The 71,377-nt window shown below is 47.3% G+C and overlaps 1 protein-coding gene across 4 annotated transcripts; it reads right to left on the bottom strand.

The window, feature by feature from the left end:
- Positions 1-10,847: 10,847 nt before the first annotated feature.
- FRMD1 (FERM domain containing 1) lies at positions 10,848-55,591 on the bottom strand. Of its 4 annotated transcripts, XR_005933829.1 has the most exons (15): positions 51,377-51,476; positions 44,672-44,836; positions 38,901-38,991; positions 28,603-28,682; positions 26,436-26,512; positions 24,617-24,803; positions 21,916-22,071; positions 19,544-19,609; positions 19,263-19,331; positions 18,901-19,075; positions 16,794-17,129; positions 16,525-16,653; positions 15,732-15,811; positions 13,234-13,648; positions 10,848-10,902 (listed from the first exon to the last, which is right to left on the bottom strand). XR_005933829.1 is itself a non-coding variant. In XM_030034907.1 (14 exons), exons 2-14 carry the CDS (start codon positions 44,765-44,767, stop codon positions 13,361-13,363), a joined length of 1,830 nt encoding a protein of 609 aa, XP_029890767.1. In that variant the 5' UTR covers positions 44,768-44,836; positions 55,466-55,591; the 3' UTR covers positions 10,848-13,360. The 4 variants fall into 4 exon arrangements, 3 of the variants coding, with proteins under 3 accessions (XP_029890767.1, XP_040984329.1, XP_040984330.1); XM_030034907.1 differs by lacking the exon at positions 51,377-51,476 and adding an exon at positions 55,466-55,591 and having other exon boundaries at positions 10,848-13,648; XM_041128395.1 differs by having other exon boundaries at positions 10,848-13,648.
- Positions 55,592-71,377: the final 15,786 nt, after the last annotated feature.

Raw genomic sequence — 71,377 nt, 5'->3', positions numbered from 1 at the left:
GGGGAGGCCGGGGGAGCAGACAGCTGCATTCGGTTTCGTTGATTTGAATTCATCTTTAATAAGTGGCAAGATGCCCATGGTCTCGCATAAGGTTGGCAACGCGTCTGAACAATAACCGTCCCAAAGCCGCATCGAAATACTCTTTGGTGACATTTAGAAGCGAGCGTGTCCCAGCGTGCCCCCGGGGGCAGGGAGAACGAACGTGGCTGAGAGATGGGGCACTGCAGCGTTCGAATAGACCGGTACTCGGGACCAAGGCCCGTGGCTGCGAAGGCACGGAGGGCCGTTCGTTTCGGGTGTAACCTGCGGCCTCCCCACGGTGCTGGCAGGCAGCAGGAACACCATGGGGCTGCACAGAAAGTGCTGGAGCCACCAGTAAAATGCATCCGCGTGCTCCACCACGCATCCCTTGCTGAACCCTTGGGCTGCGAGAGCATCTTCAAGAGATGATTTAGTCTGCCCCCTTACTTCATGACAACACTCCCCTCCACCAGTGTTTTTACCCAAGATCTCAGATTAAAAAAAAAAAAAAAAAAAAAAAAAGGAGAGAGAGATGATCCCTCTTCCCCATAGCCAAGAGTTCAAGATTGCTCAGACAAAGCATTTGGAGGAGGAGTCCCAAACTCAATACTTGAATAACATGCCATGCTCCAAATTCACCTCGTTTGCTCAGTACATGACATGTCTCTAATGACTTGGAGATCAGCCTCAGAAATCCTGCTGAAATGCTTAAATGGTCCAGTGACCAGGCATTCAGATGTCACTACTAACAGTTCAAACACCAGGGCCCAAATTCAACAACAAAAGAAGAGAATTGCAGTGCTCCAGCTATCAGGAACAAGTCTTTAGCATCAGCTTTGAGAGAAACAATGGGGGAAAATATCCCTAGATATCAAACTCCAGCAGCCTGAGATTTGCACATCTTATCTGCAGACTTGCAGGCTTGAAGTTGTACCTCTGCTCATTACCCTCGGGAACCACAGTTAAGCTGAGTTATCACCCCCATGTTCCTCCAGCACCTCCAGCTTCATGCTTGCAAGTATCTCCTCCAACACGTGTCCCCTCTTGCCCTCTTTCTGCTACATGAAATTACTGTCCTGGCTGGGATGAGTCACTGCCCAGCAGCTCACTTAAAGGCAAGCAGCAGGAGTGGTTTTCCCCTCTCATTTTCCTCTGGACTTTACTAATCAGTTCCTTCCCTCTTCTAAACAAAAATAAAAACAAAACAACAACAACAAAGCCAACCCACTACTATAAAAAGCTTTGGAAGCCACACCAGAAGCTTTGAAGATCCAAGAGACAGAAGATGATACATCCTCCCTCGCTTCAGATGTTTGGGTTACAGCAGCATGAGCCTCCTCCACCTCTTTCTGAGCACGAACACATACAGACTCTGCCCACTACATGCTCTGAGCTGGCATTTTGAGTAACACAAGCTCCAGGTTAAACGCAAAAGCAGATTCAGAAACACGAGCGTTTTGCAGGACAGCCACTTTAGCCACAGGCCTCCAATACCTCCAGCCCTACGTGCTTCGGCCAGGCAGCGCTGATGTTCCCAACACAGCGCAAATTACACGTGCTGTGATGAGTTCCATCTGCATTTGAGATCCAGGTGTCCGTGCTCCTTTTCTCTTGACCCACCTCCCAAGCCCTCCGCAGGGTAGGTGGCTCGGTGTGGGTGGATGCACGCACTCATCCATGCGGTACTTAGAAAGGAGCTGGAGGAGGAGCCCATGCTGCTCCCGCCGGCTCTGCAGGCAAAGCTGAATCTGCGAAGAACGGCTTGCCAGTGCCTAACATGCCAATGCTCGGTGCATTGTAACACAACCAAGCTTAGGCAGCCAGATCTGACAAGTTATTTTGCGGTGTCCAACTTGTGGGAAGCACTTCCCAACAGAGACAGGACAAAGTTCACAAGAGGCAGTTCAATACTGCAGTACCTAAATGGGGATGCCTCACAGAGATGGCACAGGACTCAACCCAGGGAGACTACAAACTGGGTGTTGGGAAGGTACCAGGCAGCCCGAGAGCTGCTGCCCAGCCTACCTCCAGTGAATGCAAGGGACCATAAAGGACATTGTACCTCTGGACAGCCCCCACTGATGCTGTCTTACGGAAAGACACGTGCCCCATCTGCTGCCTTCCCAGTCCACATCCAGAAGAAAGGTTTTACAACGCCTCTTTGAATGCCTCTTTGTGGAAAGCTGTTGTAGGTTCACCACGGACACGGACCAGCTGGAATTTACAGCAGTATCTTTTGCTGCTGCTGGCTACCTAATGCCGTGAGAGCAGAGAAACCCCTCTTGGTAGCAAGCCCCTTACATCAGTCAAGACACTACAGTGATGTACCCTCTGCACTCTTTACCTCTCCTCTTACCTTGGTTCATGAAGACTCTGAAACTGCCCGTACCAGCAACCAGACCAGCAGCTGTGATGCGGGGAATGGGCAATTTGAAGGGAGGTAAAAGCCATCCATAGTCAGACTTCTAGACTTCTTCATAGCCTGACTTCTGTTTCCTTACCAGAATCTGGTTTACCTGCTAAATTTGGTGCAGCACTTGCAACAGCAAGGGGCAGGATGAGACTGCGATGCCTGAACACAAGCAGCTATACCTGTACATTCATCAGCATCAGCTCTTTTGTTTGCCCATGTGAACAAGAGAGGACTTATGATGGACACACTGATGTGGACACTGCGCAACTGCAAGCAACTCACAACAGCCACTTTAGGAACATGGAACGCAAGCAATAGGCCTACAGTTTTCCAGCACAAGCAGGTTTGTGTTAAATCCTTCTACCTCAGTCCCATAAATTTGGGCACATCAAAACATCACAACCTTTGCAATCCCAGCTGCAAGTCGTGAGCTCAGCTCCCGTGGCGTACAGACAACAGGCAGAAGAATTGATGAATAACAAAAACGTAAAAATGCGCAGTTGCATGGGGACACGGGGCAGAGGAAGAGAAGTAAGCTACCTGCACAGTCACTGTGGCGGTCCTGGGAGAGCTTCTGCTGGTGAGGATACAGCAGCTCCTGAAATCCTGGTAGAAAGCCTTCCCTGGTCAAGTTACATAGCAGGGAAACGCAATGCCTGGGGAAGCTGGGCACACAGGTCCTGCCTCTCGCATCACCAAAACTGCATCCAGTCCAGTTGTGGAGCTTGCGTGAACTTAGAAGTAGCTGCAGGTGTTACCTCTGGCCAAATTCAGGCCAACAGAGCAGCTGCCTTCTCCACCCACCTCCTCTTGTTGGAGGTGAGTGCCCACGCTCGCTCGCAGGTTTGCTCCTGCTGTGTCTCTCCTGAAGTGAGCCACGCGCCGCCACAGGACGGCGAGGTGGTCCCTCCACCGAGAAGACCGAGCCAAGCCCAAGGAAGGAGAGCTGCCACTGGGGACACCTCTACCAGTTTGCAGGCAAGCCCGGCGCTGCACAAGGCAGCACCAAACTGCTTTCAGCCAGGACACCTTTTTGGAGAGCCCAGCCAAGCACTCAGGATACCAACGCAGTATATGGTGACCCCCAAATGCTCCATGAGAGCCAGAGAGGGCCCCACACCACCGGTCAGGTCCTGCCAGGGCTGCTGTGGCCACGGCACATGCAAGATGCCCGCAGCCGGCTGTGCTCTGGGTCACGCACGGTGCTGCTGTCACGGGGTGGGGAGGCGACGGGAAGCCTGAAGGCAAGGAGACACCTCACTACAGGCGCAAGAAAGCAAAAGTATCCGGCCTCCAAGCAGGCCAGTGACCTTTGAACAACACCTACCTCCCATAAAGAGTGGAAAGGGAAGAAGAGAAAAGCATAGAGTCCTGAGGGAGAGCCGATAAAGTTCTGGCAGGTGCGAGATACTGGAGGCACAGCGACACTGACTCATACAACGTTAACTCACTGAAGTCCCGAAAACAACCCTGGGAGTTCAGATCTCGTTAGCGCTTTGCACCAGGCAGCTGAGGTCCCATCCTCAGGGCTGAGGTTTTGCCAGACCCTGGCCACAGTCTCAGTTTGGGTACCTGCTCTGAATGGAACGGGTCCGAGAGTCCCCTGGAGAAGTCCCCCAGTGTCTCCCACCCACTCGCACCAAGCGGCACTGCCACCAGGTCGGTCCCCGCAGGAGTCCCACCGCCACGGCCCCAGCTGCCACCCTCACCCGGCTGCTCACGCTGACAGGGCTGCTGCAGGGAGGTTGGACTCAGCAGCCACAGCACACGTGCCCTGGGAGAGGACACTCTTTTGGACAGTTAAAACGTGTGAGGCCAAGGTCCTCTGCAGCCCGAGAGACTAGGACTGCAGAGCCGTCCTCCCAGGAGAGCCCCAAGCTCCAGGCAAGAGGAGAGCCACAGACAAGAGATAAAATAAGGACAGTCAGAGGTAAAACAAGCCCTAGCCTAATGATGTAGTGATCACAGGAGACTCTTATCAAGGTCCTGCTGAGTTGCTGCTGCCCTCACCCATACCATTGCTGCCTGCAGTCCTTCCAAGTTATTCCTTACACCAGCACGTCCCAGGGAAGAGTCAGCAGCTTCACCACTAGGACACACCAGGCAAGGGGGAAGGAAGAAGCAGTTTCCAGACCCCATCCCAACAACTGCTTATGACTCCTACAGCGAACAACATGTGAGCGAGACTGAGAGGCAAGCAAGTCCTACCCCACCACCCCAGCAGGGCTCTCCTTACTTCTCTCCTGCGCAGCTCATCCACAGCACCACAACACTGGAACCTGCTGGTAAACTTCTCCCAGAGGGTCTGCAGAGACCTTCTTTCCCTGGCTCTTCACCTTAGAGGAGAGCTAATTTCCTGTGCCTTGATTGCTCTCCTTTGTAGCACCCTCCACCTGGACCTGCTACCAGCTGCAGCCAGGTAAACACCTGAGCCACCAGGAACCCTTTCTGGCCCCTGCTCTTGGGCAGAGGAGAGCGGCTTAGGGACACCAGAAACCACCTCACACTCCTCCACACCTGGGATGTCGCCGCTGAAGCAGCTGTCTCTGCTGTCATCGTGCCTCACGGGGCTCTGCGTTTTATCCATGCATCCTCTACATGGGAAGAAATTGTATGTGGAGCCTTGTGGGCACCTCCCTGGAGCTAGAGAGGCAGCTCTGAGCCTGCAGGATGGCATCGACGAGGCAGGGTCAGAGTTGGTGGTAGCAGCAGTCTGGGGTAGCAGCTTTGGGGAGTCTTTAAAGCTTGTTAACCTTAAAGGTACTGGGTTGTCTGAAAGCTCAGCCGATGCTCTGGCAATGTCCTTGGGAAAGGCAGCCTTCAAAAGCTTCTACCCTCCCCTGTTTATTCTGAAAACAGGATAAAATAAGCATCAAGTAGAGCTTTCCCTTAGCATGCTAGCCCTATATTTTTCAGCAGTAATTCTGCTTTGGATCTCAAAGCGGTTTGTGTTGAAGCAGATTGGAAAGCAATGGTTTGTACCCTCTCTATTATTTGCAGTGCACATGTTAAGCAAAATCATACGCAACTGCTCCCACAGCAAACCCTGCCGCTCATCCCCTGCTGCAGGACGTGGCTAGCTGAATGCCAGCGCTGGCAGCCAGGCTGGGCTGGGACTGGCCAGGGGCACGTCCACTCCAGAGGAAGGCCCTGTGTCCGCACCCCCAGCCTCAAGGCATTTCCTAAGCGTGAGTTTGGATTTAGATGTTCAAAACCACACCCGTACTTGGGGCTCTCTTTATTGCCCTTCTGGCACAGGCCCTTTGAGCAGTCCTATTGCCAAATTTTCCCTTCAGCCAGGTAGGCTGGGAAGGTTTCCTTGTTTTTCTTATTACAAGCTGTGAGCCTTATGCAAAAGCATGACTCGGAGCTGGGGCTTTAAAAAGAAAACATAACGTACTGCAACACCTGCAAGAAATGCGATCAAAGCTGGCAATGCTAATATTGTCCAGCTAGCCCCAGGCACCTCACCTGCCTTAACGCAGCCCCTCCGGTGACTGCCATGTCCTTCTTGACCATCCCAAGAATGGAAGCTCCCCAAAGTACATCTTGTTAGCACTTTAACAGAGGGATTATAGGAGCCCTCTGTTCACATCTGACTAAAAAGACCATCAGCAGAAAGTCTGCATGATCCATAGAAAGACCATATAGGCAGAAAACCCTCCCTGACCCCAGCAGTAGCTACATGTGCCAGAGGAGAGGACAGGGGCATTGCCAGTGTCGCTGGTCCTGCAAATGCAGAGAGCTCAGGATCCACTTCAGCAGACGCTACAGACAAAAGCCAGGCCGGCTTCCCAGGCTTCGTCCACACACACAGCGAGCAATTTAACCCTAAATATAGGAGCGCAGCCCACAAGCCAGACAAGAAAGATTTCAATACCACCACCAGGAACAACAACAAACTGCACCACAGACCTTATTTCCAGCAGTGGGTAAGCGTGGATGCCTCAGAAGAGGGCAAAAAGCCTCCTCACTCTCACCCCCCAAAAGTTACGCATCAAGGAGAGAAAAGTACCTGGCTTCCTACAGCGCACGTTTTTGCTCAGGGATCTCCATCCCAATAGCCGGAGCTCTTTTGAACACACTTGGGTTTGAGAATGGTGCGGAAGGGAGGGTGACCCCAAAGCCTGCACCCAGCAGGGAGGGGCTGCCTCAGTGCAACCCTTCCAGCCTGAAACGCCTTGGCGAGAGAGCAAGCCACATTCAAAGCTTCATTTTCTACAAGGGTGGGGAACGTGGCTGTGGGAATCGGTCACTGTGGCCACGATCATCAGATAGCTCAGGCTATTTGTCAGCTGGTCGTAGCAAAGAGGTGGAGTACTTTCTGTGGCTAATGCAAACTAATTTTTCCTACACCGAATGCTCTGGTGCCGCTAAAGTATTCAGCGGTATTTTCCATGTGGTGGCTTGAGACTTAAGGCTTCTAGCACGTGCCATATCCAATTATCTCATTGCATACTGAGAACAGCAGTGATTGGAGAAAGAAAAATAAAGATTGGTATAAATGTATTTATGAGATTTAAAATAAAAATGTGAGGCTGATATTTCCAGGAATAAAAATAAAGCAGAATTTTAAAATACCACAGCTATGCTCTTCAATAGCCCATATTCAGCTGCCCCTGCAGTCTACCAGAAAGGATAAATACAATTTTTGCTCATTACGTCTCTGCGGTAGAACAACAGACTTCCAACATGAGGGTTGCTATCCGGATCTTACTCTAACAACTACAATCTCCTCCTTGCAGAGCCAAATTCAGTACCTGGTTGACTGGCAGCGTGAGAATGCAGTATGGCCACGGGCTGGAGTGTGCTCCCAAAAAATGAGCTGCAGGGACACAATACGTGCCAGCAAAGGAGGGGTGGGAACTACTCTGAGGTGGGTTTGCTTTATGAAATGTTGTTTGGGTGCGAGAAGTGCAATCATCCGTGGGGAAACAAAGTCCTTCCCATTCATTTCTCCATCATCCCATCGCCTCCTCCACCCCGTCCCTCCTGACCAACGGCACCTTGCCGGTACCAGATTCACCCTTTCCTCCGCTCCCCTCCATGACAAAGCCCAGCGCCGGCGCAGCGGTCGGGGCTGCCGCAGTGCGTGCCGTGCCGGGAAGGTGCCGTGCAAGAGGGCACCCTGTACCCCTGCGCTGTCTCACCAAGCCGTGGGCACAGCTGCTTTGCCAGCTGCAGCTGGGCTGAAGGTCCATGGCAAGGGCAAAAGGGCCCGACCGTGAGCAGGCGGCAGCCCACTGCTAATATTCAGCTACCCGAGGGGGTGTGGAGGTGGAGGTGGAGCTGGACAGCGGGCAAGTGATTGCAACAGCACGCAGATGTCATTAAAAATTCAGTACATTTGATTTCCCGGGAGCAGCATGGGGAAATACTCGGCGACGCTGCTCCGACACCTGCAGAGCTTCTGCAGGAAGGGTGCTCGCCCCGAGAGGAGGCAGCTCGGCGATGAAAGAAAAACTGCTTCACTGAGTGGTACCCAAGGCTCGTCCACCTCCAGCGGTGCCCCGTGCACGACGCTGAAGGAAACCACAGGCACAGAGCAGGCACAGCCGACGCTGCCTCAGCTACAGCCCCTCGGATTGCAACTCTCCGTGCCCCTGGGACGTCCCATCCCAGGGGTATATTGCATTGAACGGGGCTCGTCTTCCATTAACCGACTCGTTGGAGGGGTTTTTTTGAACCGATATCAACATTTCACACCCAGAGCATCCCGCGCCAAGGACTCCCAGAGGCTAAGGCGCAGCAGCTTTGTCCCCAGTGTAGGTCGGGCGTACCGCCTCCCGCGCAGCAACCAGCCGTGCTGCCCCCGGGACCCCGTCATACCCTTTTTGTATTTGTGTATTTACGGGATTCAGCCAGCCCCTGACGGCCGCAGCCGCCCTGGGGCTCCCCTGGCCCAACTACCGACCTCCCGGCGCTCCGGCCTGCGTGTGGGCTTTCCGGGCTCCTCCCGTTTCGCAGCCGGCCGTCGGTCCCTGCCCGGCGGGCAGCTCGGTCTCCGGCGGTATCTTGACAGGAGCCACCCTCCGCAGCTCTGCGTGAGGCCGCTCGGCCCAGCCGGCACCCCGACCCCGACCCCGGCCCCGGCCCCGGCGGCAGGAGCCCAGGCCTTGAGGCAACAGCGGCCGCCGCGTTCCTCGGGCGCCGCCCCGCGCCCCGGGCCCGGCACTGCCGCCCGACGGCCCGGGACAGGCCCCGGCCCCGGCCCCGGCCCCGGCCAGGGGCTCAGCGTCGCCCCGGGCCTTGTCTCCCGCCCCGCGTTGGGTCCCTCAGTGCCCCGCGGGAAAGGGCGCGCAGCCTCGGGGAGAGATGGCGGGCAAGGGGCCTGTCCGCCGGCACCAGCGGCCTGGGAGGACGCCCGGGGAAGGGTCAGGCTTCACAGCGGGGCGCCGAGGGTCGGGGCGGCTGTGGAGACGACGGGTAGGGATGAGGAAGGAGAGGTGCCGGGGGAGGGCTGCGCAAAGCGGCCGGGAGACGCCATTCGCAGGCGGGGGAAGCACCGTTGCTGGTGGGCAAGGGGCTACCGCAGGGACCTCGCTCGCCCGCCCGCCCGCCGCTGTGAGACGCCGGGACCCGTGCTTGCTGAGGAGCGTTCAGGCTCTTGAAACACCCCGTCAGCCTTCAGCGTCTCGGATCTGGCTGCCACGCACGACACGGAGGAGCTGCGCTCACTTCGCCCCAAATACCTGGGGCGTTCTCCCCGTCGGCTTTGGCACACACCGGCAGACCTTGCCTCCGCGCACAGCCCGTGCAGCAGCCGCATCTCCCCCACCCCACGCTGCGTCACCTCGCTGAACCCACGGAGGATGCGCTGGTCCCACGAGAAGTCCCATCTTCAGACAGACTCATCCTATATATTCTAGTCAGCAGCAGTCTGCCCTAGCAGGCGAGAAGGTGCGATTGCCAAGCAAAGAAAGAGAAGCAACAAAGCCCTTCGGAGATAGGTGACTTCATATTTACCTGTTGTTTAATTTTACCTCCGCAGGAAGCTCTGTGTGTAACCAAACCACCTCCTTCCAGCATCCCCAAACCAAAGCTGGATAAGTCTCTGCAGTCCTTGAAAATTTGTATCCTGGAAACACAGCAGGTACTGGACAGAAATATGAAGTGCAAGAGGGGAAGTCATAAGAATAGGGGCAACACTACAATATCAAAGGACATAAAAAAAAATCTTTTTTTTTTTTTTGAATGCTAGCTTTAGTGGTCCATAACATAGCTAGAGAAAAGGAAAAAAAAAAAAAAAAACATTTATGATGGAACCACAGTCAGCAAGCTTCTTCGAGAAGAGGTATGAATAGTTATACTACAGCACCCCTTCATACATCCATGTCCTAAGAAAAGCAAAACTTCCCTTTACCCATGCCAGACTCATGCCAGCAGGTTAGGTGACTTAGGGCAGAGCGCTCTTCAGCAGCACGCTGCATGCCCTGGGCTGGCGTGCCTGTCCTCGGATGCAGCCCCCGGGAGGATGCTGACGGGATCGCTCTACACCCTTGGGAGTTCGCACGCTCGGTTTGCTTGACTAACCACCGCGAGCAGCTTAGCTTGTCTCCTCAGTTAGATTCAGCTCCCATTAGGGTTCCTGCTGACTCCAGCCTGCTCGACTGGGTCCTCAATGCCTGACAGAGGCCCCTCTGGCATCCTGCTACTGAGAGTAGCAGGGAGGAAAAGGAACTGTCCCAGTGACTACAGTGCCTCTGGGTTTCCCATCACAAGCCAAGCTCATATGGATTACAGGCTGGCAGCAAATTCATTTCTACAACCTGCCTATCTCAAATGGAAGATGTCACTGACATGCACCTCTTGAAGGAAAAAAAAAAAAATAGAAAGATACACAATTACCTTTTTCTATCCATACTTTATTGCAGGTGTACATATAATTATTTATATTTTATTTTAAACAAGAAATTCCTTTCATGGAAAGGAGAAACTTTTACCATTAAAATAGAGTGATTATACCACGAGTATTTTACAAGTATGTACAAATATTGGCAGCTAGTTTCTAACATCAGCTGATAAATGCTTACACGTTACCCTCTACCTAACTAATCAAAAATAACAAGGGACCTTCTAAATCCAAAGACAAACAAAAAATAAGTCTATTACTAAGAGGAACAGTTTTTTCATATGAATACAAAAACTTGCATAATAGATATTCACAGTGCTTGTAAGATATTAATTCATTCTCAGGCTACACACAGAAGTATCCGGTCTCCCCTTCATATGCATATGTAACATAAGAGTACTGGAGGGAGCTGCGTAGGCCACTGAGGGAAGACTGTCAGACCTGGAGACTTCACCTTCCCCACCAGCCATGAATAAATACAAGAAAGCCCCATAGACAGACAAGGCAGTGGATGCTCACGCAAGAGACAATTACACTGTTTTCAGGCATTGGTGTATTTTGTAACCAGTGACAGCAGGATTCCAGCATTTCACCAAATCCATTGAATGCTTGGTAACTGCAAAAAAAAAAAAAAAATACCAAGCTGCTTGGTGGCAACAAACACTTCAGTAAGGTGGTTAGGCTGAAGCAGGTATGAATGTGATTGTCTTTGAGACAAGTGTGCACAGATGTGGGCATGTGGTGCACACGCGTGTTTTATGACACTTTTCCAAACAACTACACCCACTGAATTTTGAGCTTTTTCCTATTAACAACCACGGCCAGAACCACGAGTAACTACATCTGCACAGGTGGGAGAGCAACAGTTTAGCAGGGCTGTCGCTCCAGACGCCCCCACCTTTTCCACGGACAGACGGACATTGCTGCAGCAAGAGCCATCCCTCCAGCTCCGTTGCGGCTACAAGAACAAGGCTGCTCCCTGCAGCACGGCCACTGGCCTCCTGGATCCTGGCCATGCCCGTCTCCCACAGCTTATGGCCAAACAGGCCCCAGGTAATGGAGTGACCGACAGCAGGAGGCTTGACTGGACTGTTCATGAGCATTTAGACCCATTTAGGAGAGTTTATTTTGGATGCAGTAAACATAGCTCAAGTACTCTGTAAAGGCATTTTGGCTTTGCTTGGAAGAAAGGAAAAGAGGCTACGGTGAACACGCAGCTCCTAATTGTTCATTACAAAAAGAACGAACAGTGTCATCAAAGCGGGCACGGGTCGATTAAGTTGCAGCTACAGCGAGCTTGTGCCCATCATTCATTCCTCAAACACACAGCTAGGTTTTGGTGCTGGATTCATCTCGGGAGGATGTTCAGCCACTGATGCCACTTCAGTAAATGCAGATGCACCTGCATGCTCTGTCTCTACACCACGCTCACTTGCATAGAAATAGTGAGATGACAGACTTCACAGATTTGCTGTTTTAACAGCTTATGGGAACGCAATTTGCCAGACAAGTACTAAGCCTGCAAGCCCACTGTCAAAGCAGCAGCTCAAACCCTCCTCGTTGTGGTCTGGCTTCCTTCCTTTCCTGAATTCGACTATCTTCAGCTTTTGAATGATCAACACTGCACAACACACACTTCCTCAACAAGCAGAATAGCATCAATCTGCTTCTAGAGTTTGCCAAAAAATTATTAGTTTCCACCTGGCAAGGTTGTCAAAAGCTGGGCACAGGTTACACATGCCTGTAAGTACAAGCTTCCCAAATGCTGGGAATCGATGAGGGGAGGAGGTACTGGGGGAAGATAGGGAAGGAAATCAATCATACATTTATTTGGATGTAACAAGGTAGCAGGATGTTTTCCACACCAAATGCTTGAATCAAACCACATAATTATCATTATTTTCCTAGTGAGAGCCAGCACAGCCAGCTCCACCACTCAGAATCACCAAACAAGTACCCTTGGTTTGGCACACAAACACCCTATGCTTCCACCATCACCAGCCCTGCAGCACCACACACTCACATTTGCATGACCTATCCATGACTAAGTTGGACACAGTCACTCTGTCTGTCCTTCCAAAGCAACTTTCTCCAGTCCATACTTGCCTCCTAAGCAGAGGAAAAATTTCTAAGGAACAGATTTATTAAAAACAAAGAAAACAACAACATAAAAGTGTGATTCAAAGTAAGGGGTGATCATGCCTGGACAAATTCTCCAGTCACACTCCTGTCTTCAAGAGCCAGTCAATTAACACTTTTGTCTTCCACTTTTCTCTCAGAAGCAGCCAAGTCATTTTTTTTATCCCCTCCCCCATCTCCCCAAGGATATAAGCATTTATTTACCACTCTGCATCATGGCAGTAGTAGACAGCTGAGAGACAGTTCCATTTGTTGCATTAAAGATAAAAAAGAAGAGCACACGTTGTATTTGGCTGGATGCTTACAAGAAAACAAAACTACAACAACAACAACAAAAAAGAGAAATAAACTCCTGGCAGAGCAGGTCTTGCTCCCAGTAAAGCAAATAGGCAACTCGTGTTCATTACAACAGGGACAGGCTAGACACTTCCATACACAGCCCTCCAAATGCGTGCAGTGTATCCTGGCCTGACAGCTGTTGGCAGTGTTGCAGCAGCACAAATTCAAGACAACCAAACTATCTGTACACTAGCATTAACATAAATGGACCACAAGAGAAAGGCAGGAAGATAAACTGCCATAGACTTTAAACTTCTTTCTGATAAATCCATTTAGACACAGTGTGTGCTTTAGTAGCTCAGCGTCAGTTTTGGTCTGCTGTTTTTGGTTTTTAAGTTGGTTGTGTCACTGCTAATGGTGCAGGCCACTTCCATTTTCTGCTCACACAGACACTTCAAATGCCAAAATTAAGTGCTACACTCCAGTTGATTTGCCCTGTAGTCAGGTCTGCAGAAGTGATGCCACTTACTGATTATGGAGCTAAGTAACAAAGCTGCTCACAATTTCCTGCAAGAACCAGAGTGACATCACATGTGTTAATGAGGTATGTATTTCCATGATGAGCTGTTTCCTGGTATGGAAGAGCTCCAATCTCATTACACCACAAACTCCTCCGGGAGCCGGTCCTCTCCCAGAAGATCCAGGGAGAGGCAGTTCATGGATCGCTTCCCATAAAGGGCAGACTTGGTTTTGCAGTCCGCTGTGGAATAAACACAGCCATAGATAGACAGCTTATCCTCCAGGCTGCAGCCAAAGGTGTAGCTGTGGGATGTGTCTGAAGACAGTGTAGCACTTAGTGGCGGGTGCCGGTGCTTGTAAAGGCGGATGTCATCCAAACTCTGGCTGTGCTGGTCCGTGCAGCTCCTGCTTTTGGGCGATCTGACCTGCCAGTTCAGTAAGACACACAGGAATAAAAACGATGAGCTCAGACACAGCTTAAGGATGCTCGCTATGCATGCTACAAGTTTTCCAAAACTGTTCTTCCACTCCTTCCAAAACAGCCCCACCAGCCTTCTGAAGGACACTGGCTTAATGAAGAAGCTGTGAACCATTAAGAAATTACAAGTGCATTAAGCTGCCCTGCCATGTTGAGCCAGATCCTGATCTGTCTGCACTGTGTCCTCAGTGTCCAGCACAACTGACAAAACACTTGACAGGTATTGACACCTGAATGACCTGACGCTTCTTGGCAGATCCGTGCAGTCATCCTCAAATGGACAAAGCCCACGTAACAAAAAATTACCCCAACTGCTTGAACACACTGAGTTAGTGAAAGTTAGTGAAAGGAAGGTTCAGAAGGCAAGCATGCAAACTAATGGGTTACGGTGTCCAAAATTCACTAAGTGCAACATAGTTTCATCTACATAACATTGTTCGGCAATGAAGAAAATAGGAGAGACAAACCAGCAGTAATTCCCAGAGGCAGCATCTTGCTACACAAGCTGTAGCGACTCAACCTCTGTGGAGGAACTACTGACCACTCAAGACATTTCCAACTTCCCCACCTGTTTCTTCTTGCTCTGTCTCTTCACAATCAGCTTTTAAATGCTAATATTAAGGCTGATTTCAGGAATATCACTTTTAAACCAAGATACTTCTGTTGGCAACACAGAAAACTTCCTCCCGGTATCACTGCTCTCACCTCCATGGGATGGGAATTAAAAAACTATGCTGAGGAAACCCTGCGCTGGCTCAGCTGCACTCCCAGAAACAGGCACACGCTGTATGTTCCGGTCAATACTAAGAAAACCCAGTCCTGCAGTGTTTAGTTACATGGCCTTGTAAGGAAGGTAGTTTTTTTTAAAGATGCACCAAATATTTGACACAGAAGCGGCAGCCAGGTCTTTGCAATTGCTTAGACAGTCCTGTGTTGATCAGAAACATTCTTATAAAACAGATGCCTCCCGATCAATTAATTGCATAAGCATGTGTTGGTAAAAGCATTAACGTTAAAAACATTACTTTAAGCAAGATGCCCACTCCCTGCCTTGCACTCTTAAGTCATTTCACTCAAATAAGTTCATTATGATTTGTACTGCATGGTCTTTAGCTTTGGAAAAAATAACAAAGATTTTATTTAAATCTCCGATAGCACTTTACAGACTATTTTGCCAGTAAGTGAAAATTTATCACTTTTGACTGGGTCCAGGAAGAAGCATGAAAGGAGAAAAAAAAGTCCTAAAAAGTGACTGAAGTCCTTGTTCTGAAAAGTTCAGGGACTAAAGGGGAAAACAATGAACAGATTTTTAAAGTTCTTTTAGCAGATAAGGCTAATTTGGATTCAGAGAGACAAGAAATGGTGGAGCCTTGGTTGTTTTTTGTTTTTTTTTTAAAAACCAGCACAATATTTCTACCCCAGTGGCTACAGCTACTTTGAAAAGAAATATTTTTTGGCCTTAAAAAGACATTTTAATAAGCTTTTTCCAAGCACAACTTATCATATGACATTTTACCATATATAGTTGCCTTTTCTCAAGGGTTTGATGAAAAGAAAACATTGACAACAAAGACTTCAGCACACACATAGTATAATCACAGAAATGATAGTAATTAGATATTGAGCATCTGGTTTTGCTCTGATGTGAGCTTCTGGCTTCAGGAGCAGGAAGATGATCAAGTTTGCAATGCACATCCAAACTGCATGGATGGTCTTGGCTCTGTATTGCAATGAAAATTTGGAAGTGGTTTATTTTCCATTTCCTGTCTGGAAGCCTAAGACAGACGATAGCTGGTTTGCAAGATTTCCCCACTGATCACTCCAAACCTCTCTATAGTATTCTGGACCCAAACACTGCTTTCATCCTAGTCCTGATAGCAGTAGCTGGCCAACAGCTGTTTTGGGTTACACCATTTAAAATCAGTCAAATCCAGACCAATCAAGCTCACATGATTTACAGCTGTCTTCATTACACTAGACCTTGGTTCAATGCCCACACACAGACCCTCCTGCCCAGCGACCCCCCTTACCTGGTGAAGGGATTCCACACTTTGGCCTCTCATTTTTATCAGTGTGACTTGCACCACAGACAGTGAGTCCTGATTTATAGCTGCAAAGGAGAAGGAGGAAGTAAAAAGCATTGCAGGTTTAAGGTTTTGTGGGCTGCGGAAAAGAGAAGTTGTTCTCACAGGCCACATTCAAGCAGTGCTATCCTATAAATATAAATATACATCAGTGAGCACCCTAATGCTCTGGGAGTTTTGCTTACAAGTAGTCCTTTTTGCCCCTAAGCATCAATGTTTAAAAACTCTCAAGAAAACAGCTTCTCACCAACTTGTCCCATATTCACCCGTCTTGCTTTGCTATAAAGGCTGTATGTCTTAAGGCCAGACAGCTCCTGCGTGACCCCACTGTCTAGCATTCCCTGTATCACAAGCCACAAAACTCTACCTATTAATTCCTGTGACTAGCCCATTAATCTGTGGTTGAAACCCTTGGCTGTTTTGTGGTATACAAGATTTTAAAGCACATTCCTTCACTACAAACGGTTTACCCCAGTTACCTTTTTGTCATTAACTGAGTATAAACTTGGCAAATTTGGAGGAGGGAGACCTTGAGGAGCACAGAGGAGAGCAGCACTGTACCATAAAGGGTGCTGGCCTTTAACCTCTAGATGAGCTGACTTCAAATCCTGTTGCAGCAGGGCAATAAGTGGCACTGGCAGTTGTTTGGAAGAAGATACAGCTTTCTTAGATCTCTCAGATTATGCCTGTTGCTAGAGCCTAAAGAAAAGCACTGAGCAGTAGCAGAAAGCCATCTCACCTTGGCAGCTAGCAGCATCTAGAGGAAGAGATTCAACAGATTCTCCCACAGTGGCCTCCTCTAACTGGTCTCCCTCTAAAGGCTCATCTACAGGCACCTCCTCTGGCTCATCTACTGCCAGCTCAAGCTCTAGGAGGAAGAGAGCGGCAGGAGAAGGGTTAGCATTACACTTCTGCTCCAAGCTGCTTCACGTTCTCTGACTCCCCATTCTCCTGCAGGAGAAGGCAAGAGCGGGCTTAAAAGTTGCTGCGCATCTCTGAATTCTTTACCATCGTCCTGAGAGTCGTCTTCAGCCCGCCCTTTGCTGCCACTGTCAATGCCAGAGCTACCGTAGCTGATGGTTGAGCTGCAGGATTTCTCTTTCCTATGCACCCGGTCAATGCTGAAGGGCTCATCCACCGACATTTCCACTGACACCCGGTGCCTGGAGTCAGCCTCGATGCCTGATGTGTGCGAGCTGCCGTGACTCCCCGTGGACTGGCGCGAGAGACGGTTATCCCTCCGGCTGCCCCCACTGCTCCCGCTGCCGCGCGAGTTCTTATCACACGGGTCCAGGTCCATGTCTAGCGTGTCACTGATATAGGACTCCCGGTAGCGCTTCTTCTCTGAGGAAGAAAGATGAGAGAAACCAGTGGGAACTTTAAGCAAGACCAAAGGAAGGGTAGCAAAAATAATCAGTAAGTTCTGGGACTGGCACACCTGACAATTAAAAAACAACTGCTGCAGCTGCTGAACAAATGCAGGGACAGTTTTGTATTTTGTTTGCTCAACAGATACTGGGATGCCCAGCTGGCTGTAAAAGAATTAGTCCATCATACTCGCAGTAAACCCAGCATCTCCTGGCAGGCAGAGGCAGTTATGATACAGAAAAGAGGAGCTTCCAGAATGAAGGAAAGGTAAAAAAAAAAAAAAAAAAAAAAAAAAAAAAAAAAAAAAAGGGAATTACTTAGCTAACCTAAGTGCTCAGTCTTTAAAAACAGAGTGTGTTGATTGTGTCTTGAAACAGTCACCAACACATGGAGACAGCTAAGAACAGGATCCCTGTGGCTGGCCTTTATTAATGATTTATTAATTATTTCTCCCATGGCTTGTATCTGTTACCTAAAGAGAGGTGTGCTGAGGGTGGTCAAGAAATCCACGAGACACTAGTAGACACAAAACAACCCAGGGCCTTTTGCCCACACACACTTGATTAGTGAGCCTTTCTACAGGTGACTCGCACATGCCACTGGTTTGCACCTGCACAGCTCAAGGCCACTTCTATAACCCCACTGAAGGGAAAGACAGAAATAACCAAGCTAGATGAGACCAAGGGCTGCCTTGCCCTGTACACTGATTCCACACAACCAGCAATCGCCACTTCAGAGATGGATGCAAGCTCCTTAAGAGTTAGTTGAGATGGGCAATAACCAGAAACAAGTTTCTTCCTGACTTCTCCCTGGAAGGAGTCAGCCTATGTCCTCCAACAAGAGGACCAACTACTGCTGGCTGACTTCTAGTGACCTTGAAGGTAAGGATACAAGGCTTACAAACCCCAGAGAAGACAGAGAAAGTGTGAATGGAGAATGCAGGGAACAACAGTCAGGAAAGAAGTAGGGGAAAAAAGCATTCAGGAGAAGGCTAGAGGGAAGGGGACATAATCCTCTGAAAGAAGACCTATGCAATGCATTAAAAAAACCAGTCACTGGGGAGAGGTAGACTGAGAAGTTGTAGGAGACCCAGCTTGCAGAGCTGGAAAATGGAAGAGGGCAAGCTGAGAGGTGGTGATATGACTGAAGTTTGCCTGGAAGGACACCAGGGATTGTCAGAGTTCAAATCGCTGTTCCTGTGGAGAGGGGGCCACATCAGAAAAGACAAATTCTGGGAGTTCTGATCTTCTCTCAGGCTGTTTCTGGCACCTGCAACTCCTAGCTCTTAACTGTTGGACACTATAGACTAAATTTTGTGCAGGGTTTAGTAAAGGGCACTAAAAAAAAATCAAGACACAGGCTCACAACTTGTACTGCTGCTTGAACAGAAGATGACCTTATCCTAATGGAAAGCTTTTTATTAAAATTACTTCCACTCAGAAGCATGTGTCAAATGTGCACAAATTGGGAGCAGAGAGCGAGGATCTCCTCTTACTTAAAGGGAGACATTCCCCCTCTACTGCTCTCATACACACACTTTCTGATCACAGTCTAACAATGTGGGAGTCATAAACACTTCCCAGCAATGGTCTTGAAACATATCTAACACCTCTATTTCTCTCACTGGCTTCCTGATAAGGCAGAAACACCATTAATTAGATAGAGAGCAGCCACCATGAAGCAACAGCAGAGCCTAACATGCTGTACTATTCCTCTTACCAAAGTCACCTGCTCTTCCGTCACGTACCTTCAGCCTCCTCCAGTTTTCGGATTTGCTTCAACACCGGCTGGATATTCAGAAAGAGCCGGTGGCTGTTGCTGAGGAGCTGCAGCAAGTGCCGTGACCTGAAGGGGCAACCCGTGTAGTAAACCAGTTTCCGTGCAGAGGGCAAACCATCTGGCTGGATCTCAAATTTTTTCCCCTGCATAAAGAGGAGAGATGCCAGTGAAATGAGCAAGAGTACGTTTTCAGCCACACAGCTACCAGATAGCTGCGGTCTTGCACATACGAGTGACAGGACTTGACATGGCAGCGCGGCAGGCTGACGCCTTTGCCAGGTGCCAGGTTGACAGCCCGCTGCCAGATGGCCTCCGTTCCGTCATACTCACCAGAAACGCCAGCTTCCCGATGTGCGACCAGGGAAAGTCGTAGAGGAGCTGGCGAATGTGATTCACCTCCTGCAACACATCAAACTCGGAGTGACACAGGGACTGGCAGGTACAGGGTGGAGTCAGCGATGTGCAAAGAATTTGCAAACAACCAAGAATTTGAGATATGTGGAGCCTGGCGCTTGCTCGGAGGGGAGGCAGAGGGGCTGCGGTGGGGGGGAGGACAGGGGAGCTGGGCAGAGTTAATGCTACACCAGAAGGCTTTCACGGCAGTTTGTTACCTGATAGATGTGCATTCCTCTCAGGGTCAGGCCCAGGATAACTGTCGGGCGATCCTCCTTCTTATCCTAAAAGAACAGAAGAGCCTGGAGTCAAAGGTTAATCTACAAAGACCATGCTCTTGTTCTGGCACCTACTGCAGGAGAGGTAGCAGGACTGCTCATCAGGCAAATGCCATCAGCTCATTTAGTTTTTATTGTGTTTGTAAAGTGCACCTTGCCTTGCTGACCCCTGTAATATCTATACCTAAAATCCCCTCATGCTGGGCAACTCAAACATTTCACCAGCAAACGCCCTAGCTGCCCTGGACAGGGAATCCTGTAGCTTTAGTGATTTGAAGGCATGGACAATTCCTGCTCTCAGAGGTACCTTGTAACCTCTCGTACTGCCACATACTGTCCCTGCTGCCCTTGTGAACATACACCACTCTCGCTCTCCAGGTGACAGGGAGCCTAAAACAGAAGGGATGCCTGTCCCCTTCTCCTTGCTGCAGCACTGCTGTTCCCATCCAGGGACTTGCCGGACCTTAGGTGTCCTTTGGCTGGGAGGGAGCTAATCAATGCCCAGAGTCACAGGGAATTTCCTTCTAACCTTTTGATCTCAGTGTTGGGAGCAGGTGGTTTTAAATGTTTGCGGCTGGGATGGAATACTGCCTTGTTTTTCCTCATGCTGTACCTTGGTATGACATACTCAGTCTCTAATGAGATTCCTTTGCTTGAAGAGCAAAAAGTATCATAAACTAGTTCTTTCAGTCTCTCCTGGCATGGCAGAGTTAGGGAGGGGAACGCATACTTTTCCTGCTAGGAGCAGGAGGAAGAAAATTTTGGGGTAAAAATTTATGGGCTCACAGAGCTCAAACTTTACATCAAAACCTTCTCTCCCCATCTGGCTTGTGAAGATGCAAGCCTTATGCCATCACATTACCTCACCCTTTGCTCCTGGTAGCATCCATGTCTCCAGTTTAAAGTCACTAAGAAATGTTTTCTGCCTCCTAAGGGCAAAGAGCTTCCTAAATCAGTATCGGTCTCGAGGAGAGATACAGGTCTCAGTGCTGTGTTTTCTTTTGGAGTTCCCAACCTCAATAGCAGCCATGAGGACGGTGTAAGGCAAAAGTGGCTGCTTTTGAAATCTCAGGGCAGCCAGCACACTGACACCTTCATGTGGCACCCCTGTGTGCTCGATCGGGAGCTTTGTGACCCAGGTGTCACCTAGGAGGAGGATATCTCATCACAAGACGAGATAAGTGTGTCACACAGCAGGAAGAAGAGCACATTGTGGATCAAACAACACATGAAGGCATTAGCAATGCATAAAATATAAGTTCAAGCCAGACAGGAATTTGGATATTAAGAGCAACCAATTTCACAGCCCTGGTGCTTTCGGATATAAATTGTATCATGTCCTGCCAGCTGGATTTCTTATGGCATTGAAGTGTAACCAACCCTCTTATGATGGCATCATTAACAGCATTAGAATCAAAACAGAGGACAGAGAAGAAGTAGGGTGAGCATCTATGGTTTGCAAGGAACTGAAACTAAGCCTGGACTACAGACCAAACTCGAACTTATTTCCTCCAGAAAATGCATGTTTCTCTAGTAACTAGAGCTGCTAGATCTGGTTAAAGGACATGGATACCTCCCAGACATAATTCGCACTGAGTGCAAACAAACAAGAAGTTTAATTATGAGTCTGACAAAGTGGAGTATCTCCATTTGGAAAAAAAGGTCCAAGCCATTCCTAATTAGGTGAGTGAAACCTGCTCATGCAAGTGGAACAGAAAACTTCTCTTTAGTCCTATTTCTAGACCTAAACTCTCTTAGCATGTGAAAATGAAGCACATTCTGTTTAAGCAGGCTTGGGTCAGGAGTCTAAGACTTGGAGACAAGCAACAATCCAGGAATCCAAAAAATTGACATACAGCTGAAAAAACACCAACCACTCTGACAGGGTTGGAAGGGCAGGGGAGTAATAAGGTCAGGATGACTCAGTGTCACCTTCAGTTATTACATGGCATTTGTGTGAAAGCTGGCCAACCTCTTGTCGCCATTTCAATGGACCGCAACAAAAAAAAAAAAAAAAAGCCTTCTCAGTGATTTCCCTGGTGCGAGTCTACTGACAGGCAGGGACAAAAATTAAGTTTTGCCATTCCTGTGGCCAGTTTCTTGGCTGAGGAACAAAACTAGATTCCAGCTATACTGGTATATGGGCAACAGATTTGTTTGTGGGGACAAGCCTCATTGGCTGAACGTTTTAGACTTGTCTGGCCTCTCTGAATCAGGCAACCATCCCTCAAATAAACAGAAAGTGAAAAATGCAATGGTGCACCCAATTAATGATGGGAGAGGAGTTCAAATTAAGAAGCTCTTTGTTTAACCTTCTGCAGCCTGTAGAAGTGGACGGGCACATCTTCCAGCAGGCAGGACTCCTTAATGAACTTCAGCACCGCTTCCTTAGCACTCAGCCCTTGCTGTTCTCGGTGCATCTCTGGGGCATGTTTCAAGATGTAGTCGCTCCCCCTCTTCGCAATTATCTAAACCACAAGAAAAACAAACAGGTCAGCAACTCTTCAGCGATCCCCACGGGAGGCAGCTGTGATCAACAGCAAAGCAGAGACCAGAGGTGGAGGAGGTTCATATGGTCCCTCAAGATGTTAGTCCACATTCACCTCTACCTCCCTGGAGGATAAGCATTTAAAGCAGCCCAGATGATACCAATGTCTCCAAACAGATCCTAGATGGCAAAACCATAACAGACTAAGACTACAGAGGTCACGTCAACTCTTTTTTTCATTTTTAAGTACTGGAATTAGTTTTCCCAGCTCTTGGCATCTGTAAATGCTCTGCATGCCAACACAATCAATAGCAACATCTCCAAACACTGCAGAAATGCTAGGTGGTCCTTTTAAGACCAGAAACTACACATTAAGCTTATTTAGCATTTCCATCCTCAAAGGGGTGGATAAGACTATCTCAAGGTATTTTTTTTATCTGTCGGGAGTGGTTGGCAGGCATGTGGCTTTGCTAAGCAGTAGAAAAACCCACACTGGGCCTTCTGCTCTTGCCCTGTGAGTGGCGAGCTCCCATGCTTGCCCACGTGCCCTCTCCGTACAAGGCTACAGGGCAGCCTGGCCCCCTCCTGTGCCAGACTGACCCCTTGCAGGCTGCGAGCAGCAGTGACAGGTAAGAGGGGTGTTGGCTGAATTCACTTCACAAAATCCCACACCACCGGGGGCATTTAAAACTAGATCCCACCAGGTGCCCGAGAACATCCTGCCAAGAACAACCTGCCCTGTTCAAAACAACCGGACCCCATCACCACCCAGTTCCCAATTCCAGTTTATATTAAGCCCCTTGTTTACTCTGTTCGGTAACACCTCTGCCCTCCCCTGCATGCCTTGCCAGATTAGTTGCCCTCCCACGAGGGAGGCTGGGCTCAGTGGAGGACAACATCGATGCCATCAGCTGCGCAACGTCAGCAGAAAGAGACACGCCAGCTCCACAGTTCAAAGCCGGGTTGATCACCCCAGGGCAGCACTGCCTCTCCTCACTAGCACAAGGCTTGGGGCAGCCCTTGGCCAAATGATCTTAAGTACGTGTTGGAGGAAGAGATCGCGTTGGAGGAGGAGATCGCTCAGTATCTCCCCATGGGAGCCCAGGGGCAGGGAGAGAAGCGTCCCCATGCCTGCCAGATTTTGCTCTTTGTAATGATGTAATAAATCACCCACATACTTGCTTGGGGTTGTGGCTCAGCGTAGGTGAGCCAGGCTTTGCCTTGGCCTTTGCAATGTTTGCCAGATGAGCAATAGTCTGTGATAAGACTTTTAACTGCCCCAGAAACGGCACACGAGACCCACCTTTTCCAGCCCTTTGTTAGCTACCTCCTGCCAGGCGCCCCATAGCAAGGAACAACATGGGATGAAGGCCTGTTTTCTGGGAGAAAGACGCATTTCTGCACAGCAAGACAGGCAGGCTGGGACTTGTGCATGAAGGAGACTCTACCAGCCTTGCCTCCCCGATGCAGCCCCTGTCACTGCTCTGAACCTTCTCCCCAAAGCAGGGGAGAGTGCCACCTTTCAGGGGAGACACAACTCGCCTGGGGACAAGCAGCCAAACACCAGAGGCACCTGGGCTTTTCAACAGCTATCCCAAGGCACAAGCTGAGCTAAAATTCGCTGTCACAGCAGAGAAGGGGGCTCCAGAACTAAATCAGGTTGCAGAGGAAGGTCTGGCCAGGTCCTAGGGAACATCCTGCTCCAGCAGACGTCATCCGATGTTAAAGTGAAGTGTCTGCAGCAAAGCTGGCTTCCATTTCTATTTTTACAGACACTAAAGTGTTTTCTTACTTTCAACAGTTTTCTTGACATTTCACCACAAGAGGAGAACTCTCTGCAGGTAACCGGCTCTAACAGAGTCTTAGCTAGTTTGCCTTCATTTGACAACTAAACCAACCCTTGGCTTTCTAAGCTGTTCGCAAGTCTTGAAGGGCACAAGCCCACACGCACATGCTTATAAACAAACATGCAAACCCATTTCCAGGCCATTCTCTCTTCTCTTACTGCAGTTGAGCCAGAGATTAATGACAAACCAAGCACCAGAGGTACTGCACAGCAGTACTACCCCTTAGGGCTTGGGTCTATCCATCCCAGCGGTAAGCATTACAGAGACAGGAACAAAGGGCAATGGACTTGGCTTCACGGCCCTGAGGTTTTCTGTAGAGCTTAGGTTGTGCAGATCTTGCTGATGTACCACTGCAAGCACACAACCCTTTAAGCCATAGAAGAATTAAACAAAGACAGCTGCAGTGTCAGAGTTATTCACTTGATGCCAACACATTACCTCACCAAGGAAGGGTACACACCACCCACCTCACCAATGAGTGAGCCCAGGAGGAATGGGCACCTACATCCAGTGGAAAGAGAGGAGATATCATCTGAGAGAAATTCAGGGTGATGCTCTACCACTCTGCCTGATCTGCAGTGGCAGTTGGGGAAGTTGCGTGGCTGCAGTTAGGTACCACCTTGACATAGCTCCTGCTGCGCGCTCAGTCTGCTGACAGAAAGATCCCCCAAAACTTACCCATTGCGGGAAATAAGCCTGAGGTTCAAAATATTTGCCAGCATGGACCTTCTCCCTGAAGTTGCCCAAGTCTGCCTGTAAGCTGTAGGCAGCCAGCAAGAAGTAGATTTCTTCTTTGTGGTTGCACCGAGACATAAGTACTTGCTCTTTGAGATGGCAGTAGTAGAGCTGCCGTGCCACCTTATCGCTGCAAGACACAAAGGCAAATTTACTTGAAGAAGAAAAGAAAAGTCCAGGCACAGATAAGGCCCCTCAAACACATCTTCATTCTGAGAGGAGGGATTACACTTTGACATCCCTGATGCATGCCAGTGCCACCCTGATACAGTTATGTGTGTGTAGGGAGCACCAAGCCAAGATCAAGGTCTTCTCCCGCTAAGTGTTGTACAAACATGGGAGATGGTAGCTTCTATCTTGAGGAGCATGAGATCTAAGGAGTTTGGGCAGAAGGCAGATGAAAGAAAAATCATGTCACACCTGTTTTGGAGACTGACTACATCAAGCACTTCTGTTTCTCTCGAAAGGCTGTAGCAGTCAGGAGAGTCAACTCCCTTGAATCCCAGTCCTGTTTCTTGCACACCTGTCCTCCTTTCCCCTCTAAACCTGGCACTGCTTTTTCATTTCACCTTGCCTTAGGCTCAAGGTACTTTTCAACAGCTAATTCCCTGCAAGGTAGATCAAAAGACACAGGAGCCTTGGGCTTCTTTTTGTCTTCTTCCTCAAGCTGCTAAATAGGGATAGTCTGATAAGGCATAACTAGCATTGATAAGACACACACCCGCCATCGCCCGCTGTAAGAGCTCATGGGAAGCAGGCTGCTGACCTATACGTATAGATGAGGTGCTGGACACTACAGTCTGCTCGTAAAAGCATCTGTGTATAGTTTGAAGGGGCCTCTGCATGACTCCACAAACCTCTCCAATTAAATTACTAGTGCAAGAGAGAGTTCCTTGTGACACTAAAGGATATGTACGCTGGGGGTGGTAAAATGATATGCAATCTCCCTTTGTACCCAAAAGCAAAACTAAAACACTTAACAGCCAAACAGACTCCAGAAAAAAGACTCCCCTGTATCCAAAATGAAAGACTATGGAGAGAGAAAAACAAAAAACCACCAAGCTTTGTTTAAGATGAGAACAAATGCCAAAAATTTGGTAAAGATTTTAATCCACCCAAATGATCCCAGCTCTTGGCTTGCCCTGGGGTCACAGCCACGCCAGAAGTGCTGATGCAAATTAACTCTGTCAGTTGTTCATTTTTAACTACCTCATCCTTTGTTCTGTACCGTGGGTGAGGGTGGTGGTGTTTTGAGTGCAGCCCATATTCCATGTGAATGGACTACAAATGCAAAACTCTAACTTATGAAGTAATTTCTTTTGTCCATTTACAAAAGTCCGTTTCCAGAAGTAGACTGCACAGAGCACTGCTCAGATACAAAAACCAGATACAAAATTATTAGCACATGCTCTGGAGTATAAATAGCTATTTTGGGTATATTCATCTGATGCTTTTTCATACAACCAAAAGATGCAAGCAAAAGAGTGTTAATCCTATTTTGATACTGTCATCATTCAACCCGCTCTCTAAACACAGATGGAAAAGCGGTCACAATTTTCCTAGGGATAAGGATTATGATTCAGGGGGGAAAAATTCGTGGCTGGGTGAGGAAGTTTGTGAAGGTCTAAAAAAAAAATTCAAGCAGATTGTTTAAGCTGTGAGCTCACGGAGATGAGCTTAACAAAGAAACATTATTTTTCTTGCCTTTTAAGAACACAGTGAATAATTCAAAACACAGTAACTACCACAGAAGGGAACTTACCTTATTACTCTTCCATTTTCTACATAGTATTGTACTCTAAAGAACGCAACGAAAGGAGGGCTGAATTTCTCTGTTCCCTAGAGCAGAGACAGAAGACAAGTTAATGTTCAGCATCCAAAATTCCTGTTACCCCATCTGGTAACGTTCTCTACTCCCAAGCTGGCTCCCCATACTGCTTTTTGTTTTCTACTCTTAGCTCTTGGCAGGTTTTAGGGAGATCTCACTGTTTTGGAGGTTCACAACAATGAGGCATCATAAAACATTCAGACGGGCTGAATGTCAAAACATCCTAGGGAGGGCAGAAGATTTTGGATGGGGTGATGAGCAGGTATAAGAGAGTCCCAGCGTAGCCTGGGGATGCCCAGCCTGGCCCAGAGTTACCTAGCTCAGCACCTGGCAGCACCGCAGACGCATTAGCGCTGAACGCAGCAAGTTTAACACAGTCTCCCTCAAAGCACCAGGCAAGGCGGCAGGGCAGCGTGCCACGCTGGCACGGCTGCGGCGTTTCCAGGGCACACCTAGGAGTAACCAGCTATCTCTGTGCCGCACCACATCACTCAGCAGGGACACACACGCGCTGCTGCGTTCAGCATTTATTCCCCAAGGCTGAGGCGCACCAGCCTGATATTAACTCCTTGCCTTTTGTTTGGCAGGGCTACTGTTTAGTTATTCACACCTTCCTGCAGCCACAGACCAAAAGGAGACATTGATGTCTGCTTTGCGCTGAAGATGTCTGTTAGAAGAAAGCCAGCAAGAGTTCTGCTGTTGTTTTAACTACAGTCTACCTTTCAGACTTACAGGCTTGTTTAAACAGGAGAAGAAAGAATGGGGAAAAAAAAGGAACATCTTATCTTACTAGCTCATTCTCTCATCTGTCCTACTTTGCCACTCGCTTCTTTAATGTTCATACAGGTAACTTTGCTCACATGGGCAGTTCCAAGGCTTTGCTGGTCAGACCCATCTCACTGGGACAAGGTACATGGCATGCTGTGCACATCTGATGCAGACAGCGACTTCTTGATCATCATGCAAATATTTATTTTATTTCTGGAACTTGCTCATAGTCACCCTATTTATCAGCTGGACTGGGCTTTCCACCTGAAACCTCTTCATAGGAATTAAATCCCTCTCTGCTAACGCAGTCCGATAGCCTAACTCCTCTCAGACTTCAGTACTGCCAATTGCAACTCATTCAGCCTTTTATGATTCACCTCACACCAGAGGTTCATCACTTACCCTGACTTAGAAGGTGTTGCAAGAATCCAGCCTCAAAGCAACCACAAAGCATACCCCATCCTGAGGTGACCAGAATTACCTACCTCGGGAAACCCTCACTGGCTGGACAGACAGCCCTCTGCACAACTGGCAGCTGTCTTTGAAGTAACCCTCACTTGTTTGGGAGAAGCAGTATGGGATAAGAGAGATCCTCAAACCTCACTAGTCCTCTGCAAACTTCTCTAAGCAGCAGAAATGGCAAGCGTGCCTACTCTGCAAAAGAAAACCTTTAAGGAAGGTGGAAAAAGTCATAATGAGCTAATTAAGATACCTGAATGTAATTGCATGCTACACTTTGTTCTCGACTGCGGCTCCTCTAATAATGACACACACAAACAGGCATTATCATGTCTGAATGACCAGCAATAAACATCTACGTAGGCTTGCCTTTATTTCACGTAGCTTCTCCCTCCCTTGACGGGGCTGGCTAGCCTTAAAGAACTAAGACTCTTCTTGAACAAAATATCCTTCCTCTTGCTCCACTGTCCTTTAGCATGTACTCTAGAAGAGTCACAGCTCCAGCCCTCTCCTTCCTATCAGGATCAAGTCACAAAAGGTCATTTTAGGCTGTTCTGCTTAACGATAACAATGAAGTCTCCAGACTCTTTACAGGCTTGGCTAAGTTCAAAAAGAAGACTGACCAACTACCTTCTCCACTCCTGTAGCAGCTAAGCAGCAACCATGTGGCTACTATTGCTCAGGTAAAGTTGGGTAAAGGGCTGTTTTAGCTCTTAATTGTACAGCCGTGCACAAGTCACTGCATCTTGCTACTGAACAGCATTCTGCAGACCATCTTCAAGAAATGCTTTATGGACCTTAGTTTAAGAGCTTTCATTTCACTTTGTAGTCCAATACCAAAGCAGTAGCCTCTGAAATTAAACATCTGTCTTACTTTGGTGGTCTCTTTCTTCCATTCCTTTGAAAAGTATTTGCTAAGCTTCTGCTCCAGATCTATAAAAACATATTCATTATCTGAAAGAGGAAAAAGCATTTAATGTTAAAGAATTAGAAACTCTTATTAATGAAATACTTAAGATGACTATACAAGTTGTTTCCAAGCAATATACTTTAAAACAAAGCTGACCAGGGAATAGACAGGGCAGGGACTCTTAAGTACATGTGCTAGTCCAGACAGTATGAAAGGAAGGTCAGCTACACCTTGATTCAAGAGATACAGAGCTAAAGTTTCCCAAATGCTTTAGCCAGAAATGCAGAATTCTTGCTTTATATGCAAGCAGCCACTTACAGAAGGGAAACACCATCTTACCAAGCTAATTGTACAGTCAGTTTAGCAGATTCAGTTTTTTATTATTATTAAACAAGTAAGCCCTACCCAAACTTCCACTCTGCCATCATGCAGCACCAATGTGGCAATAAGCAAGTGGACAGAGTAGGTGTTTGACAGGTTTCATCCTCTGAATATGAATGGGCTCCTCTGAAATGGTGAGAAGGAGGAGGACCAAACCTAAATGCCTTCCTCAGAAGGTCTGGCGTCTCCTGCTCATACCCAACTTCTTTCAGAGAGCAAAAAGGTGAATGAAAGGAAGGGAAACCTGGCCTGCCTCAAAGAACCAGGACTTGCTCTCCAGCCAGGTGAGGGTGAACAAGAGACAGCCTGAACAGCACAACGTCTTGAAAGATCTTTGTGCTGCTTTCAACTCAGCCAGTGAAAGATTTCCCTGAGCCTTCTCAGGTCTCTTAAAAGAAGACGTGATAGGTGTTTCAGGCTTCAGCGGCAATGCCAGCTGAGCACATTCACCTGACCAGTCCCTCCAGCCTTTGGTCTTGCCCAGGAAAGTGTTCTGACAGGTGACGTAAGTGCCAAGTTGAAAAGCTTATTCCTTAGACATGAAGGAAGCAGGGGAAAAAAGGAAGAAAAAAAAAAAAAAAAAGAACCCTTCACAAAACAACCTTCTGCCCCTGAAGACCAGCCCAGACTTCTAAGCTTTGGCTTATGCTTTCTGATTTCAAACAAAAAAAAAATGAAGGAGAGAATAGAGATGAAATTTTTCTAATGGAGATTTACAACCAAATGAGAGCCTGCACTCGTGCCTGTATAGCAGATGAAGGACTGGCAGAGGCCAGCATTACAGCAGGTATTCAAGGGGGCTCTGAGCTACCTTGCAGCCATCCTCCCAGAGCATTCCAGTTCCTTATAGGGGCAGATACGGAAAATACTTCCTTTGCAAGCTTTTAAAAAACAAGCAAGCGAAAAAAACCCTTGTCGCGACCTTGCTCGGCTCCCACCTCAAGTGAAAGAAACCATACCTGGTGCTAGCCAGAACTGGTCGACACACCACACTAACAGGAAGCCTTGTGTAAAATACCAGTAACACTGGACACAAATAAAGAGGACAATCCTCAAAAAGTCCTGTTTCCGTCCCTATGGTCTTTCCTGCATTGTACTGATTGCAGCTGTAACTTCAATGTAATTACACTTCTGTTTACCATGTTGCTTGACATGTCACATACTTACACAACATAGTATTTAACAGCACTGTTGAAATTGCTGTTAATTCCTGAAAATTTTAGTGGTGGTAATTTAAGTGCTGTAGCACACAAGGTGATACAGAAGTTGTTTTGCTATTTTGACAAGGAGAAGAAGAGGTTTGAGCATCACAGAGACTGCATCTTGTACCTGCCTCTTCACTTATGCCTGTAAAATAGGGTGGCTGGGGGGCTATGCTGGCCCCAACCCTTGCTTCTGTAAGTCCATTAAGATCAGATAACGCTGCCTTGAAAAGGTTGATAGAAGCCCTAGTCAGTGAGAGAGAGAGGTTTGGTCCATCTCTTCGCCTTGTCTCTGTCCACTGTCAGCTGCCAAGCTGATAAGCGACTCTCTGTAAAGCTTTTCTTAAAAAGTAAATAAAAGCTCATTTAGGAAGCAGTTGCACAGCAAGAGACAGGAGTGGGATAACACAAGCACGGTACCCATTCCCTCCCTGGGCTTCGGCAGTCCCAGGGCAGGGCGCTTGCTCCACTGTGGGCTCCCGCAGCGGGACTGGGGCTGCTCCTGATGGCACAGTGTCCTGGTTTCGGTGTTGGGTAAAGCCTGTATCAGTTCCACCAGCACCACAGTGTTTAGCTGCCTTCTTGTAACGAGGGTAGGGAACCTGCACGGCTGTAACAAGCTGTAGGGTCCGTTTTCCCTTCTTGCTCAGGAATGATCCTGTGCCCAGAGGTGTTTAGGGAATACATGATTTATTCCTTAGCCATGAGGGAAAGATGGCAACAGCAAGTGTGCTGATATACCCTGAGCCTCCCATCACACAGGGATACTGGGACAGAAAGGGGAAAAGGATGACAGAGCAGTTCAACTGTAGTAAAGCCATTTGTTACCCACACCCCACAGCCCCTATTTATCTATGTCATGTTAATTAGGTTAGAGAGATGACTCTGGGAGGGCCCAGATGACAAGCCTGAGGACTCCAGGTCATTATCATGCCTACTGAGAGGTGCACATAAAACCCAAGAATAAGGCAGGCTGAAGGAGGAGGACACCCCAATGTATCAGCTCTCCCTGGGGATCCTGCTCCTCTCCAGCTCAGCCCAGCATCCTCCCCGTCCTCCCTCCCGTACAAGAATGCAGTGCTGCATTCCTGCCTTAATGAAGTTAATATTGCTGGAATGTCAACCTGCAGCTTAAGCCTCCATCTACAAAAACAAAGAGGTATTTCCCTCCCCAGCCCTATGTTCGTTGTTGTTTTTTTTTTTTTTTTCCCTTAAACTGGATTAGTGGTGAAACTTAGAGATCTTTTGCCAGGTGCTAAAGCTGCCTCTGGTTTGAAAACAAGCATCTGTAACAGAGATGAGGGCACCGAACTGCAGCACCTCAGAGCAGTGCTGTAAAGGCCAATATAGAAATGCACAGATGGCCACCTTTCCAGGGAAGAACATGTCCTATCTGTGGATCCAAACAGGGCTGGACACTCAGCAGGTACAAACTGTCATTGCTTTGCTGGCCTCAGCTGAAGGACAACTGAAAGGTACTAAGAAGCTGGCTTAGAAGCATGCATGCATGCAAATACACACCTGTCCACCTGCAGCTACTGACACTGCATTCATGAATCTCATCTCAGCGCTGTCAGTGAGCTTAAAAATACATCATATCAGCTTCTCTTAAAAGGTTCCCTCATGTATGTGTGTAAAGACACCAGACCTGGCACAACACAGCAGTGCACTGCACTGCAATCCCAAGAAACACATGTGGACAGCCAGCTAGTTTGCAGTAACACAATTTACACATTTCTCCCAGTTTCAGCTATTAAGAGCCCTCAAATGAAAAGGAAAGTTTGTGGTGCAAAAATCTCACTTCAAATCAAGCAGTCACCAGAAATGCAAACATTCAAGTGCTCCTACTCTGCAAAATTAGCTTAACACATTTACATACTTAAGCAAATATAGAATGCGCATTGTTGCAAAAAAATAATGGGCCACGTCTCCAGTCACAAAAAAGTGACACTGTTCCAGCGAGTGTTGCAGATTTACAATAGGCATTATTTACACTGCAGGGAAAATGGGAATAGAAAATTACGGCTATAATACAGGGTCAAATCAGTTCTGAGTCATTGTTACTCTAAAAAGCCACTATTTTGCATTAACCAGTGCCTCCCTGTTTCATTTTTTATGAAAGGTACATTCCCTGCAGAAAAGATAAGTAATGGTGAGTGCCAATAACCTGTTCTCCTTCTGCGCCCACTTTGGGCTAGGAGCACTGAGAAATTCCACAGACGTAAGTCCTGTCCTACCAAGAGGCAGAGCTCAGGCCCCATTGGCAGCCAGGAATGTCCCATTAACTCCTTTGGTTGAGTCAAGTATATTTTAGTATTATAACTATTTAGACAGTCCAGAAGATTAGAGTTCAAATAAAATGTGAGTTAGTGCAAAGCCAAACTTCCACATAGCAAGCATTTTCTGCCTTAAAGAGAAGGGGGGAAAAACTGTACTTGGCTATAGTGCTTAATTTATCCCAGATGCTGCAAGAAGCCTCATGGCAACACCACTATTTCCCTTGAGAGGCAACAGGAACGAGATCAGGAGCAGAACAGAGGGAGTTAGGGGAGAGCTAAAGCTTAAAAAAAATCCAGCACTTAAAAATACCTCACAATACATGCTGTAGACCTCACATAACCTGTTTAGCTTCCCTGAATACCAGCATGGGGTTTTTTGTTTGTTTAATGAAGAAAAGATGGCTACACACTACTTTTGCATGTGGAGCTCCCCAGGCTTCCAAGTGCTGGTGGCCTGGGGACATCAATATCCACATGGCATCTGCTCCCACCACCTCTACATAACTTCTCGATGCTCCTGGTTTTACCTTTCAAGCCAACAGAAGGAAACCTTGTCCACTTTTCAGCACCTGGCTGATTAGTTTACTAAGGGGTCTTGGTTCAGGATAGTCTTGTGTTTTTAGCTTTAGCTGGGAGGTACACATATCCCAAGTGAAGAAGAGAAGAACCACAACAGAGGCTGGAGATAAAGCAAGGGAGGTCCTGGATGAAGTCATTTTACCTGGGACGGACAGAAGGTATACGGAAGGAGGAGTGAAAAGAGGCAATATCAAGAAGCACCAAGGTAGTGTGGCTGTTAGGAACTACTGAGGTCTGAAGACTGAGACAAAGGGTCAGTCATTCCTGACAATGGGTAGGTACTGCAGGAATTTTATGTTGGCATCTTACAGTTAGCAACAAGGCATGCCTCGGCAAAGCCCTTTGGACCTTTGGCAGCGTCACAGGGGATTCTTCTGCACAAGAAGAGCTGCAGAACTACTTCCAGCACTGCTCAACCAAGAGCAAACATCCCTTGCAACCCTCAGGCAGGAGAGCACTTGGCTGGATGTTGTACTGATGCTGAAAGAGAAACAACTGACAGCAGGTGCAAACAAAAAAATGCCTTCATAGGAAGGGACCATACAAGTACTTCCAAGGAGCACTTTTTTAACTGTTTTAACACCTGAACTCCTGCAATTCCCTCTAGGTGGCACATTTCTGCCCACATTTTCCTTACATTGCATTTAACTTTTGCTGGAGGTATCAAAGTCACTATAATAGAGCTGTACGTTCTTAGGTTAGGATATAGAAGCAACTCATAAAGGAAATGCAACTATCCATGCAGGTATTTGAGGGAGGAGAGGCAGAAGCAGGGATAGTGGGGAAGGACTGGGGTGTAGAAATCACCTGAAGGTATTTTGGAGAACTTCTATTATAGGTCACCTGCCTTCTTAAGAGACCCTTTGTTGTAATAGATACCCACGTAATACAAAAATAACGTGGTAGCGTATTCCATCCATGAACTTCAGTACTGGAGGATACACAGATGCAGAAGAGTTAACTGGAGACAGAGCGGTCTTGGCAGAGTTAACCACCAAGCTCCTTGGCTAAGTACATGTATTGGGTTTGCATGGCAAGGTTTTGGTAATGGGGCAGCTACAGGGGTGGCTTCTGTGAGAAGCTGCTAGAAGCTTCCCCTCTGTCCAACAAAGCCAATGCCAGCCGGCTCCAAGACGGACCCGCTGCTGGCCAAGCCCAAGCCCATCAGCAACAGTGGCAGCACCTCTGTGTTAACATATTTAAGAAGGGAAAAAAGTTGCAGGGGGCATAGAAACGGCAGCCAGAGAGAGGAATGAGAACATGTAAGAGAAACAACCCTGCAGACACCAAGGTCAGTGAAGAAGGAGGGGGAGGAGGCAATCCAGGTGCCAGAGCAGCGATTCCCCTGCAGCCCGTGGGGAAGACCATGGTGAGGTGGCAGGCTGTCCCCCTGCAGCCCAGGGAGGTCCACGGTGGAGCAGATCTCCACCTGCAGCCCGGGAAAGACCCCACGCCGGAGCAGGTGGGTGCCCGAAGGAGACTGTGACCCTGTGGGAAGCCTGTGCTGGAGCAGGGGAAGAGGATGATGAGTTCTGCCCCTGAAGAGGATGAATCAGCAGAGACAATGTGTGATGAACTGAATCCAACCCCCATTCTCCGTCCCCCTGTGCTGCTGGGGTGGGGAGGTAGAGAATTCAGGAAAGAAGAGTGCCTGGGAAGAAGGGAGGGGTAGGGGAAGTTGTTTTAAGATTTGGATTTATTTCTCATTATCCTACTCTGATTTGATTGGTAATAAATTAAATTAATTTTCCCCAAGCTGAGTTTGTTTTGCCCATGATGGTAATTGGCAAGTGACTGCTCCCTGTCCTTATCTCGACCCACGAGCCCTTTGTTATATTTTCTCTCCCCTGTCCAGCTGAGGTGGGGAGTGATAGAGCCTCCAGCCAGGGTCAACCCACCACAGCACACAAGTAAGGAGGACTGGGAAGCATGGGTCTGGCACAGTGAACAGCCACACCTGTAGTAATTCAATGACGATCCTTGAGGCAGGGGAGCTGAAGCAAAGGGATTTGGCTTTTTAGAAAGCCATCCTGACAAACTGATAGGACACAGAGAGACAGTGGCAGTGTGTAGGAGCTGCAAGCTTGCTCCTTCACAATCAAAGGCTTCCATCTGCTTGGGTCAAGCAAAGTTTGCTCCGAGAAAGGAGAAGCTCAAGATTCAGTATCACAAGGATCCAGGTTATAACAACAAAGGAAGCCTGGCTGTTCTTTGTCTGCTGACAATCAGTTCTGGTTTCGAAGACTGAATTGCATCCCTGCGTACACTTTCTGATAACAAGAGAGAAGCCTCCCGCAGGGCACTAGATAAGGTTGACCCTGCAGGAGGAGCTGCAATATAAGACCCAGCTGCTGAACCCGATGGAGCCAGCTTGAACCTGGCAGGGTTGCAGGGTCTTCACTGAGCAAACTACAAGAAAAAATGTACTTCAGCAGCAGCAGAACACAAGGTATAGCCTGCTTGATGATCTGTGACAAAACTAGAAGAGCAACATGTCCCAAGCTTTGTGCCGGTGTGGCTTCCCATTAATATACATTCCTGAACTTAATTTTCAAAAGGGGTCAAATTCTTCTTATAGATGCAAGCTTTTCCCCCGCCAATACAGTTGGCTGAAGGGGCTTTTGTCTTGAGAACAAAAAACTCAAGAGCAAAAGGGGTGAAAAATTCTGTTCTGCCACCATTACTGTTATCGTAAATCCTGAAGCTTACCCTTAGCACCTGTAACAGTCAGAAGAGAAGGCAACAAATTTAGCCAGCGAATGCTGGAAGACACGCTCCAAGACCTAGAGCTTAGATCTCACAGCATTCGTGGCTTGCAGTTTGCACAGTGCTTTGTGGTGCTGTTTTCATTTTTGCCACACTTAGGGGTTAAACTTCTGTTTATGATTAAGGAGCCCAACCTCTCCCCCTCACACACATACTATGAGACCAGCTGAGCATTAGTCTATCTGTACAATGTCTGCAGGTCAAATGGGCTCCTAATCCAGATAATCCACGCAGTGTGATTGGTTACAGTTCTGCAGAAATCCTTTAATTTTCATTCTCTTGCCACTGCTGACAGTCAGGGTTTTGTTGACAAATTAGGAGCAAGGTAATGGCTGCAGGTGGATTAGAATACCTTGTTCTGCATGTGGCAGCATCAGACTGCCAAAAATAAATACACATTAAGAAACCGGGAAATACAGCCCTTATTAAAACAGGGCAGTTATTTCTTAAAAAGCGACATCTTGGAGCTGCAGTACAGAGAGGTGAAACCATCATGCAGAAGAGGAATACTTTGGTCTGAAATTCAGTGGCTTCCTCTCTAGTTTTCTCACATCTAACCCATCCTTGCCCTGCAGACCAGTCCCACGCCTTCTCTCCGCAGCCGTTCTGGGACATGGGATGACCTGCTGCTCAGCCAAGGCAGTTGACTTAAGTACCTGCAAGACAGCCCTGGGCAATGCAAAACTTACCCAGGCCTCCCCACAACCTGACTGGGCTGCTTCCCTTTTTTGAGATGATAGCTTGCTGTGAAACCAAAAAGTCCCAGAAAAGCAGGCAATGCCTTAAAGGCTCCTTCCAAATGCCAGAGATGGAAAGTGCTACGTTTGCAGTAGAAGCAAGACCTCACTTACCACTGGCAGCAAGGGAGACAATCACCAGTCTGTTGGCCAAATCAAGGTGAGGGGGAAATCAAGTTGGGGAACAGAAAACAAAAGATTTCCTTTGCTACAGCTCTACAGTAATAAAACTGGAGTTATTTTAAAAACAAAATAAAGAAAACCCTAAAACCCACCCCACAAGACTCCAGTCAGCAGCTTACTGGACTCTCATAGACTAAAGGTAGGGACCAGAGGAAGGAATGACAAACAGATCAGGTTTGCTCCCTCTCTTGAGGGCAGGCTGCAGCCTTCCTGGTGGCTGTGGCCATTCAGGCTGAGAAACTCACTGCTGACGCTTTCGTCTCTCCTGTTGTTCAGCCGCCAACACTTTGTTAAACAGAGGCACAAACAAAAATAAATCTCCTCCTTATCCAAAATCCTGACACCTGCCTGGGTGGCGGAGGGAGATGGCTGTCGGGAGGAGCCAGGGTGAGCATGAGGAGCCTCCAATTAAGCAGCTTCACAAACTGAGCTACAGAAAGCAGGAGGAATAGTCAGCAAAACAAAACAAAACAAGAGAGGTTAATTCATGCTACTGGGCTCCTGCAACAATTTTCCTTGACGTTTTTCGAAGAGCTTTGCAAAGAATTAACTTCTCTAAAAAGGAAGAACACTTTTGTGAAGCGAGAAGATTGTTTATGTTTAGAGCTACGGGCATTATACTTCAAGGTCTAGTGAGCACAGCTTTATTATGCAACTTGGGTTGGGGTAGTTATACTGCATTTCCAGCAGGCTGAAAGGCATCTGCCACAATAGGGTATTTTGGGGCCAGAGCCCCTGTGCTTGACAGGGTGAAGGAAACTGCTCCACACAAAAGGTGGGAGGGAAGAAAAAAGCAGGGTACAGAAAATAGGAAACAAGAAAGATATGAAAGGGAAAAAAAGTGAAAGAAACATGAGGAGAACAAGAGAAGAGCACCTAATTCAAAGAAAATGGCAATGAAATTGCCCTGTCTTACAGGGGCAGACAGGAGCTTCAATTTCACCCAAGACGTCCTGCAAGTGGAATAGGCAAAAACTGGTGTTATAAAAAGGCCATGGAGGAGGGGAGACTCACAGGAACCCAGTCAATTTGTGAAAAAAGTTAAGAGCATTCAGGTTTTCCTTGCATTAAAAAAAAAACGTGCTGGTTTAAATGCACAGATATATTTGTTAGCTACTGGTTTAGTTACATTGACGGAATCTCTTGGAGACTCTACAAACCTTATGGAGATAAACAGCTTCCTCCAGTCTCAGTTTGAGTGCTGTGCTCAAAAAACCCCAAAAGTTCTTAGAGAATGAGAGCAGAAAGGAAATGAGACAAGTAAACTTAAAATAAACTATTTTATCCAACATACTCATAGGAGGCAAAAGAAACCTAATTTAGAAGGACTCATAAAAGACTATTCTCACTTCAATGAAACAACATCTAGAGTTGGAGTAGTAAATAACAACACACTTGAGAAAAATTTAGGAAGGAAAAGTCCTTTCTGTGCTTGAGGAAATACAGGGAGGCAGGATAAGGAAGACAACAGATCCATTTCTGATTACTAAGAGTTGGGGGGTGTGGTGTGCCAATGCACACACCATCCCAGAAATGTAGTATTTCATATCAGTTTGCTCCTTTAAGGCATCATCTTACACTGTTCCCTGGTCAATACCAAGCCGTAGGACCAAGCAGACTGGACTTCAACCCAGATTAAGAAGTTTTGTATTTCCCATGCGATATTTCAAAACCCAACATCCCCCACACATGCATTCAGTCCCCTCAAACCTTTTGAGTTTCCTCCCCCTGGTGCCACATTCTTTGCGTGTGACTTCAGAAGATAAGTAACACTTTCAGCCCCAAAGTCCTTTTAAAATTCACCTCTTCTTCAACTACTGACAGTTTTGAATTCAGTGACAAATATGCTGGCTAGCAACTCGGCTACAGGAGAGAAAGAAAACCCCACAAAGAGGTGGAACGTGTAAGAACAAAGGAGGAGAACAAAAGCCGCCCCTTCTCCCAATTTGTCTGCCCACATACCAAAGATCAAAAGAGCTCGAGAAGCCTGTGCATAATCTACATACTTTGTGACCTTATTACAATCAAATTCCCCGCAGGCACAGCCACTGTGTATATATGCATACACTGTAAATACACAAGCGGGTCTGTGGATGTTTGCCAAGTCATTTGCTCCGTGCATTGAGTTTGCTTACTTTTAACAATGCTGAGGCCAAAGAAGTGAGGCTCTTTAATCTTCACTAAATCACAAACTTGCTGAAAGAGCTCCTGTCCAGTGGCTTTGACCTGAAAGAAACAACCAATCCAACATTACAGATGGCTCACACACCTGGATGGAGCAATTCTCCTTCTTTACACTGGTCAATAAATTTTGGGGTACCACAGCAAAAAAAAAAAACAAAAAACCAACAAAAAAACCAAAACCAACCCCCCAAACAAGCTTTGTTTTCAGTATTATTGCTATTATCACAGAATAATAATCAATGTGTCATTCCCCTTCCTTCACAGTGCAACGTGGCTCAGCTCAGTAAAACATGAATTTAAAGTTTCCTATCTATTGGCATCTTTGTGTAAGAATTCGGAGCACTGCTGGAACCCTAGTTTTGTGTAGTACTGACCAAACCATTTATAGATGCTTTTACAAAAAGTGTGTTTGTAATTACAGAAATGAAAATACTACTCTCTTGCAAAAAAATTTGAGAGGTTAAGAGAAAAAACAAGAACAAAAAAAGAAAACCTTCATTCAGGAGAACTAAAAACAAAAGTACACAAACAAACACAAAACTGCATGGTTTGAGAAGAAATAGCTTGTTGGTTGATAAGAGATGAGGTTGCTCTGCACCCCACACAGAAGAGCTTGTTCTGTTCCCTGCTGAGTTCTGGTCACACAGCAATTAACATCTTCATCTTCCGAAGCTGTCACCAACAGCTTATATAAACTCTTGCCCATTTCCATGCCACGCTGAGACCTTCCAGTACCCTTGCCTCCCACAACGCTGTGCACCCACCGAGGAAGCACTGGGAAAGCCGAGCTGCCAGCACACGCTCCTGCCGCGGACCAGAGGCTGGGCAGTATTTGCAAGTACGGCACAGGGCGAGGGAGAGCCGTGGCACTGCGCACAGCTACCGAATGCTCTTCTCTAGCACAGGCTCCCCCGGCGAGAGCGTGATTCTGGCTACCTGCACGTGCAGACCTGGATGTGTACTATGATCGGAAGATTCTCCCACTAAATATCCCCCCACCTACAGCCTCATTTCCCCCTGCCCCATTGCACCACCCCAGAAGCACAGACAGACAGACAACCACAGGCACAAACAAAAACCCTCAAGCCCCCAACCCTAAGAGGCATGGGGGAAGGAGTTCTGAGCAAGTGCGGATGGGGAGAGCAGAACAACGCTGACACAGACAACCTCAGGTCAGTCCAGAGTGCAGCCAGCTGCAGCTGCAAAATGGACCAGAACCTCTGGATTTCATTACGCCACTGCTGGACAATGCAATTAGCAGCAGCAGCAGCTGCCTTCTCAAGGGAGGACAGTGCAGCGCTACCTTCACCGCAGCAAAGATGACGGGGCAGAAGTCAACTCCTGAACTCTCCTACAAACTAATCACCACCATCAAACTAATTGCTTCCATAATTCTTCAAACCCTTTTAATGCAGGCGTGCCACACTCCTCAGAAACCGGCTGCACTCCCCTCCCTGCCCCAAGATGTACCATGTCACTAGACATGGACAATGGGAAACAGGAGGTCATTTAAGTACTCATTTTCTTCTACTTGACAAGGCATCACCAGCCAGCCACTCACTACTGCCTGATCGGGAGCTTTGAAACCTGCGCACACCAATACACACACGCGTGTGCATAGAGGTGCTTTGGGAGGGAAGAAGGTAGTGTACAGTTCTGGTAAGACCCAAAACCACATCTGGGTCTTATTATGGGTCTCGGTGTGAGACTGCACCCTTCCAGTCTCACACCTAAATGCAGTATTTGCTCAGCTGCCAAGAACACACAGTTGGAAGAGAAAGTTGGGCACGGATCTGCCTCCTTTCTCAAGGAAGCAAGCTCTGAGCATGTTCTTCTACCTGGGGAGGACTCACGAAAGAAGAGGTGACCTACCCCTAGCCAGAATGGTTATGTGCATACAAGAGCCACCGGCAGCACAAGACTCTATGTAAAAGCTATGTGATTAGATGAATTTTGTAAGTGGCATGCTTTCACACTTAGGGAAGAAAAACCTGCTTTAAGATACTTAGTTCTAGGGAACTGAGCACTTCAGTGTTTTGTGACACTCATCCTATAAAGCAGTGATTTAATCAGATTTCTTGCACAGCAGGTATGTGAGCTACCACCTTGTCCATTCTCCTTTTGGCACTCCCCTTCTGTATCAAGTTTTACTCCCAGCCTTCAAGGCTATGCAATACCAATTACACTTGCAATCGCTGTTCCCTCCTCCTGCCTTCCCCTCTCCTCAAAGCAACCAACATTTCCCTTTGCATTTTTCATCTGTGCACTTCTCTTTGGCCTTTCTTTCCTTTGTGTATGGTTCCTATGCCAAGCTCCATCCCAGACACACTGTGAATTATTTCTTCCACTGATACTCAGCTTTGCCCCATGTCAGACTCAGGGCTTCTTTACACATGAAATTTAGTCCAAAGTGAAGTCGAGTGCAAGTTTACAGAAGGTAACTGCTACTCCAGGGTCATTCTGTGTGCAAATACTCACGTGTATTGGTTACCCATCTCTGTTTTTCTTGGTCCATATGCTTTAAAACATCAGCTCTACTGCTCACAAAACAACTTAAACACTTCAGACCTACACTTGCCATTCACAAACACACAGGACCTCACCAGACTTCCTCCCCTCCAAAAATTTTTGCTCACACTCCCACCCTTTCTCCAGCAGCTAGGCAAGGACCAACATCTGCTGTGGCTGCTTCTGAACTACCCAAACACAGGTAGGGTGGCTGCCTGCCCTGCTCCCCTCATTGGCAGCTCAGCCTTCGCTAGCATAGGTCTCTCTCCTTTATTCAGCTGCTACCACCCCAGAAAATTTTCAGAAATCTAGTCATAAAAACTAGTTGATATTGATCAACAGGTTCAAAACTATCAGGGAGATAAGCCACAATGCTAGCAGATAAACAACACCGAACAAACTGGATACCACTCCAAGATGTTTGGTGCAACCGATACATCTACTAGAGTTGCACCATTCTCACTCACAGCCTGCTTAAGCTTGCTGGTGCTCATATTCTATCTCCCCACTGGGGCTGCCTGGAGCAAGGCAGACTGCTTTGCTCTGTGCTCTGATGTCCGTTCTCCCCAGCAGAAACCTCCTACTTCGCCTCACCATCCTCGGGGCAGCTGGTGAGCTGCAGCACCCACTAGTTCTCCTCACTGCTCTGCTTCTCCTCATGTTCACAGTTGGTCTCGGGAAGACAGTTTTCCTCCTCACCATCCCTTCAAATTCATCTATACATCCAGAAAGGTGGACACCAAAGTTCATTAAGAGACCCAATTATGGAGGAAGAGACTTTAAAATGGATCCTGCTCTTCTCTCTTCAACAACACTATCTGTGAAGGGCGTAAGACAAATCCATTTTCAAGAGCAGGCTTCAATCTGCATGTGACCACATAAAACACATATAGGTAAACTCTTATCTGGAAGGGTGGAATTTATATGGGAGGCGGGGAGAAAGGAATTACCTGCATAAACACTGTGCTTATCACGGGAAGGATCTATTAATTTATTCTACTGGAAGGATAACGATTCCTACCTACCTCACTGAGCTGCAAGCTTGTTTAGTATTTGCATTCCACACTGAAGAGGTTAAAAGGCTTTGGAAATCTTAAGTAGTGGCATTATTATTCTAATAAATGCACAAAGTATCATCTGTGGTTGTGGTTGTTAAATTTGGCTTCTACCAACATCACTAGAAAATTGCCTTGATGTTCCTTTACAAAAAAAAGATCTCTCCAGCTGCAAAATCTTAATTCATGTTGTTGTTTTGAAGGGGTGTTGTGGTAAAGACAGAAACCAAATGAAAAGCTGGTTTTGGCTACTTGCCCGACTGTAACAGGTCATGTTTCACTCTCTATGCAATTAGGACACAACTGTGCGTTGAGGTCTCATGTTTTGGCCCAGGCAGCTATTCCCTTTCACACACAGGCATCTCCACATATGTGTTTTCCCAACTTCCCAGCCACCAAAGCAAGGGGCAGCAGAAGCGAGGCAGGAAAACGTCTTTAAAAGGGCTACCGAGGGATGCTGCGGCAGGGACCCCTCCACGGGACAAGGCAATGATGCTCAAGGCACCCCAACTCTTTGGAGGGGCAGCAGGCAGGAACAGGGGGGACACGGCGCCTTCCCTCCAACCCTGCCATCGCTCAGTGCAAAAGACCACTTCTTATGCTTATTAAATGCCCTGGGGCTATTTAAAAGATGTGTAGATGTGGCACTTAGGGACATGGTTTAGTGGTGGACTTGGCAGTGTTAGGTTTATGGTTGCACTTGATGATCTTAAGTGTCTTCTCCAACCTAAATGATTATGTGATTTTATGATAAACTGCAGGTCCAGGATTTACTGTATGGTCTAAGTGCTGCCTAAACTTAATACAGTGGAGTGTAACCCTGTGGTGGAGGAACAGCCATGTGCGTAGCACAGGCACAGGCTCAGCGAGGAACAGTGACAGTATCAGCCCTGCCAGCACACTGCCCTCCCGCACGCCAGTCTGCACCTTCCCCGCGGCAGGGCAGGCTCTGCTATCTCACATCTTTAGCCTCCCTGATAAAAGTTATAAGGAGGTGAGATTTAGGGTCAGCCGCAACAGACCATTACCCAGGCCTGTGCACCTGCCGCCAAGAACTTAATTAAACCATCGTTTTGTGGCTTGCACAAAAGCCAGCAGATTGCAAAAGCCTTCTGGGGCGGTCGATGAGCTGGGTTTGAACTGGTAACCTAGAAGCAGAGCGCCCCAGATTTTGCTGTTAAAGCCTTGTTCCATCCAGCCCTTGTGGCTGTTTCAGTTAACGATGCCACACTTAAGCGCAGCAGGTAGGAAAATTCCTACATGGATTTTGAAGATTAGCATGCATAGTTTCAAAAGCCACCCTTTCAATCAAGTGCTTAAAATAACAGTTCACCTCAACTGTCTTCTCCCACTCCCCATCCCAGAGGGGGGAAAAAAAACCACCCACCCAAAACAAAGCAAAACCTCCCCAGCCCACACAGGAGTGCACGCACACGCTCACAAGAGAGCACTTATCCTTGAGGCTAGCTTGTCGCCTGAACGTGAAGTGCCTCTGTCAGCTCAGTTTCTCACAAGTTCAAGGAACAGCCGGCGCTGCACAAGGAGGCACTGAGCCGTGGTGGACACCGTGCCATGCTGGGCTGCCAGCTGACCTGGCTCTGCTGTCACTCACGCACACATACTTCGGCATTTGAAGTGGCGATCAAAGAAATGAAGCGACTTACCTCTAGTTTTTGTGTGTACAAGTACTCAAAGGAGGGAAAAAACCCCCACCCTCAATGGCTGTTTACTCTGCCTTAGAGTCTTTGAAGGGATCTGCAGACTATCAAAGCCAGAACTAGCTAAAACGCCAGAGCAAACGGTCAAGTGTTGGGCACGCTTGCCAAGTCATCAAGGCACTTCAGGTTCAATTTTTTTAAAATGGCTAGATTATCATCAGTGGCAAAAACACTCGGAGAGAATAAAAAAGAAATAATAACAGAAAAAGAGCAGACGAGACCCCCTGTCCAAAAACATAACCAGGACTTTTAAGGAACTCTGCAAATGAGTTGAACCTGCCCAATTAGAAAATGGAACACCAATTAACCCTAAGCTGGCTAATAGCCTTTCGGTCAGCAGACCAGCACCAGCCTTTTGGGACAACAATGGGAGCTAACAAAACTCAACCGCAGCCTCGGCCGCGATGCAGTGACCTCCCGGCCTCCCTCCCAGCCACTCACCCCAACGACTAGGCTGAGCTGCTCCCGGGTGGGCAGAAAGACGCAGACGCTCCGGCTCTCCGGCTGCATCCTGCCCGTCAGCAGAGCCCTGCTCATGGTGGGCAGCTCCAAGGGGTCCGGGGTCTCCTCTCCGGGCAGGCGTCAGGCTCTCTTCATCCCACGCACCTGTCGAGAAGGTGAGAGCATCAGTGCCACGCTCCTGCCAGTGCTGGGAGCACCCTGCGTTTGACGGGATGTTTTCCTCCTTGCTGTTTAAAAAAAAAAAAAAAAAACCCAACAAACCACTCATCCATTTTACAGTGCTATGGTCAATGTTTCCACCAGCATCACAGCACAAACCCGGCAGTCGACCTTGAGATAGCTTGTGAGTCCCAGGAGAGCGCCACAAAGCAATCAGGTCTCTCCAGAATAACAAACCACACTCAAGGTTGAGACGCATGTAAGTGATAAGGCAGATGACACCATGGACCGCTTCCCGAAAATGCCCACAGGACAGGGGGGGGCGCCCCGTCCTTCAACCTGGTACCTCGCTCTCGCCCAAAGCAGAGATCTCAATGAGCCATCAGCAGGCGTGTGTCAGTGCAGAGGGCTTCCTCTGAGCTGTCTTCCCGCTCATCCCAGCCCTAGACCCTAGGAAACCTCTGCCCCAAATCCCCTACACCTCAACTCAAAGGAGGTGGAAACGCATAAACTCAGAAGGCTGAGCTGCTGTATCACACTTTTTGTAAGAGGAGCACTGCCAGCCCCCTCCCAAGGGCTGAGCCCAAGCTGCACGAGCATCTTAGAGCTGAAGTTATGGTAATAGAAATAAGAGATGGAAATTCAGTTCACACCCAAAAGTACAGTAGCTAACATCGTCTTCAGGTTATAGCTAGGTTAGACACAGTTTCCTCAGCAACTTGTGACATTTCGTTTACAGCCCTCTCTGCTCCGACGCTCTCCAGGGCGAGGAAGCATCCTGTGGCACCTAATGAATCCAGCAGGAAGGGGAGATGCTCCTCTAGGGTGGGTTAGGGATGAACGCCAGCAGAGACCTGAACCAGCAAGACTCCAACTGGTTATGGGATCCGCTCCATCCAGGAGCAAGATTTGATGCAAGTCAAACCCTGGCTGCCCCGACCAAAGTCACCCTGGCATGACTCCCTTCCACCAGCAACACCTGGACACTCATCACCAGCGCAGCAACAGAGGTGCTGCTGGCTGACGCCTGCCTGCAAAGCCCCCCATGTCCCTGGGGACGGGCACGTACCCCAGCAAGGGCAGCCGAACGCACCGGCTCTGGCAGCACTACCCTCTCCCACCACCCATGGCACAGCCCACCTTCCGAAGGGATGTATGGGCTTTTCCTTCACCCTCCAAAATGGATTCAAGGACGAGGCATCATAAGTAGCAAGGAAGCAGGCCATGTTATGCTAACACATGACATATATACATATATATGTACGTGCATGTGTGCATTACATTTAAGTTTTAAAAGCATTTGGTATTTAAAATCATGTTTGTCCTGTTTCAGGATAAAAATATGGCAGAATCAAACTCTTGTGTGAGAGGCAGGAAAAGCAAACCGTCATGGGAAAACAAAGTACAGTACAGAAAAAAAAAGAACTTGGATTTACCCCTCTCCCTTCAATTCCATGCTCAAACATATTTTTTTTTAATCAAATACAAGAAAAAGATCTATAAGTGTGCTTTTGCAAGTACAAAAGCTGTTCCATGCACCTCCTTCCCTGGGCTGGCATAGACAATGCTTCTTAATAAAGCATTTTTTGATACAAGTTCTTTATGTAGAGCATCTCTTATGAGACAGAAGTACACAAAAATTGCACTTAATGTATTAATGAAAAGAGGGGGTTATTAAAGGCTATTAGTGTTACTTTTTTTCAAAATCATAATTTAATTAAATGAGAACTAGGAGTTTTAAAAAGGAGATTGCTCTAAGTTATAAGCAAGCAGAAAAAAAACATTTGACTTCCTGGGACAGGTGAGAGCTTCTATTAAATGAAATATTAAGAGAAAAACTGATTTATCCTCTCTTATCAATATAATTATACTGATGAGCTCTCAGGCTCCAGGCTACACACTACTAACAGCTGTATATAAATTACAGATGTCTACGGAATGACTCGAGGGCAACAGGTCACCATTATTATTGCCAGCTGATGTCATATGCACCATAAACTTTATCAACAGCATAAAGACCTCGGAGTATGAGCTCAAGCTTTCCAACATAAGGAGGTTTGTCTTAATTGTCAAACCGCTGCACCAAAACATTCCCACTCACAAGGGGAGATCACGTCCAGTGAAGATGCTCATGCAGCTCATAAAAGAACTGAAAATAGGACAAAGAAGTGACCATGAACAACATGTGCACATAATGTTCTGTGGATAACTGAAGAAACTGAATCCTACTTCCCCATAGCCTCTATAAAACAAAGCTTCTGGAAAGCTTTTCCTCTGGTCTCACATCTGCTTTGTCCATTTGACTTTTTAAGAGAACAACTGTGGACCCTGGAAGTGAGAAAGGAAGTGAGAAAGGAGGGGAGAAGGTGTTTTTCTTCTTACGTTTAAAACAAATGAGCTTGTGCACCCTACCACAGCAGGTAAGAGGTTAAAGCAGCAATGTCCTTAATCTGAAGGGGGAGGTTAAACACAAGCCCAGCTCAGCCTTCTCTTCTTTAGAGGTATGTTAGGATGTGATAAAACATAATGAATCATTAACTTGCTAGCATTGCATGTTTACACGTTGTTTTTTTTTAAAAAAAAAAAAAAAAGTTGTGAGCCAAAAGTAACTGCCCAATGAAAACAAGTGGCCAGAAGGAATGCTCTTACTTAAACATACACAATTTCAGACTGCCCATATGCCATTCTTTTGTTTACCACAGATTCCAACCTCTTAACCTCAATTAAACCCTAAAAGCTCCAGCAAATGCACTGCAGATGAATTAATAAAAGCTGAAGTCAATCATCGGCCTCTAGGACACCCGACAGGTTGTTTTTGTTGGGCTTTTGGTTTTCTTTTTTTTTTTTTTCTTTAAATAACATCACTTCATGTTTTAGCTCTGGGAGAAGTGCATTTTGAGATGTAATTGCTTCGTCAAAAGCCCGGCAGTCTATCAATGAAACAGCCAAAGGTGCTATTTATTTGTATTCTTCTGGTATCAGCCAGGAGGCTTATTAGTGCCCAGAGCAGTGGCACAGCTTATTTAGCACTGTTTATTTTACCTAAATACACGTGCAGTGGAGCTTTGGAAAACACACCAGTCATTAATTTCAAGACTCCTCTGATTAAACAGCTCAAACATGGCCATAAAAACTCATTAAGAAAAACCCTGATCTTTCCCTTCTCTCGCCACGGCCCCTCGAGGTGCCTCCCAGCACCAGACCAGAACATCAGCACTTGCTGGGTCAAAGCAGGAATGGCTGAGGCTTGCCCCATCAAGAGGGGTAAGAGCAGCAGAGCCCTCCAAGGGAGGAGGAAGAGGAGGAGGAGGAAGGAGACTGTTCGCTTCAGATATCAGCAGGACGGCTAGCTAAACCACCTCACACTGCCCATATACGCAACGGCACAAGGATGACCTGCCACCACTGAATTTTGGGCCACGCCACGGCCAGCCTGTCTGGAAGCAGGGTGCATCCAAACAGCATGTGGGTTCGCGTAGCCTTATGAGCGCCACTGTATTTTACACATCAGTTCGTGGGACCACAGCGAATTGGGTCCTAATCCCGACTTCAGCCTCCAAGTACTGCCACAACCGCATCTCAAGGGGATAAAGTGAATAGATGAATGAACAATCGCCTACCAACTCAAAGCAGCAAAACAGAACAAAGTCCTCCTCTACCGAGAAGAAAGCACAGCTAACTCTGTGCTTCTCTCAAAAACATCTGGAAACATGCTTTGCAAGGTTTATTACAGTAAAACATCCAAGGAAAGCTGGTTTTGCTAGAGCTGACAGAAAATTAGCATTGAGCACCTTCCTGATGAAACCTTACCAGAGTGGCCCTACGGAGTCCCATCAAAAACTGTCCAGAAACATCAAGACTGTTCTTAGCATTTTCCAGACATCATCCAGAGATGTCTTGGGCCTCCAGGACAACTAGACTCTCAGGCTGCAGTTTCACAATCAGCTTAAGAAGCTTTAATCAAGGCAGTCCTGCAGCAAGACAGACAGACAACTGCCTGGAAAAAAACCTGCCTTTGGCAGCAACCCACACTTAGGCTGCCTCATACTCATGATGAAACATGGCCTTAAAACTGAGAACCCCTCTCACCTTCCAGGTATTTTGTCCCCTCAGAGGCATACTGTAGGGCACCAGTACTGTCTGCAAAACAGAGTAATAAAGAGCCTGAGCGAGTAAAAGATGTAATGATGGCATATATTAGCCTTTCCCAGCAACTTTAAGACCCCACCCACCTCCTTTGACTGTCCCCCAAGATGGGGATTTCTCTGGAAAGATGCATCAATCAGGAGGGAGGGAAAAAAAGTTGCTTGTCAGGGCAGAAAACAAGACTGAAGCTAAGTAGCTTTATGTCACAGCTGCAGATGAAAAGTGCCACCTGCAACCAACAGCCAGGACAACTAGGTCACGTCCTGCGGCAAATTCCCCGAAGCACATTGACTTCTCAAACGTAGCTGCCTCAGCATCACTCCAGGACTAGCACAACACATCCAAGGGCAAGGATGCCACAAGGAGGTAAGCTGCTGAATTTGATGTCCATACAACTGCTTTTGGGGTAGAATACACACCTGCCTTCAAACACCGTGCACTAGTTAGTAGGAAGTCCCCCAGAACTGACGCAGCTTGGCTGCAGGACAGATGCAACACTGGCAGCAAAGACAACTTGCTTTCAGTCCACAGATGCAGGAGATGCAATTGCAGCAGGCCTTCTGCATCTGCTAGCAACACCTGTTAGATCCGAGTGCAGTCCTCTCACAGGAATAGGATGTGGGCCTGGCTCCCACCTTCCCTTTAGGATTTTCAAAAGGTACAATGGGAGATGCATCCAAAAACTCCAGGGCTGTGGAGCCCTAGCAGACTTAGCCATCACCCTGTACCTTTTGGGACAGACAGATGGAGAAATCGCTGAACATTGGTCTTGGATACCAGCCAACATCCCTTTTCCTTTCTTCCTGTACAAGCAGCACTCCCTGGTGACACCGAGCTTTAACAATAGAGAAGAAAATGCTTTCTCGTTAGTCTTCATCGTGGGATTAGACACAGCTCTTAGTTAGGCATGACTGCCCACACTCTACCTTTGTGCTACCAAGTTTTCCTGCCTCATGTCAAGCAGCACGAGTGAGTGCTAGAACATGAAACGCGCTCTTGAGTTTGTAACTCTTCTACTCTACACCCCCCACAACATGGCCAGTGTGCTTAGGAAGAAGGGATCTCCCAAAATTCCAAGGGAAACCCATTCCTAACCTGGGACCATGCTGCTACGCTACTCTGTCTGTAGGCTGCCCTAGTCCTTAAGCTCAAAGGTGGGGGACAACTCTCCTACCCAGGGATGGCAGTGTTCTCTGGTAGCCAAGCAAAAGTGACTCAGGTTTTTTGGGCATGCATCAGACCTTACTGCTGCGAACGAGTCCTCAAGGAGAGGAAAAAGGCTTAGCTGAGGACAGAGCTCCAAAGTAGGTGCTCCTACAGCGCATGGAAGCGTAACAGCAGGGCAGCGGTGGCAGGACCACGCAGGGTGGCTGCCACACTTCCATCCAGCTCTCCCATGCGATGAACAAAGCTCCTCAGCAGTTTGCTCCCTGTGAGGACAGCCCAGCATGAATCACCTGGGCTTAACCTTTCCCTGAAACCAAAACTGAATTCAGGAGCCTTTTGAGAGAAATGGACAGTGAGTATTAAAGGCTCCAGGCAAAAAGGGACAAATTAGGGTCTCGCAGGGATGACATTTTTCCATCACTTCCAAGTGATGGAAAATGCCTTTGAATTTTTGTACACAAAAACATGCAGCCTTTCAAAATATATTATTTTATCAGAAGCATATGCAAAACTTAGCAAAGTACATGCTTTAAACAACACCTAAACAGTAAAGTCTGCTGCAAGAGCATGCAATTCCTTTCCAGCATGCCTTTTTCCTGGCAGGGACAAACATTCTCTTGCCAACGTGGGAAGAGCAATGGATCAACTGATCCTGCCTTTTCATTGATTGGTAAGAGTAGTAGCATGTACCCTATCAGTCTGACTACCAACATGAAGTTTCTCATTACAATGAATTTTTTTACTTCTGCATAATCTATTAATGGACTTGTTTATTGATTACCAATCGCTTATAGGGCTTCCTCATACTTCATAAATCAAGCACATTAATTGAAGTTTTTGAATAAGTAGCAACTGAAGGTATCAATTGGCCTAGGTAAATACAGAAGCATAAGAAAGAACCAGCAAAACATGGGACAAGGCGTGAGCCAGCCTCAGCGTCCATTACACCTCACATAAAGCAGCTGCAAACAAAGCCTGCTCAGAAGCGCAAAGCTCTGCTTTCTCAGCTGGATGACCAAGACAGCATTGCATGAGATCTCGCAAAGGGTAAGGGAAGTGAATTGCTTGAATAGCCATTCAATAACAGCAAGCTTGCCTCCACTCAAACACATGGACACATCTCTTTCGAGATGGACCCTTACAGAAAGCTTATTCATGGGCATACATATGCAGAGCCAGGAGTGCAGTAAAGAAAACGCCACAGTCTGGTACCTCAGTGTGAAGGACAGCAACAGAAGATTGACTTCAGTTTGGTGCTCCAGTGCTCGCACTTCTGCCAAGCAGTGCAATCTTTACTACAGACTGTTCATCTTTTGTATCTACAGGAAACAGGAGAGGCAAAGTACAGACAGAGAGCTGCAGCAAGGTCTTTAAAATAAGGGAAAGTGAGGCTTCCTTCCCAGCCACTAACTGTCAGGAAGCTTAGCAAGTGCAGGGAGAGCAGCAGCAAGACCTGATTTCTCTACTAGCAACTCAGGAGAGAAGCATCTTTCTATAGCGTGCAAATTGCAAATGTGCGAGGTCTCATGACCCAAAAGCCTATCGGTTAATTCTCCAACTGGAAACACATTCCTTTTTTTAAATCTACCAAGCCTATAAACAGGATTTCTCCCAAGCAGATCTATTATACTCTTGCCTTAAGCACAACAGCTGAGAGACACTCTACTACAAGACTGTCTTTGCAGAAGTTATTCCATGGTGATGGTATTTTTATATTTGAGCTGGGCTGGACTGAATTGGAACAGATCACCATGCCTTCTGAAATATTTTGCAGAGCCGTCCAAAAAAGCGTGAATAAACTCTTCCTTCATTTTCTATTCTCACCGAGATCTTGCAACAGTTCTAGAAGTAAGCAGACTATGAAATATTTATTTAAACAAACAAAAAAGTGCAAAGCATCATTGTAACTTCACAAGCAATACCTGGAGTTGCAGGACAAATAACGGCATGCTTTTACCAAAACATCACGTAAAGAACTCTTCTGAGCAGAAATAGCTTTGCTACCAGTAATAACCAGGTAAATAAAAACTGGCTTACTTCCCCAGAGGAAGGAGAAAGTCCACTGCTGATCTCATGGCATTTGAATCACCGTCTAAATATTCAGACCAACTACGCAGCTTCTGCATCAGTTTGCTTCTAACGTTTTCCCCCTTAAGTTTACAGCTAGCCTGGAACATATTCAGAGCAGAGAGGAATATTGATTTATGTAAAGTGGACGGACTTCCAGAAAGACTAGATAAAACTCTGCCCGGACCACAGCTTGCCTCTATTACAAGTGCGAAAACACCAATCTGCCAATACCTTGACAAAATTAATGCAAACAGCAGGGTCTTCATGATTAGATGCAGCTTCAGAGACTGCACGCAGTACTGCCAGACATCAACTTCAGCAAAGCAACAGGGAAACAGGAAAAGATGGCCCACAAAACAAACAGAACAAAAAACCAGCATTACAGAGAGTGCTGCATTTTTGAGGTGATGCTGAATTTTGCAAAAAGAGGAAATAGAGCAAAAAAAGAAAAAGCCAAGCATAAAAAATGGTTTAACAAGAAGCAAATTACTTCCTCCTGCGATTCTCCAAGGAGCAGCTCCTCCTTGTCAGAGGACTTGTTTTGGGCTGAGACCACCATTTATCCATGCTCAGTTACTAACCACACACTATGAATTAAGGTACCACTGCTAAACACCACCAAGATAATCAAGGAGCACTGCAGTAGCACAGGACTTTCTGCAAGAAAAGACGTGTAACCCTGGAGCACAGTAAGCATGCAAGTAATTTACATTGTCTTGGACGAACAGTAGGGCAACGACTTTACTACAAAAGCTAAGTGATACAGAGTTAACCACTGCATTCATACACTTTTTACCTGCAGTGTTGGGAACAGGAAAGGGTGCTGCAGCTTTACAGCACTATCAGCTTTGCTCTTAAAAAAAAGCAAAACAAAACAAAAAAAAAAACCCAAACAAAAAAATGACATTGCCCTTACCTGCTATCAAAAAAACTTCCTCTATCAAAAAAGACTTAAATCAGAAAAACACATGTAAGTACAAATTTTTTTGTTTGTTTTAGGATTTTTTGTTTCAGGAAAAAAAGGTGACACAAATTTATTTGTCACTGGTGTTTATCCCAGTTTATCATGTTCATATAAAAATCTAGTTAAGAACAACAAAAATCCCTAGGGAAAAAAACCTGTCCAAAGAGCACAGACAGTCTTTTTTGGTAAGCCACTGAAAAGAATCACTGCAACTCATGTTCTTCAACAGCATTCTGTAGACTTATTTTTGCTTATACTTATCTTACCCTTCTTTTGTCATCCCCCCCCCCTTTTTTTTTTCCCTAAGGTGATCTCTGCAAGAAAACTTTTTTTTTTTTCCCCTTTTGGATTCCATTGTCTTCAGATTTGGCACTCCTCATTTGAAGCCAAAACACTGGCTACCACACAGACTCTCAACACCGCCAGTGCTGAAAACAGAACACTTTGATTAAGAGTGCACAACAATTAAATGGGAGGAATAAACAACAGAGGCCAAGGCATCTGTTGTCATTCCAAGTTTTCCAGGAACAAAATAAAAAATAAAAAAAAAGAAGAGAAAAAAAAAAAAGATAAAAGCTAAACAAATGAATGGGAAACCAACATCCAAAAAGTTGTTTTGCTTTTTGCTTTTTTTCAAAACATTACTCCAGAGATCATCAGTGCTAGGAATACATCCTCATTATTTTCTCTGGGAAAGTGCCCTATGCTTTTGAAGTATTTATTGTCAGGGCCTGGGCAGTTCTCTGAAGAAGGGACAAGGTTCAGACAGCACATTACAGTTTCCTGGTGTGGTGGAAAAAACAGATGTGCATTTTAAATGTCACCGGAGAGTTAACCTGAGAGCCTGTAACTGCAGAGCAGCAGGAGAATCATCTCTCGATGCAGAGGATGACGATTTCTCAGCACAGGACACCCAGAGCCTCTCCCTGTAAATCGTTACCAAGAAGGAATTCAAGAGGTGGAAAAACAACGAAGTACGGAGACTTTTTTCCTTTTCGACATCCACCCCTTTTCCCGTGCCCACATACCAGCCGGGACACCCATCTCCTTCCCCGACCCGTCCCGTGCCGGTAGACGAGAGTCCGTCACCGCCGTCAGACCACCCAGACCAGCCCCGCGCGACGCCGCCAGCCCCTGGCTGCCACCGAGGCGGCGGTGGCAGGCGCTGGAGGAGGCCCAGGTGCTCGGCCGCCTGCCCCGCTCGGCTCACCCTGCCTGAAGCGCTCCTGCAGGCAGGGACCCGCGCGGCCCCGAGGCCGTCCCGCACCTCCCGGCCGCGGCCGGTCACTCTCCCTCAGCACCTGCGAGGCAGGTGGCAGCCAACCAAGCGCTTGTCGGGAAGCGTCCCGGCCTCCTGCCATCTTACGTCCCAACGGAGAGCCCTTTTTTTGGGACACGGCCAGCTGCCCGGCGGCGTGCCGGAGGTCTCTCTCGTCACGCGGCCGGTGGTACTGCTGGGGTGGGGAACGCGCCCCGGCATCACCTCATCTTCTGGCACCGGCATCATCGCCTCATCTTCTAGCACCGGCATCACCTCATCTTCTGGCAGTGGCGGTATCGCCTCATCTTCTAGCACCGGCATCGCCTCATCTTCTAGCACCGGCGAGGCCCACGGGTGGCACAGGACGGCGGCGAGGGATGAAGGAGCTGCCACGGCTCCACAACTCTTGCAGAGCCCCATCCCCTCCCGCTCCCAGCCGGTGCCTGCCCACCCTCGCTGCCTCCGGCAGCCGCAGCTCCGAGCCCGCCGAGGCACCCACGGCCTCAGCCCCGCGCTCGCCGCTGCTTTGACGGCAAAATTCGTAACGAAACGAGAAAATCGCTGCGGCACTCCGGCCGAAATTCAGACCTCCCTTTATCGCCAAAGCCGTAGATCTGCTTTCGCGGCCGCTAACGTACCGGCAGACGCAGAGGAGAGCCTCGGGCAGCTCGGCGGGCGGCAGGCAACCCTTCCCAGCGCCTTCCCGCCCACGCTGCGACGGGCCGGTTCCCTCGCCCGGGCCGGGCGGCGGGCGCAGCCGTTCCGAGCGGCGCCTGCAGCCGCGCCGTGCCCGCGGGCCCCCGGAGGGACCGCTCGCCACAGTCGCCCGCGGCCGGGGCAGGTGCCACTCCCGCCCCGTCTCCCGGTAGCTCACCGGAGCCGCGCCCGCCCCGCCGCCGGAGGAGCCCCAAAGGGACGCGGGAGCCGCGGGACCTCCCCGCGTCCCTGCCCCGACGGCGGAGTCCGAGTCCCGCTGGCTGCGCGTCGCCGCCGCCCGCGCACTTACCGCTGGGTGGCCCCGGCCGCGGGGCTCCGCCGTCCTCTCCGGGGAGGCATCCAGCGACCGCCGAACCGAACCGAGCCGAGCCGAGCCGAGCCGAGCCGGGGCGGGCGCCAGGCGCACGCGGGTGCCCTGGAGGAGGACCGGGGGTAGGGGCGGGGCCGGGCGGGGCGGGGCGGGACACGCCCCCCCGGCCCCGCCCCGCCCGGTCCCGGGACTGCACGCCGACACCCTCGGCAGCCCCGCGCGGTGTTCTCCCGCCCTCCCGCCGCGCCGCCGCCTCAGCGGATTGGCAGAGACGGGGAGGGAGTGGGCGGGGTGGGCCAGCGGCGTGGCCTCGGGTTGGCGAGCGTGGCCGTCAATCCGCTCCTCGGGCGGTGGGCCGGCCTGAGGGGAGGAGGAGCGGGGCGGTCGGTCGTTGCGGACCGTCCCGGCCGGGAACGGGCGCTGAGGGGAAAGAGCGGGCGGCGGGACGGGCGGGGTGTGCGTCGGGGGGACCCCAGCGGGGGAGCCCGCCTGTGGGCGGGTGACGAGGAGCTGCCTGCCGCGGCGGTTGGCGGGGGTTTTGTCCCCGTTTGGGGGCGATTTGGTTCTTGGCGGGGTGCTCCGTGCTCCGCGCTGGCAGCGATAAAGTCTACGTAGGTGAAGTTTTAATTAGTCACAGCAAGGCACGAGAATTGAGTCGGGGTTGCTCTGCCGCGGCCAGGTTGGCTGGGCAGCGCTGGCAGGGGGAAATGGCACCAAGCGTATGAAGGCGGGAAGAGTCGGGCTCAGATTTGGAAACGCCGAGAGCCCCGCGGCCTCCGGGAGCCTGCGTGTGCGGGAGGGGGTGTGCTTGGAACTACAAACCTTCTCGCCTCCCTCCCTCTTCTATGTGATAGTCTGCTTTTTAATGGAGTACTTTTCCAAAAGAAAGCCGACATCATCTCGAGTCCTGTCGTGTTGCTCCCTCTCCCTCACAAGTGGGCCGCTGCTTCGTTGCCCCGCACACCCGGTTGTATTGGAGGGTGCAGCCCGCATGGGAACTGGGATGGCAGCAAGCTGTAAGGGGAGCAGGTGGGAAGGCTTTCGTACAGTGCCGCACTGCTCTGCAGGAAAAGAGTTGATGTTTGCCCAGGAGGGACCGCAAGAGCGAGCCTGGCTTGCTGGTGTGACATGACCACCTGACAGGGTGAGGGAAGCAGGGCATCAGGGCACCCGTCCTTGCTCCCAGGTTTTTCTCCTGTGTTTTAGGTTCGACACAAGACTGGATGAAATCTCAGTCTTGCCCGCATGGATGACAACTTACCTCTGCCTCTTCTCAGCTGGATTGTCATAGTGAGGCTGCTCTGTGAGCGCGGGGGACATCTCATCACCAAGCCTTTCTCTTCCCACAACGGTCGTCTGAGAGAAAATATTGGCATCTTACTCGTTATCTGAGCAAATGTGTAGGCACCTCTTTTCAGGAACGGTTCCAGGGCTGTGACTCCTAGATGAACAGAGGTGACCCCCCCAGTGGCCAAGGGTAAATCCGTCATGGCTTCTCCTTTCATTAAGCCAAGGCTGATTTATAGGGTTACACTCTCAGCATGCTGGCTGTTTCTAGTGCTGTTCTGAGGTGCCTAATGTGTGGTTTCACGGGCAGCTGAGCTGGCATGATGGCTCCCCTCTGCCCATAGAAAGACGTCTCACTGTCCTTTTTACTCCTTCCCATCTTCAGTCTTCTGTCTCCTTCACTCCCTTTGCTCGTGGCTGTAGCACCTTCCTTGTGCCAGCGCTGGAGCACTTCAAACTGCTAAGCTGGTCAAACTCGCTAAAGGGACAGAAAATTCCAGCTTTTTTTGCTGGAAGAGTGGTCTGTCGTGTTGGTGAATTAGATTGTCTCATGGAGTGGTCCAGCCAGTGCTGGAGTCAGCATCTTCTAATATCATCACCTACATCTCCTCACTTACTTTCCAGCATGGATTGCAGGATGGAATGCAAGGGCAGGGAATCTGGTGCCCAAGTGCAGGCTCTATTGTTGAACTTGTTCTTATTTAACCTGCCCAATACCATGCATGAAGCCTGCAGCAAAGCCAGCACAGTGCTCTGGTCACAGTAGGACTTTCTGTTATGCCCTGACAGCTAGTGGAGAACTTGAAATGTTAGCAAACAGCTCTGAACAGTTGCTGCATGCTTCTGGGTTTTATTCATTTGAAAAAGAAAATGTTGCAATTGCTTAGAAACTCATAGCTCGGCTTTCTGTGACAGGGTCCTTAGCTGTCACAGGAGCAAAGGATGGCAACTAGGCTGTTGAGACAGGTGTGCTTCATGGCACACCATGTTAACCTGCTGTCCTCATCATTCCCACCAGAAACCTTAGGACTCTCACCTTAGGGCTGTGTTTCATTCCCACAGAACCTGAGTAGGAGAGTAAGAAAAGTGTGGGTGCAGCTGATGCTCCCACTCTAGCCACGGTCAGAATGGAATATAGTACAGTATGTCAGGTATGATTACTTTAATTAGAAATATAGTAATTATCTCGCATAGCTGGTCTCCTAGGATTGGCAGACCTTGTGTGTCACCCTAGAGAAAACAAGCTGCGTTTTGAGAAACATCAGAACTGCAGGAAAGTGGAGATAGCATTAGCCTGTTTGTTTTTGAAGGAGACATCAAAGTGTTGGAGACTGAAGATATCTGTGTTCCAAGGAAATACCGCTGCACGTTTTCAAAGCATCAACTCCAACTCTCCTTCTTGCAGTGCAGATAAGCAGTTTCATCCAGCTTGCTCTGTAAATTGGAAGCCAGAGAGGGGGATTTGTGGAAGCGTTCTTATAAACCAGTATCGTGACTCAGAAAATTCAGAAAATAGAGTCCCTTTTGTAAGCCTGTGTCTCATGCAGAGTTGTGCCAAAGTCGGAGGGGACCCCAGGCAAAAGTAAAAGTTTGCATAAGCAGAGGTCTTTGCTCATGGTCTTGTCTGCATTGCATGTAGACAAAGAGATTTCCCAATGCAAAAGGGAAAGCTGGGGTTTGCCTTCGCAATCTTGGAAAAGTATCCCTTTCCTTTTCTTACAATAATTTTAGAAATGCAGATAGGAGATAATTCTGTTGCTACTATTTATTATCTAGTTCACAAGCAGCACCTAAGCGTGCAGAGAAATGGGTTGTTTGTAGCGTCTAGAAACAAAAGGAGTTTTCACTAATGATCTCGGGGAGCTGAAGCTGGCTTCAAGCTGTTCAAGTCATGAGAGGATGACTCAGAAGTCAGAAATTTGAGGCATTCTTATGTCTAGCGTTTAATCAACAGGCAAAGCGTTGGGAGGTAAGCAGAGGAAATCAATGGCAAATCAAAGAAGAATAGGTCAGCTATTCATTAGAGAAAGGATTGATCTCAGGGATATTAACAGAAAGGAGGGCATGAAATGAATCCTAAAGAAAGTTTGAACTAGCTGTGGCTGTAGTGAGCTGACAGTCACGGAGCCTTAAAAAAAAATTACTTGACTGTCTTGCATGAAAGGTTATTTGCAGTACTCTGCATTCTCAGTTTAAACCAGTCAGAATTAACCAGCTGCACATGTTACGGAGACCTTCCAACCATAATGCAGCTTTTGCAGGAGTAATAATTATTTGTGTATATTTGTCATTGTGTATACAGTCATCATAGGTATTACACATGAAGTGATAATAATCTGCTTTCTGTTAGCATACATGCTGAAGCAAAATCTTGTTTTGTGATGTTTTCAGTGCATGTTAGAGCTTGATTTTGCTGGCTCTTGCCTTATTCCTAGAAAATCATCGATAGCTTCAGTGGGACTATTCATCATATTAGGGCTTTCATGATTAGTGTGTTGCAAAATCAGGTTTAATTTTGAGGTCTGGGACAGGGAATTTTTTTTTTTTTCACCTGTAAGATATCAAATTTATCTAGGATAGCATGCAAACAATAAAAAATACTTTTAAGATTGCAGGCTTATATGCTAATAACAGTACTGGTTAACATTATTAGTAATAATTAGTCATTTTTGTACCAAAAGCTGTGTACAAGGTATAGATATAATTGGTGAGGTTTGAGACACCAGTTTACATTAAATAAAAGTCAAATCCTTGTTGCGATGACCATCGACGACATCACGCTGCAAGTGAGGCCAAGGTACAGGTCTGGAGCCATAAACTGCTCGTGGGCAATTGAGGTATGGCTCCTGTGCCAGGGCTGTGCCATGTGACTGCCAGGGCATAGGAGACATTGCGTTATACCCTATTGTGTCTGGTGCCTTACAGGCACTGCGTATGGTGTCTTTCATGCCAGAGGCTCCTGATGTGCTTCCTCAGTAAGTTTTTTCATTTGCCATTGAAACAGAGACACCTTCAGGTAGTTCAGGTAGTAAGGGAACAGCTGCTTAACATTGCTCCATCAACAACCTTTGGAAACCATGTGGGGAATCCAGGTAGGGAGAATGGATTCATAAATCAAATTTGGCCCTAGGGCGCAGAAGCTGTAACTCTTACCCTTGGCAGAGTCTCTGTGGGACTGCATTTACTAAAATGGTCATAAGCTTCATTGTACTTCTAAAGTGAAATAGAGTCTTTTAGTAACACTAAATCATTTAACATCATTATAGGCTCATGATTTTATTCTAACTCTGACCAAATTCCCAGGGCCCTTCATTTCAAGATTTCCTAACCCAAGCTCTAATCAAGCCCAAACCTGTATTCATTACACAGCCTCCTGACATCACGGCTAGTGGTGGCATGGCCGCTGGCCATGAGGGGTTTAAATCGCATTCTCTCTGATAGGGCCCATTTGACGTATATTTTTGCCTATACAGGTGCTCTGGCAAGTTGATATCTGTAGCTAAATACACACAAGGTGCATAAGCTGCTGGTATGAGTTCCTTTCTAGGGTCTCAGTAATGCTACTTCCATGTACCTCATCAAATAAAATGTAATGGATCTATAACAGCTCTTCCCCAGTGGGGTTTGTTGGTGTTTAATACTGTAATGACACGGGAGTTGTCTACTTATTTAACCGTATGCTGCAGTTTGAACTGTGAAGTTTTGGTTACTTTCAGATGAGTTTGAAACCATGCCAGAGCTGTTCAACCCCTGCCTTTGGTTTCTCAGTGCCTATCATGTCTGTGCTGGGCTTCAATCACAATGCTAAAATGATTACATCCTCTGCATGGCAAACATATACACACACTGTCATTCACTGCTTAATAAAAAATTCTTTCTGGCTGTCTGTTCCCTGCAAGTTTTCCTTTCTCAGCCCCTAAGGACAACAACAATCCTGCCAACGCCATACCTCCCAGAGGAGTAAAGGGCCTCTGTTGTCTCTCAAGATGGGTTTCACAAGGGCTTTTCTCTTGACTTTATTTTCTTTGAGGTATGTGTTTCTTTTTGCTCTGATTAGAATTACTTTCTGTAATACTGTTTTCCTATTTTTCTCCTTTTTCTCTCTAGCTTACTTAAATATTTTTAATCCAAAAGGAAGAATAACACCACTAGATGATGGGGAAGGGTAGGTTTTGGTTACAAAAACTAACCGACTTTTGAAATATTTGGAGCAATATTCCCTGGTTAAGCTTTTTTTTATACCAAATGCAGATTTTATTTTTCATCTGAATTTCAGTGTTTTACCTTCTTCATATTTTTCATCTGCATTTCTGTGTTCTTCCCTAGATCAAATAATGGAAGTGTCTGCAATTATAAAGCATTAGAGTATTATTAAAGAGGCAGTAGAACCACGAAAGATTCTTCTACAAAATCACTGACTTTTTTCATGCCAAAAACATCGCCCTTCCCTCTTTTTGGAAAATGCTGCATGTGTTCCCTCTGATCCACCCCCCCCCCAGCAAACTGGGATGTGGAAGAAATGTAATCTTGGCTGCTGGGGTCCTGCCTGCAGCCTCCTGCCTGGGGAGCGCCTTGTGCCTTCACACAAAGGAGAGCTGGTGTTTGTGATGGGGGAATGGGGAGGGGGCCTGGAGTGCATGGGGAGGGAAACGTGCCTGGGAGCAGCTCCACAAGCTCCAAAATCCTACGTGCGGGAAACAATTGGCTGAACAGAGGCCACCGCTTGCAAATGCCCTGGCCCTTTCTCTACCTCCTGCTACCAGGCAGGGTTAGACTCCCCCACCTTGGGAAATCTTGTGCCTAGATGAGAAAACACTGGAAAAAGTCAGGAGAAAGCCAAAAATGAGGATACAATACTGCAAGTTTAAGGGAAGATAATAGATACCCTTATGTGCTGTGTCACCCTGCTTCCTAAGTGAGAAATGGGGGATGAAAGGAGAAAAAAAGGCCACATTTAGGCTGAACACTTCCATGAAATAATGGCACTAAGATGATTTGAATTACCCACAGGATGAATTTAGCCTGACGTGTAAAAGCTATTTCTACCATTATCACTGCTATCCTAAGCCTTTTCACAGATAATTACAGTCAAGTGCTTACCCTGCTCTTGCTCATCTGTTTTTCCCTCCTGCCCATTTAGTAAATGCATCAGTTATGTATTAACACTGGTATGCTGTGTCAAAGCAGCAAGAGCTTTGAAATTAGGCAGCAGGAGTGGAATATAATATGGCAGGAAAGAACCAGTGAAATCTGTAAACAAAGGGTTGTAGAAATGATAATTAGAAGTCAGTTATGTTCTAGCAAATTATGATCTTAGAGTGAAATAATTTCAATTTACAACAATGTCAGTGCAAATGGAGGTCAAATCTAGTAACTTTGGCTAAAGCATGTTTCCAATTCTTGCATTGCTTGGGGCAAAACAGTTCCAAACATGAAGAAAAGGCATTGCCTGTACCTGACTTAAAAAGCTATTGAAATTCACAAAAAGTTATCTTCTGCTGTACTGTGTGCATCTCCTGCACAGATAAATTCCATAAATATTCTTCTTCTCTCCAGCATGTTCTGGATAAAATTACTAACATGCAGGTCCCATCTGCTTCCTTCCTTATCACATTACCTGGGCACTGAGCAAGGGGTTCGGATGAATTCCCAGCTCCTGTGCAAAGCCGATAGAGATCACTGGGAAGAGTGCTATGATACCCGTCCATACAGGAGGTCACATTAGGAAAAGTGCCTGAAATATGGGGTTCATTCCACCCAGAAAGCATATTTTGAAGTGAATGACTAAAAGAGGCAACTAGGTCTCCCCTCATTGTTGGTAAATGCTTTCTGAGCGGTTGGGTGGATGCCCCAGGGTGGAGTTAGTCAGACTTCGCTCTCGCCTCTGAAAATGGGGGTCAGGATTAAAGGTGCTCCACAAGTTCCACGCAGCCCTCCTCTTACTTACAGATAGGGCCCTGTCCCTATCCATCACGAGTAGTACTGCTCCGGTCAGAGGCCCCGTTGCCTGTAATAATAGCTCCTGCCTATTTGTGTTTTTGCCTTGGCTCTGGAGAGGATGGTGGGTCTTTTAGTGCCCGAACAAAACAATTTACTCGGGACTGAATGTTTCAACCTGTCATTCTGCAGGAAGAAAAAATGACTTGTTCCTGAAAAAAATCAGAGCTGATTTGAAAGCTTATGTCAAGAAATATAATCACATTTCATCAAACTGCAATAGTTTTAGAGGCTGCCTGCAGGTGTTAAAATGTCTGCTGTAACTCTCCTTGTTAAAGTATTTCTGAATTGAAAGCTATTTCATCACATTATAAATATTTCATTAAGTTATAAAAACAACTGAAGTATCTTATAAGTATAAAAAGTCTTGAGCACTGAAACCCCCTTGTAAATAAAGAATGTGGCTGTGAAATATAATCCTTGGTGGGATTGATTTCTGTCCTTTAGAAAGGACATTACTTTGAGACAGGCAAAGACAAAGTAAAAGCTGGAGGTGAAGGGTGAGAAGTGGAGAAAAGCCTAAAGTAATAAAAAATGTACACACAGGGGTTACTAATCTGCAGTGACTGCAAGCATGTCTCACTGTCTTCAGTTCTGAATAAATCATGCTATCTATACCAAGGTTATCTCCTTTTGTCATCATACATCAAGTAAAGATGAGAAACACAAGTCAGCCTGGTTCACTTAAAGTTGCTTCCAAAATGTATTTAAAAACTTTACAAGGTAAGAAGTGTTCTCTAATTCTTTGTATATATCAATTATGTCCCATAAAAACTGTTACTACTATTGATACTTTTTAATCTTCTAGTTCAAAGTTGAGGGTTGATTTTTCGCTGGTTTTTTTTCTGGAGGAAGATGTCCACAGTCTCTTGGAAAATGATCCCATAAAGAACTGAGTCCTAATGTTTAAAAATAGCTGGTTCCCTCCATTAAAATGACAGAAGAAATACTTGTCACATAGCAGTGAAAGCAATTTTTAGAGTTATCCCTTGCTGTCTCCAGTGGTAAAGCTGAGCTCTAGCAGAGGGAAGCCCTGCTAGCATGGAAGAGAGTTCCTTGGGGGGGTCTCATTCTCAGGGGATGCAGTGGGCTCTGAACGCTGCCCCAGACATAGCACTTGGTCAGGTAGACATGAGCAAGTAAGCAAGCTCCTGGAAGAGGTCCTTTCAGCAAAGGTCAAAGCACATTCGACCAGGAATCTTAGGCTGCAGGCTCTCCTTTTTCAGGTCATTGAGAAGTAAGGTACATAGCACATTACAATGCCCACCTGATATTTTTTTTCAGTTGTTTGGCCTGCTTTTAGATGACAAATACTTCTTTTCATCAGTTTTTGTGCTGAAAAGATTTATAAGAAAAGAAGAAAAAGGTATTAATTTCCTGTTACCATGCATACACCAGTTACGTGCATCTGTGCTCATTAGGTTTTTGATTTACTGTATTGTGACTCTACAGTGGTAAAGATGAGTAGGGTAGGTGCTTCTAAGTAAATAGAGCTACCTTTGTCACCCCCTCAGTCATATGTCAGGTGTAGAAAGCCAGTCCAGAGTCCCTGCACTAATAGGTATAAAGTACTTTCAGATACCTACAGCATTTTTGCTGTCTAGCTATTTTGCTTTTTCCCTGGAAGCTCACCTCTCTGAAACAGAAAGTAATATTTCCAAAATAATTTGGTCTTGATCACCTCATTATATTTCATGCATAAATACCTCTGTGTATGCATCCAGCCACGTCCTACATCTCAAAGGAGGAGGGGAGCACCACTGACACTGATGTACTGGGGATGCCCGTGGTAAAGATTGCTCTTCTGCTGCGTGTCCCACACATGACCTGAACGCAGGGATGTCATGACCTGCTGAGGAGGTGAACAGATAGCGTGGCTCACTGCGGACTGTGTCGCTGCCGTGTGGTGTAAGCATTGCTCCTGGGTGGCAAGGGGGCAAATTCCTGCTATGGTTAAGGCACCTAACTTATGGTATGGTTTCAGGTTGCAGCTAAGCTGGTTCAGCCAAAAGGAATGCTCTGCTCCGCTTCTGCTGCTTCTTTGGTGTGCAGCCTTGTGATCGTACAGTTGCAGAGTGGATCGGTCCATTCGGCCAACCCCAGAAGACTAATCTTGTGGAAAAAATTGACCTGTTTTTACCACTCTGAACCAGTTGAATTGAAGCACCTTGCTCCCATAGGATATAGGAGGGATGGCAGGGTCACTGCAGTTGCAAACCACCTTTTCAGCAGAAACCCGCTGTTTTAATCAGCTTTACTAAAACATCAAGTTGCACCTAACCGACAGAAAGAAAAGGTTAAATCTCTGGGCAATTGCATGCTTGGTAGATCTGATCTGAAGCAGGAGAGTGGGGGTGGATAGCCAGGGTAACTGCAGTTGGGAGGTTCGTCTGTGTTCCTAACAGAGTCAGCAGAGATGCTACTTAGCAGAGGGGACACTCAAACTTTTCGTACCGTGCTGCTTCTTTTCTGGAAGAGTTTTGGGGCTCCACATATTCCCACGCCACCTTTCCCAGCGTACATTCTCTTTCCCCCTGCCCTGGATGGGGCACATCAGCCAGTTTGAGAAAGAGGCCAAAAACCCTACATCTGACCAGCCCTGGGAGGCCTGTCTTCCTTCTGTGACTGTACAGGTTGCCTCACCTAAAATTAGGGAGCATAAATAGCTCTCAATAGTCCAGGTCTACATTACTGTGTGTGCACCTGACTTCAACGGTTTGAATGAATTTGGACATGTAAATAAGATCTCAGTGTTTGTTGATCTGGACCTTAAGTATTTGGTCTGCACTGCCAACAAGGAAAATTTGGGGTTTCTTGGTTAATTGCAGGTGGGATGAGGGAGATGTTTGGATATGAAACCCTGGCCATGACATCTTCAAGTTCCTGACAGGAATATGGAGGACAAAAAGAAGCTTGCCTAAGTCCAAGAAAATATGCTAAGCCACACACACATTTGGATAAGACTTGGGTCTGTAGATAGCATTTGCAGATGATTGCAAGGACTAAGGTTAGGGATCTCACTGTTGAGTCTGAATAATTTGATTTACAGAATTCCCCCTGGATGAGGCACAAGTCTTCATGAAGACAGGTAGATCCCTTACTGAAATTGTCAGTAACTGGTTGTTGATGCTAATTTACCAAAGGTAAATACTGCACCGTCACTGTAGGTGCTCAAGCGAAGTGCAACCTCTTCTTTGTTGGGACATAAGCTAAATGGCATCATCCATCCTGTATTAACCTACCCTTAGTCTTACATGAGGATAAACTGATGAATGAAGCCAAATACGATGAGATAGTGAACAAAAAACAATGTCAAGATTTATTTGCGTTTAGTCAGTAGCCCAGGAATGAGAGCTGTGGTGGTTGTGGTGTTGAGCCGGAGGAATGCTGCTGGTATTGAGAGCTCTTTGCTGTGTCACACATTCCTGTATTTTTTGCAGTCACATTAGGATCTGAAGGAATTAGCCTCAGGAAAGCTCAGAGTTTATTTCAGGTGGGTAAACTCTGTTTTCTGCTCTTTTGGTCAGCGGTGGGAAACATTCATAGCGATTGAAGAAAAGATCAACGGGCTAGATAAGAATTTGTTATCTTCCAGATGGCAGGTTATGAAAGCAGAGAAGGGGGCTGCGTCTGTCAGGTGTAGGGTAGGAATGACAAAGAAATTTAACTCCGTTCCAAAAATGTTAACCATATTGTTCACGCTCACCAGTAAGGGGGCCTGTGGCTGCTTTGAGATTAACCTTGTGACCCCGACAAGAGTTTAGACCAGCCTGTCAAAAGCATTATGTTTGAAGGCAGTAATCGTCCTTTATTAGAAGAACAGTTCCTTTGCCTGGTTTCTGCTGCCCACCTATGGACTGCATTTTGGCTGCAGCACCACCTTTAGGAAATGGTGTGTAGTTTAATGATTAACAACAACAGATTCCTAAAGGCTGTGCACAGCGTCTTTAGTGGGGTTTAATTCACCCTGAAAAAGTAGCCTGATGTAGAAATGTGCTTATCTGGTATAACAATGATTTTCCAGAGGGCTCTTATGGGGATGGTAGTAGTCTGTAAATTATTTCAGAGCATGTAAATATTTTTATTAAAGGAATTTGGGAAGGTTTGAGCTTATATTTACAAGCAGACCTAAGAGCTAAGTTTTTAGAATGGCTGTGCTTCTGTTCATGGCCATCAATTTTGGATCAGGCTGGTGATACATGCTGTGAAAGACACTGGCCTGAAGAGTTGCAGCACTGAAATCGTTGCAGCCTCGGTGGTCCAGAGAAGTGCTATTAGAAGGCAGTAACAGCTCATGCAGCTGTAAAACGTGAGTGAGCTTTTGGGCCCAGAGGCTCTTCAATAGGTTTGCAGAGAGTCCTCAGCTGCTCCCAAGTGCTCAGCTTCCATAGTGGAGCTGTGGCTGCTCTGCCAAGTCTCCCAGCAAAAATTACAACTGTAATCATTTCCCAGAGTTGTGGGGTTTTCACATTCTCTGTTGACAGGTTCTGTGTAAGATAAAGTGTAAAGCGATTTAGTATCTCATTCAGTAGGCCAATTCACTACAGTATTGCTCTGTAGTGGTCCAAATACTCTCTCATGACCGTATCACAGCATGTATTTGTAATAAATATGCACTGAACACTTGTGAACAAGAAAATAACTAATATAGGCAATAGGAATATGCATTGTGGTCATAAAAAAACCAATATCAGAATAGATGACGAGCATTTTTTTAAAACAAGAAACACTCCTTTGATAATATTATTTCATATGGAAACCCCTGAAGAAACCCTGTAGCCACAGCAGACTACTTACACAGTTTCCAGCAAACATCTGGGTCCTTGTTGCATCCACTTGTCTAACTTTTAGTCTTTCTGTCCCCACGTGCTGTGTGGATGCTGAGAGTGACATTTGGGAACATTGTGATTGAACACACCCCATGCTTCTTTTTTTAATAACATAAAGGAGAAAGTCAAAGGATGCATTTCTACTTCTCAGGAGCACAGTGCCTGTTCATACCAGTAAAGCAGTCTGGAAGTACAAACTCCTACTTTTGCTGACTACTTATACCCTTGGAGAAGCTAAGCCAGTGGTACTCTACTTAGTTCTCCTTTTGCAGTTTCCATGCTGGCAACTTTGAGGTGCTTGGTTTAGCCCTGTGTTTATTTTGCTGGGGATGCTATCACCTGCTTTTTGCAATCAATAGATGCTGCCAGCGTGATCGTAATAGGGCACGGTCAGCTGCAATCTCCCTTGGGACTGGCGAGTATCTCTCTCCTAGCCTTCCAGGACAAAAAACTGCAGCAAAGCCATTCATCTCAGGGCACAGGCATTACACCACAGGGGGAGGTGCGGAGTTTTTAATGCATGAAGTCACTGCCATTCACAGTGAACTAATGAAAACACTGTCTTTAGCTATGTTTAAAATCCTCGGATGCCTCTGTGTGTGCGTGTGCACTGAGGGACAGATGAATGATACTGTGAGGTCTTTGATACCTTTTTCAATGAGGCTAATTGTGTCTGCATAATTTTTGGACAAGCCTGCAATAATGATGTTTGGTTGCTGCGCGGGATTAGCATGTTTAGCAATAGGAGAAGGAGAAAAAGGGAGAGATGGCATCCAGTACCTAGGTGATGGGCCCGGCTCAGTGACATGCATCTGAATGAGACATGCCTATTTAACCCTAGAATCATTTTTCTAGCTAATCATGGAATGTGCATGACATTTGTTATTACTGACATTATAATGCATCCATTCACACTACTAAAACTGCTAAGCTGTTCCCACTGAAAGTAATGGGAGCTTTGTATAAGCTGAAGGGAAGCAGAACTGGGTCTCACTAGAGCAGGTCAGGAAGTTTCTCTACTCAGCTTCATTTCTAGGGAGCTGGATAACCAAAGCAGAAGCCCTCCTGCTGCTGTTTTGGTAGGGACACAAGGGCAGAATTAAGGTTATATGCTTTATATTCATCTCTATTTCCAAATTATAAGGTTGTTTTAAGAGTATCTTTGAATTTGTTGGCTTTCAAGCATGTATTTTGTCATGTTATTTGATTTTGCTTTATCTTTATTACGGAGAACACTGTAACTCAGTTTTCATTCCCATCAGAAGCACCGTATGATCATGCAATCCCCTTCCTGCATGGCAGGTGAGCTAGGAGGCTGAGGGAGCAACCTTGGCCCTGGCCCTCCTGAAATCAAGAGGAATTCTTCCATCTGCATCCATCAGCTTCTTGTCCGAGCCTTGTCACCGACAGAGACCAAAATGCTAGCCATTTTGCTTACTGATTTTGCACTGGGTAAAACCATCATTGCTGCGCTTGACTTGCCTGCCTCTCAGAAGTGCTACAGGAAACATCTGAGATCGTTTGACAAGGTCCCGGTACTGAAAGACACGAATAGAAAGAAGCATGGCCCAAAACGTTAGACAGTTAACTAACTCACTGATGTGCATACGCGTCTTCAGGCACCCTACGTATCTTTGAAAAACTGGGCCAAAATGTACTAGGACAAGATGTGAGTATTAAAGCACTCTGCAGTCTGCAAATAGGCATGGAACTGGGATGCCTGTGCTGTTGCACAACCAAAGAGCACTGTAAAGATTGTTTTGAACACTGCCTATTTTCCGCTTGCCTTTTTTTAATATCCTTTGAAATACCTCCACCTGTTTCTTGTTGGGAACAGAAACTAGGCTCGCAGAACAGATACATTTCCATTGTTTCTCAATCAATCTGGCATGTGAGTGATCTGACGATGAGATTTTCATTAAACTCAAGGTGTTGTTAAGGAATTGATTAGTCCTTGCAATGCCCTGATGTGTTCTATTTCTGCACTTTATGTAACTGAATTTAGACAGCCGTCTAATAAATGGATTTTAAATGTAACAATAACATCGCTCTTCCTTTTTGAAGCTGGTGGCAAACCTCCAATTCCCCTCTCGGTATTCATTACTTGTAGAACGCAGCAAAGCTTCAGGGACAAGAACAGTATTTTTTTAACATTTACACAGCGTTAGGTCTACATCAAGTCACGGCTCCTTGTAATCGATACGAAGCCATTACCTCCTGAGGATACAGTGCTGTAGAATGGAGACGGTGGGCAAGAATTGAGCGGCGGCTCCTGCCAGGGCTGTGGCTGCGGTGCGAGGGCAAGGCGGGAGAAGAGGGGAAAATGGGGCAGTGAAGGTGCAGGCCTGAGCCAGGCGGCCTTCGAGGGAGTCAGGCAGCCCGCCCTTTGAAGTCGGGGAACAGTTTCCAAGTGCCATTTGTGCCCCTGGCTTAGTTTGCATACATGGCATTACATCACCCAACAAAGCGGCCTTCAGCCAGAGCGGCACAATGGCGGGGCCTGGCTGGGCTCAATGGGGGGTTAATAGTTGCCCTGGGAACGCCGCATTCCAGCATCAGCTGCTAATGTGCAAAGCATGCTGCTGGGGGCTGGCCCGAGCAGAGCATGGGAACATTCTTGCATACTTTATGAGACAGAAACAAACCGACTTTCAGCAGAACAACAGCCAGGCATAATCCCCCCCCCACCCCTCGCCCCACCGCCTTCGCCCACCCCTCGGAAACCGAAACGCTCCGGACCTTTGTGTGAGGGCTGGGAGGTTCATACTCCAGGGTATTTTGCCAATAAAACGAACCAAAGATACGTTCTGAGCCAAGAGTGAATTTTCCACGTCTCGGGAGATGAATGGCCTTAGTGTTGAATGTCTTAAGTGTAATTTCATACAGTCTTTTAGGCCAGAGCATCCAGTCAGTCTTGGCCGGGCCCTCCCGTGGAAGGTTAACACCGGGGACGAGTGGAGCCCCCGCTGACCTAACATCGTGAAACAGCCATCTGCCTCCCTCAAGCCTTCTTCCTCTCCTCTTCCGCACCGGCAGCTTACCGCTCGCAACGATAGCACCACAACGTTACCCTCTTGCCCCCAGAGCCCCTATTCACGCTGAAGCAGCCTGCTTTTTTACCACAGGGTGGTAGTTCTGGGTACCAACACAGGGCTTTTGGGGGAAAAAAGCGAGACCAAGGAAGGCAAAATGGTGCTGAGGACAACTTCTCACTGCAGGGTTTGGTAAGCGTGAGTGCATCAGTATGTGCGTGCTTGGGGTTCTCACCTTACCCACCTCTGAGGGACAGAGCTGGCTTCAGCAGAGGCAAAACTGGTTCATCTTTGATTACGAAGAGGCTAAACAGTAACTTTATTGGGTAAGTAAGTAAGTAATTCAAGGCACAGCCTCCATGTCTCTGTAGCACGTTGATGCAGCAGAAGGATCAGTGGTGTGGAGATCCTGTTAGTAGGATGCATTAGCGAGCCCAGTTTTAATACTGTTCATGGTCCTCTAATTACACAAGATGTCCACGTGCAGCAGTTACCTGTGTTTTTTTCTTCTACACACAGAAAAACATACAGCATCACCTGTGTAAGGCAAGCTGCAGTTGCACGAGGCAGCTCGCATCCTTTTGCAGATGCTTTTGGCAAGGAGTGGAGCACTGAAGTACCCCAAACCCCCACTGCGTTTGCTTCAGAAAGCATCTTTAGGAGAAATGATGAGCAGGGTTTGTGTAGCTGGTTTGCAGTTGTTGGCCATTTGGGCTGCATGTCCAGTCTGCCACTGGCAATGGTTC

This window comes from Aquila chrysaetos, chromosome 13 (assembly GCF_900496995.4).
Source record: "Aquila chrysaetos chrysaetos chromosome 13, bAquChr1.4, whole genome shotgun sequence".
NCBI classification, from domain to species: Eukaryota; Metazoa; Chordata; class Aves; order Accipitriformes; family Accipitridae; genus Aquila; species Aquila chrysaetos.
The sequence above is the reverse complement of the archived record's forward strand: the minus strand, read 5'-3'. Positions and strand labels throughout refer to the sequence as shown.

Coding starts and splice junctions, on each gene's coding strand:
- FRMD1 (XM_030034907.1), bottom strand. CDS start 44,767: ATGAGCAGGGCTCTGCTGACGGGCAGGATGCAGCCGGAGAGCCGGAGC. Junction 22,072..24,616: donor AGGCTTATTTCCCGCAATGG/GTAAGTTTTGGG, acceptor CTTGTGGTTTAG/ATAATTGCGAAGAGGGGGAG. Junction 13,649..15,731: donor GTGTGGAATCCCTTCACCAG/GTAAGGGGGGTC, acceptor CTGAACTGGCAG/GTCAGATCGCCCAAAAGCAG.